The sequence below is a fragment of the Prionailurus viverrinus genome, chromosome D1 (assembly GCF_022837055.1).
Source record: "Prionailurus viverrinus isolate Anna chromosome D1, UM_Priviv_1.0, whole genome shotgun sequence".
Lineage (NCBI taxonomy): Eukaryota > Metazoa > Chordata > Mammalia > Carnivora > Felidae > Prionailurus > Prionailurus viverrinus.
This window is the reverse complement of record NC_062570.1, coordinates 56,063,128-56,135,003: the sequence shown is the minus strand read 5'-3', so window position 1 is coordinate 56,135,003 and position 71,876 is coordinate 56,063,128. Positions and strand designations below refer to the sequence as shown.

The 71,876-nt window shown below is 43.6% G+C and overlaps 2 protein-coding genes across 11 annotated transcripts; one reads left to right on the top strand and one right to left on the bottom strand.

Annotated features, from left to right (window-relative positions):
- Positions 1 to 29,741: 29,741 nt before the first annotated feature.
- THAP12 (THAP domain containing 12) lies at positions 29,742 to 57,571 on the bottom strand. 6 transcript variants are annotated; one of them, XM_047879213.1, is made up of 5 exons: positions 57,176 to 57,560; positions 42,360 to 42,480; positions 38,685 to 38,792; positions 34,128 to 34,164; positions 29,742 to 32,637 (listed from the first exon to the last, which is right to left on the bottom strand). In XM_047879213.1, exons 1-5 carry the CDS (start codon positions 57,262 to 57,264, stop codon positions 30,704 to 30,706), a joined length of 2,289 nt encoding a protein of 762 aa, XP_047735169.1. In that variant the 5' UTR covers positions 57,265 to 57,560; the 3' UTR covers positions 29,742 to 30,703. The 6 variants fall into 6 exon arrangements, with proteins under 6 accessions (XP_047735169.1, XP_047735170.1, XP_047735171.1 ...); XM_047879214.1 differs by lacking the exon at positions 38,685 to 38,792 and having other exon boundaries at positions 57,176 to 57,561; XM_047879215.1 differs by lacking the exons at positions 34,128 to 34,164; positions 57,176 to 57,560 and adding an exon at positions 41,359 to 41,453.
- A 126-nt stretch (positions 57,572 to 57,697) lies between these two features.
- On the top strand, positions 57,698 to 66,640 carry GVQW3 (GVQW motif containing 3). Of its 5 annotated transcripts, none has more exons than XM_047823334.1 (2): positions 57,698 to 59,327; positions 65,741 to 66,640. In XM_047823334.1, exon 1 carries the CDS (start codon positions 58,276 to 58,278, stop codon positions 58,906 to 58,908), a length of 633 nt encoding a protein of 210 aa, XP_047679290.1. In that variant the 5' UTR covers positions 57,698 to 58,275; the 3' UTR covers positions 58,909 to 59,327; positions 65,741 to 66,640. The 5 variants fall into 5 exon arrangements, with proteins under 5 accessions (XP_047679290.1, XP_047679285.1, XP_047679289.1 ...); XM_047823329.1 differs by having other exon boundaries at positions 57,698 to 60,984; XM_047823333.1 differs by lacking the exon at positions 65,741 to 66,640 and adding an exon at positions 60,174 to 62,258.
- Positions 66,641 to 71,876: the final 5,236 nt, after the last annotated feature.

Here is a 71,876-nt window from a genome sequence, read left to right as displayed (position 1 = left end):
AGTAGAAATTTATTTGGAGGGAGTAGCCTCAGAGCTTCCTGCCTGTTTGCGTAGGTGTCGGCAGTGAGTGAGAGGGGGAAGGGAGGCTGGCAAGATGCTGAGATCCCAGGGGTGAGGCGGGTCTGGTTCCTAGGCTAGCATTTTGTCCACAAGTGGTCCCTCCAGCTCTGCAGGTACCTTCAGGACTACTGGGCAAGTTATCTACCCAAAATGGATAAAGAAATGGGGCCCTGAGGTGCCTGGGTGGCTTGGTCGGTTAAGCGTCCGACTTCGGCTCAGGTCATGATCTCACGGTCCATGAGTTCGACCCCCGCGTCGGGCTCTGTGCTGACAGCTCAGAGCCTGGAGCCTGTTTCAGATTCTGTGTCTCCCTCTCTCTCTGCTCCTCCCCTGTTCATGCTCTGTCTCTCTCTGTCTCAAAAATAAATAAACGTTAAAAAAAATTTTTTTTTTTAATTAAAAAAAAAAAAAAAAAGAAAGAAATGGGGCCCAGAGAAAATTCCCCACTTGCCCAAATCACACCTTCAGGCAGCACTGGGGATTAAAATAAACCGGTTTGGAGTTTAAAACTTGATTTCAGACTCCTACCTAAGCCACTGGGCACTGAGCACTCAGGGCCAGTGCAGTCTCTCCCTCTGCGGGTCCCACTTTCCTTGGTGACCAAATGAAGGCCGGCCCCCTGGGATGTGGGGAGACCGGGTGGGGAGTGGCGTAGGCTTGGTAACCTGTAGAGCGTTGCCTACACTGTCTGACCCTGGGGCTGGATGGCGGGGCCTGCCCCCAGCAAGCCCTGGCTGATGTCAATGGGTTTGCTGGCCAAGCAGGCTTGCTCGGGGCAGAGAAATCAGAGCTGAGATGAAGCATTTCTGAGATGAGGCGATACGAAGCAGCGTGGGGCTAAAGCAACTTGATGGGTCCTCCCTCCACCCTCCCTCAGTGGGGCTTAGGGCTAAGCAGACAGGGAGAGCAGGACAGCTTCATGTGGGCATCTGCGGGCGCACTCAACCCTGCCCTCACTCCTGGTCTCTCAGGGACAGCTGGAAGGTCCCATTAGTCCAAAGGACAGATGTGATGTTTGACATCGAAGTGGAGCAGGGCTTTACCCAGTATCGACCAGCCAGCTGATGGCAGAACTGAGGCCCGAAGCTTGCCAACTGGGAATATTCGTGCTGCCTATGCCTTGGTGCATTCATTTGTTCGTTCACTCACTCCTTCACTGGTTCAACAACCCTCCTTCCTGGCCTTTTCGTGGGAAGACAAGCCCTGCCCTCAGGGAACTCCTGGTCTGATGGGGAAACAACCACATAACTAGTCAATGACAACATGGAGCTTGCGTGACAACAATTCACAAGGCTGGGGGAGCCCAGGGAGAGGCCCACTCCAGGATCTGGTGTAAGGAGGCTTCCTGGAGCAGGTCGAGTCTGTACGAGAAGAGGGCCTCCTAGGAGTGCATTCCCAGATGAGCAGGGAGCACAGAGGTAGGACAGCCATGCAGGAGGACAAGATACAAGAGCCCATGGAGGGGACACTCCCCTATTAATTCAGCTTCCACCAAATCCTGGTCTTCTTCCCCTCGTTAGACTTGCTTTGCCTACCCTTCAATGGTGGGGGACAAGGAACAGGAAATGATACCCCAGCTAGTTGTGAGGGAGAAGGGTGACTCTGCCTTCAGGTCCCCAAACGGGCACCTCTTCTCTGGGCCTGAATGCCAATAAGGGCAGGTCCTCACCCAGCACCCCCAGCCACTGAGAACTAGTTCATTGACTCACTGCTTCCCTCAACAAATATTTATCGAGCCCCTATTAGATGTTAGCTGATACATATGGTTATTCCCACCACCAGTTACACAGTCACTTTAAGAAAAAACAATAATGATCTTGTCCCATACAGAAACAGGGACATTCACGTTGTGGTTCCCCCACTTAGTAGCTTGGCAGTTTGGGGTCTCAGCTGGTCCTCAGGGATGGTGACCCTCACACCACATAGAGTGGCTGTATGGACTGCTAGACAAGGCACTTACACCAGGTACCAGCGGGAGCTCAGTCAGTGTCCCCTGTCCTCCTGCCAAGGAGGGTGAGCACCCTCAGTGTGCCCTTCTCTGGGAAGGGACAGGAGGTTTCAGGGATGAGGCAGAGCCTGAGGAAGAGCCAGGAGGCCAGGAACAGAAGCTCTGGAGCGTGTTAAGACTTGCCTGGTTTTGGGGCGCCTGGGTGGTTCAGTCGGTTAAGTGGCCGACTTCAGCTCAGGTCACGATCTCGCGGTCCAGGTCCGTGAGTTCGAGCCCCGCGTCGGGCTCTGGGCTGATGGCTCGGAGCCTGGAGCCTGCTTCCGATTCTGTGTCTCCCTCTCTCTCTGCCCCTCCCCTGTTCATGCTCTGTCTCCCTCTGTCTCAAAAATAAATAAACATTAAAAAAAATTAAAAAAAAAAAAAAAAAGACTTGCCTGGTTTCGGGGCGCCTGGGTGGCTCAGTCGGTTAAGCGGCCGACTTCGGCTCAGGTCATGATCTCGCGGTCCGTGAGTTCGAGCCCCGCGTCGGGCTCTGTGCTGACCGCTCAGAGCCTGGAGCCTGTTTCAGATTCTGTGTCTCCCTCTCTCTCTGACCCTCCCCTGTTTGTTCATGCTGTCTCTCCCTGTCTCAAAAATAAATAAAACGTTAAAAAAAATTTAAAAAAAAGACTTGCCTGATTTAATTGGGGTGGGATGATGCTTTGCCCCTCATGACCCCTGGGGCAAGCTGGTGGCAGCTGGGGAGCAGAGATCGGAGGCCCCATGATCCGGAACTGCGTGTCTGGGAGAGGTGACCCAACATGACATTGACGATCCAGGAAAAGAGTTACCTGCAAGAAATGGCTGGACCCCTTGGCTGAGTCAGGGAGAAGACCTGACTAGCACCGCACGAGAGCCCTGGGAGCAAGCCTCCCAGAGAGAGGATGACCTCATCAGCCAGTGTGATGCCCACACGCGGGCAGGCGTCGGGCTGAGCTGGGTGCTGCCACCGAGCAGACACCCCTTGGTTAGGAGACACCCCTCTCCTGACCAGCAACTCCTCACACCGCCCTGCCCCAAACACATCCCCAAGCAGGTTGGCTGCAGCTAGAGGGAGCAAGGGTAGACCCAAAGAAGTTCTCCGGCACTCTCCGCATGAATTTAAACCAGGAAGGCGTTTCGAACGCTCCCTCCCAGGGGGTGAGGGTTTAGGGAGGGCTGTCCAGCTGCAGGGGCAGTAGCAAACGACCTCCAACGGTTCCCCCAAAGAATCTGAGCACAAGTCTCGGAACAATAGGAGGGAATGTGCTTCGAGTCGCCACCAAATCAGACTGGGAATCAGGAGACCCGGGTTCTGGGCCTGGCTGGTTGTGGGACAGGGCAGGCACGGTCCCTCTTTGGGCCTCAGTTTCTCCTTCAGATAATGAAGGGCTCAGGTGTCAGCCGCGGGGCCCTGCTATTTCTGGCTTCTGTGCAACTTCAAGACTGGGCACCCAGACCCAGGGGCTCCTTGGGGGACTCCAGGCTAGAAATTTCCTTATTGGTGTTTAGACCACACCAGTGTTGTACAGCAAGCTGAAGACAATCCCATTATTGACACTGTGACCCAGAAACCTGAGAAACTCCACAGTCCCCTCCTTTTGCCCAGCCCCAGCCCCTGGGTCCCTCTGCAGCAAATATTTGCAGCTTGTTACCACGTCCTGCCTTCTGTGGACAGCCTTACCTCTGGCTTCCCAGCTTCCAGCCTGCTGACCACAGAGCTCCTTGGAAAGCCTTGTTAGTTCAGCCCAGCTCGATGCCAGACCATGAGCCACCCGCCAAGCGGGGCCTTGCCTCTCCCTGGATCACCAGGTCAACCTCTTCCCTGGCTACCAGGCACTGGTCTCTCCCCCATAGCTGCCACAGGAACACTTCCGGTACTCAGGCCCCAGGTCCCTGCCTGGCTCAGAACAGCTGGGGGCTCTGAACGCTCTAAGACAGGGTGGGAGCCTCATTTCTTGAGGGACCTCTGCCCCAGGCATCCCAAGTGGCCTCCTGATAGCCCCACACTAGCCTTACTCATCCTCGGGCACGTGTGGCTCCCACCACCCTGCAACCCCCTTCAGCTGCGGCCTGAGGCCTTACGGTGCCCACAGGCTGCTGAGCTCGGCTCCACTCGCTCACTCATTGGCCACGTGACCTTCTGCACATGCATCTCCTCTCCTGTAAAACAGGGATGATAAAACTGCAGTCTCTGACCTGTCTGTGCTGTGGTGGTTGAGAGGCGATGTGGCCTGGCCCACAGCAGTGTCCTATGATCCGGTAATGCTCCTCCCAAGCGCACCTATCCTGTTATTCACCCCAAAAGACGGAGCGCCAACGGGAGGCCAAACCCTGCGCCAAGGTCCCCACCCAGAGGCTCTTAGGGTCACCCAGCAGAGGAGACGAGCACAGGGGCGTCCACATACTGCAGTCACAGGCATGGGAGCTGGGGAGGAGCCCCTGGGCCCCCACATCTGGGAGGCTCTGCTGAGTGGTGGAGGATGAGTAGGAGTTTGACAGTATGACAGGGAAGTGAGGATCAGCATGGGCAAAGGTGTGAGGAGCTCAGAGCAGACTTGCGTGGCTGAGGCCTGGGAGAGGGAGAGGGCCTCAGGCTAATGACCAAGGCCAGGACCGCTGGACTAAGGCACCTCCAGGGCAGCGGGGCAGGGAAGGGCTTCAGCAGGGGAGGGTGATGGTAGGATCTATGTGTGAGAAAATCCCTGGACAGGGGTGGGGAGAGGCACAAGCAGCCATAGAAGAAATCCACAGGACGGGGGCCTGCGAGGAGGCTGGGATGATGGTCCTGGCCAGGCAGATGGTTGAGGACTGAGCGGGAATGAGTGGCCAAAGCAAGTGGGATAGCAAGGAGGAGGAAACTGGTGAGGGGCTTAGGAGGAAGGAAGGACGGGACGACCTGCCACATCCAGCACACTGGCACCACTCTTGGGCAGTTAACCCACTCAGGCGAGCCCCCCTCTCCCTCTGGGCCTCAGTGAAATGGGCCAGGAGAGCCCCGGAGGCTCTCCCTGCTCACACATCCTGTGGCTCTGGAAAGCAAAGCAACTGGCTTTCCCAGCTTCTGGAGGAGGGAGAGAAAAGCCCAGCCAGGCCTTTCTCAGAGCCTCACTAGCAGAAGATAGGGTCCAGAAGCACCAGGGCCGCGCTGGATAAGGCGTTTCACCCGCCTAGGTGAAGGCGGTAGCCCCGCCCCTGAGGCTGGATAAACAGAGCTTCGGCGCCATCTACTGTCCACCTGGGAAGGGGCACCAGTCCCAGGGGCCTGGCTGTGACCTCAATGAGTCCCAGTGGATTAAAGCACTCTTATCCCACAGGGCTCAGGGCCTTCTGGGAGCTAGGGAACTCCACCAGAAACCGAATGACCAAGGGTAGCAGTGGGGATCTCTGGGGCCATCCACCCCATTCCCTGCTGTCCAAGGTAGACAAAGGGGCCCTGACTTGCTTCAAGTCGCATAGGAAGTCCTCAGCAGGAACTCATGCCTCCCAATCCCTGGCCTTAAAATCTTTCTATTACCCCACTGTTATCTCTATCCAAAAGCCCCAGACAAGAAGTTTCAGGAGACACTGTAGAAGCCCTTGTTTGGTCTCCAGGCTGACCAACTCTAGTGGGGGAAAAAAAAGAAAACGCTCACTTACTGGGCACATATCATATGCCAGTCATATGGAATCCTTCAAGATTATCCGCCCCATTGTACAGACGAAAGTGAGGCTTAGAGTGACTGACTTTCGCAGGTCGAAGAGCAAATTCTGCAGGAGAGCTAAGATTCTAACGTGATCTTAACCACTTAACCACTTCCAGCTCCCTTGAGGGCTGATGCACACAAATTAATTCTAGAACTAATCAACACAGCAAACAACCAAGTACAAGCTTTGATGTTCTGAAATCCATAAGGGAGCGGAGAAGGCTTCCTGGAGGTGGTGAGGTGGGACGTTGAGTGAGGCTCTGACTAAAGTTAGATGGATAGGGAAAGAGGAGGATTTTCCAGGAGGGACTCATTGTAGGAGGAGGCATCATCCTCCCTCTTGTTTCCTACTTAGGAAAAGCTAGACCATCCACCCATCACTCACTTCCTGATCCCTATGTCCAGTCTATCATATCACAGAGTCCTACCCCATTCCACTCAGAAATTCTCCAGCCCATCCCCGTTTTCTCCATTTCCACTGCAGTTACTCTGGCCCAGCTCCCACAGCCTCTGTCTACAGACTCTTCACCCATGTTCCTGCAACCCCTAAATGCCACCTCCCACGCCAAGCCAGAGGGGTCTTTCTTAAAAGCGAATAATCTGGCCAGGCCACGGTCCTGCCTAGCCTAATTTAAAAGACTCTGCTTCGTTGGCCCTTGGTACCCTCTCCAGCCTCTGACACGTCACCTTGAACTCAATACAGTGATGGTAATTTCCCCCAAATGCCACCCTCTTGGCCTTTTCATAGTCTGTGCCCTCTGCCCCCTCGTATTCTTTCAGCTTTCAGAGCTTAGCTTACATATCTTCAGGAAGCCTTCCCTGCCTCCTGGGTCGAGTGGGGAGCCTCCTGCAGAGTCCCGCGGTGGGTCTGGTGGCTTCCGCTGCCCACGCCCCCCCACCCCGCACCCAGAGCTCCAGAATCCCAGCTCAGGCGCCAGGCACCCGCGCGCGCATGCGCCCCTCGGCGCCGTGGCCAGGCGCTGAGTCCCGTCCAGGCTTCTGCACCGGCTCCGTGAAGGGGAAGGTGAGCCCGCGCCAGAAGGCGCGCTGGAAAGGCCGTTTCCGCCTCCTCCGGGCCCAGGGAATATTTATGGGCTGCCGGAGGGCAGCGGGGAGGGAGGCGGGGCCGCGGGGGCCGCGACTGCCCCGCGGGCTGGATGCGCCGCTCGCTCGGGTTCCCTGCGGTCCCCGGCGGGGCTTGGGCGCGTGCGGAAAGCGGCCCAGAGTCCCCAACCTCGGGACCCGTCCGCTGCCCATTCGGAGGCGACCGCAGCCTGGAAGCGGAGAGTCCCCAGCTGTTTTCCTTCCACTCCAGGCGGGGCGGGGCGGGCGGATGGAGGTGGGAAGGAAGGAGCCTGGGGAGGGAGGCAGGTGTGCAGCTCGCTATGCTCGTGGGGTAAGCAGATTGAGGCGCTGTGGCACTGCCTCTCGTGACTCGGCCCACTTCACAGGCGGGAAACTGAGGCGGTCCTGAGACAGAGCCAAGAAGGGCACTGCCGGGTCCTGGTCCGCGCTCTGCCCGCTGCGCCACGTGGCATCGCCGTAGGCCGAGGGCAGCTCACTCTTGGGTGGGCACGAGAATCACCGGGACAAGTTTTTAAGATGAGGATTTTAGGTCCTCGTCTCCCAGAAATTAGGTGGGCCTGGAGTGGGGCCCAAAACAAGCAGGCCATACACCCACACGTTGTGAAATATTGGTGAAGAGATATTTTAGACTAGGAAGGCTCCCCTCAACTGATGGCCAGGATAAAGCAAGCATGGACAGGCTGGGGGACGCAGAGAGCCTGAACTTGGAAGAGACGGATTTGAATTCTGATTTTCCCCTGGGGAACCAGGAGCTGGTGATTAACCTCTCCGTGCCTCGATTTTCTCCGTGCCTAAAGGCGGAGATAACAGCCCGCAGGGTTCTCTAATGTCAAAGAGATTTACAGGAAAGTGCTTTGCAAAGGAACCACCACCAACGGATATTATTAGCTGTCCCTGCCAGTCCTCCAATCCTCTAGGCAAGGGGAGAGGTCAGCCTGGTATGGTGATGAGCTCAGGGACCCCCTCCTCTGTAAAGCCCATCCTGATTCAGTCACTCGGGTTGAAGCCCTCCTTCCTCTGAACTGCCCGCCACTCAGCTTCTTTACTCCTATTTGGTACTCCTTTCCTGCGCTTGGGGCTGAGGTACATGTGCCCTTTTCTTTCCCCACTAGAATGTGAGCTCCTCCTTCGAGACTCCTCAGAATTAACAATGATGTCAATTTCAGCGGTGGAGACAGACCTGAGTTCAAATCTCAATCCTGTCACTCACTGGTGGGGGGATCTTGGTCTGTGGATCCCCCGGAGTCTCTATAGGTGTAAAGCGTAAAGGATAATGTCTGTAAGCTTCTCTATAATGTCTATCACTCAGTAGACCCAACTTGGGTAAAACCAGGTACAAGCTTGGGAGACTGAGGAAGGCATCACAAAGGACGGCTTTTGGTCTGGGCTTTTAGACCCAGAAAAGGTCTTATCAGGTAAAGAACGAGTGGGGAAGTCCTCTTCCATATGCTGGTTACCCTCAGTTTACTTCTATAAATTGGCAGCAGAGAATTCCTGCTCTAAAACGTGTTGTGGCTGTTCATTTAAAAATTGAAATACGATAAGGATAGCAAGTTGAACACACACTGTGGTCTTTCCTGAAACCAACTAAAACAACAGTAAAGGGACTTTTCAAAATATTAGAAACCAGACACAGCCAACAAAGAATAGTAAGCGATTGAATTCTAAATAGGCAATAAAGAAAGCTGAAAAGCGGCCCAAATTACACTGTGAAATCCCCAAATGGTTCGGGAGTTGGCTGTAGCAGGTACTTCTGGAAATTGGGTGGGTGATGGGGAGGCTTAAAATAGGAAGATTGTTTGAAAATCTATTTAAGAGGCAATTAGACTCCCAGATACCCTCCTCACCTTTAGTGTTTAGTCGAATGCTAAAGGTCCATTCTCAAAAGCGAGTAGCAGAGGATCTCTATTCTGGGGGCACTCTGACAACAGAATCAAGTAATTACTTGTGGACCCAATATTGATGTCTCTAGTCCTTTTTCTCCATTCCACTACCCAAACTCTGGCTGCTGAGATAGTAACCCCTACCCACCCCCCCACACCCCCCGCCCCAGGCAGGAGATTGAAGGAGCTTTTTTCTTGACCAGCTCAACGGAAAAAAACATGGAAAGACCCAACCAGCTCCACGCACCCAGCCCCAATCGTGTCCATAAGGTATCTAGTCTGTGTTTTAGTGCCCCGTGTTTAAATATGAACAGACTACTATGAGCAGATGAGTAAGCGTCTGAGGGAAAGCTTCTAATAAGAAAGAGGTTAGAACAAACAAGGGGAGAAACTTGGAAGATAGCAACTATGCAAAAAGCAGAAGGCTTGAAAGAGAAAACCATCATTAATGTATCTTTAATTGCATCCATGAGTGACAAGAAAAAGAACTCTTGGGGGGGCACCCGGGTGGCTCAGTAGGTTGAGCGTTCAACTTCAGCTCAGGTCATGATCTCACGGTTCGTGAGTTCAAGCCCCACATCAGGCTCCGTGCTGACAGCTCAGAGCCCGGAGCCTGCTTTGGATTCTGTATCTCACTCTCTCTGCCCCTTCCCCACTCACACTCCATCTGTCTCTCAAAAATAAATAAATATTTAAAAAAAAATTTTTAATGACTCTTGGAAATTAAAAATAATGATAGCAGAAAATGAAAAACTCAAAAGAATTGTTAGATATAAATTTGAGAAAACAGAGCAAAAAGGCTAAGAAATGGAAAGCAGAAAAGACAAGATGTTCAGAGGGCGAGTTAAGGGAACTCAACATCTGAATGACAGGGATTCTAGGAAGAGGGATTAAGAAAAAAATATCCTAGGACTGAACTACATGAATGTCAGCTTGAAATGACCCCTTGAGGACTCAGCACAATGGATGAACGTAGACTGATACCATGACGTCAAAATCTCAGAACTCTGGGAACAAAGAGAAGATCACAAAAACTTCTGGATAGAAGAAAAAAAAGAAGCAGGATTCACACAAAAGATTAAGAAATATACTGACATTGGGTTTCTTAATAGCAAGATGGGACCTAGGAGCCAATGGCAAAGTGCCTTCAAAATTCCAAGGGGAATTATTTCCATCCCAGAATTCTGGGCCCAGCCAAATGATTATAAAGAGTGAAGAGAGAATAAAGACCTATTTAGTCATGTAAGATCTCTTTGCACACTTTCTCAGGAAGCTGCTGGAGGATGTGCTTTAGCAGAAATGAACAAGTGAGCAAACCAAGAAAGGGGAGGACATGGTATCTAAGGAAGAGAAAATGCCACAAAGGAGGGGCAGAGGAGTCCCCAGGCCAACAGTTGTGCAGTAGAAAGCAACCAATCCTCTCTGGAACAGGATGGGAGACTCTGGAAGAGATTTCTCCAAGGAAATGAAACTGGCAGACTATCCAACACATTTAAACATATTGAGAGATTACATAACTGTAATTGTTAGGCAGGAAAGGAAAAGTAATCACGGAGTATTACACGGCTCACTTGTCAACAGCATTTATATGGCCTAATAATGCAAACGGTGAGTACTCTTCCAACCAAATTTGTGATGTAGCTATACTGGACAGATGGTGGGGGACACAAAATGGACATGTGGGTATAGAGAAGGCAAGGAGAAAAAAACCTAAAACTAAAAAATCAAGAAGTAGCAAGAGAGGCAAATAATTTAGAGTGGAAAGCAACCACTTCTGTAGAGCAAGCAAATGCATGGGTGTGCGCGCATGTGTGTTTTGAGCAGGGAGTTGGCTGCCTTCCATTACAAGCCTTGCCGGCTTTCTAAACTACATGCATGTACAACTAATTTTTTTTAATTGAGTGACAAAAAACCCCTGAGCTGAGGCTACTAGTGGCAGGAGGGCGGTCATTTTTAGCAGAAGGCTTAGCCTAATACTGACCGATACTGAAATGCTAGCAGGAGAAGAACGTTCTGGGGGGAGTCTGGGGAGCTAAGCTAAGTAGCAGGTGGAATGTAGTTCATCTGCCGAGGGGCGAATTCAAATGCCATGCCTTCCAGAAGCCTTCCATGGTTCCCGCAGCCTCATAGGACCCTTCCTTTCCCCCATCCCTTATCCCCCTCTGATTGCTATGATCACTGTCTAGCTTCATCTGTGGGTATTCTTTCTTTCCACCAGGCTGTGAACTCCCCAAGGACAGTAACTACAGCCAAGTGACACAGAGAAGCTGCTCAATAAATATTTGCTGAATGCGTGAATGGTCAGTATGTCGTGAGGGCTGGGCACGTGCTATTGAACAGAATAACACTTAATACTTATTGAACAGAAAGCCTCTTTTTCCTTACAGTCACCCTTACCTATGTTTTTGGCACAAAGCAAGTCCTTGATAAATGTGCCTTGCCTTGGTGGAGCGGATGTGGCCTCCTGGACTCCCAGCCTGCCGTGTGATTTTGAACAAATTCCTTAATCTTTCAGGAAGGTGCCAGGATTTCTCCGTAAATCAATAAAGACAAACAAGAGGTAGAGAATGACCTCCCGAGTCTGGGGAGCATCACCTGGGAATTGAGTTGGGGGAGAGAGGCAATGTTGGTGCACAAAAGAGCCCCTAGGGATTCTTAGGTGTGTAGGAATGTGAGTGGGTGAAAGGGAAGAGGAATGGCTAATGAAAAGCGGCTGGAGAGAGTTCTGGGTGGAAGAAATGATTCATCCCCCGGCATCTCTTGCCCAAAGCCACTCCTCTTCACTGTCCCTTGGCCCTGGCTTTCAGCAGCCAGCAGTGCTGAGGTCCACATCTGGAGGGATATCTGGCCAGATTCACCCTGTCCTCGGGCATTGGTTGGGCAGAGTCTCAGGCCAGGCCTACTTCCCTCTGGTTGGTGCAGCATCGAAGATGCCAGCTCCGAGGGCTCAGGCAGAGCCACAGAGCGCTCACACTGCCCGGGACATTAGATCAGCTGGCCCAGAAGGCCCCCAAATGTTAGCTTTTACAGATGGGCACATTCTAAATAGTGGGGAGAATAACGTAAAGTTGCCAACTTCTTATTTTGCTTGGGAAAGAACATTAGAGAAAAAAATAAAATAAATGATATGATAGTGAAAAAAATCCCAGGGAGAAACAGTCAAAGCGATTTCAGAATATCACTCACACGTTGGTTTTGTCAACCTAGGGATTCAGACAGGAAGTAGAGTTCTATATCCAGCTTGTTCCTAAGCTTTATTGCAGTTGTTGAGGAAAAACCGTTTCACTTGGTTATCTACAAGGAAATGGAAACCACACCCAGTGGAGTCCCACTGAATCTAGAATGTTCTGAGAGCTGAGAACTGAGACAGCAAGCACCAGGCCCTGTTCCCCCTCCTACCTGAAGGGGCAGGAGGCCAGGTGGTGGGATTCAGAGCCAGCAGGCACCCTGACCACCCAGCGCAGAGCAATCAGACCTCGACCTGAAAGGGATGCGGCAGACCAAAGAGGCCTATGTCGGAGACCCAGGCCGCTCAGTCCATGCAGGCTTCTGGGAACCACCCCTCTGTCAGACTCCCTTACGTGAAAACTGAGGCCTGGAGGGAGGAAGTGATTTACCCAAAATCACACAGCAAGTTGGCGAAGGGTTGGGGCTGGAACCCGGGCCTCTGGCCTGTCAGCCCCAACTCTTCCTGGTAGCTCCTTCTCCTGACCCTGAAAACTGCTCCGAGGTCCTGCCCGGTTGCCATAAACTCCTCGGGGCTCTGGCTCTGGTAGCCAGAGATGGGCTGGTGCTGTGCTGCCGGGAATCAAGTTACCTGCCTGGAGAGGGTCCCCCTCGGGAGCCAGCCACTCTCCAGCTTGGCAGGAAGACAGCTTGGCGAGGCTGGGCTTGTGGAAGATGCCAGAGCTTCTACAGTGGAGGGCTTCAGCCATCCAACACCTCCTTTGAGGCTGCTGTCACCAGACCCAAGCTGGCACCCTGGCTCTGGGCAGAGGATAGCGGGGGTGGGTGGAGGAGAGGGAGGTTATTCAGAAGGCTCTGCCAGGCAGGAGACAGAAGGTGGAGGGGCTTGGCCTCTGCAAAACAGCTTCTTTCCCACCTCGAGGGCTTTGCTCAGGCCATGCCTCCTCCCTGCTTCTCTCTCCTCACAGACGTGCCCGGTCTCAAATGACTCTGCAAAGTCTCTTCGATTAATGATGCCATGAAGAGATTGCCATGGGCCCCACGGCCTGATCTACCCTTTGGGCCTTTCATCATCTAATCTGTGGTGTGGTTGGCTGTCCGTATGTGAATATCTCTAAGGTACCTGTCAGCACAGATGGTGAGTCTCTCAGGCCAACTCTATGGTGGGTAGGCTCCCAGATGAGGATGTGGCCCAGGTGGCCGATTTTAGTCTCGAGCAGAGGGTTGGGGACACTTAATTTCTCTATCATATGTCAGAGTGCCTCAAAGTAGGAAGAAAATCCGGTCGGCCATATGTTCCAGGCACCTGGAAGGTCTCAATAAATAGTTTGTTGAATGGATGAAAGAATATCGAGGTTCAATTTAAGATTCTTTTAAAGGTACCACCGCTGAAAAAGGAAAATCAAAGACCTATTCCAGCTGCTCTCATCTGACAGAAGAGGAAATAGGCCCAATTAAGGCCCTTTCTTGCTGCGGGTATCATAGGGAACACACGAGGCCAGGTAGGTGTCCTGAGACCAGCTGTTGGAGCACTGCTATTCCGGTGAGTGAGAACCCCATTGAGAGGCAGGGCGGAATACTCCGTGAGCAGCACTGCCACCCAGCTCGCAGGGATGCCTCCGGTCCTCAGGTGGCACCCTGGGCATCTTGAAAACTCCTGTCATTACTTGGGCTGGCTCGCTCCGCCCCACTCACTTCTAAATTTCCCCCGACTTCCCCCATCCTCTGCTGCAAAGCTAGGTGACCTTGAGCGGTTGCTTGGCCTGAGCTTGCATCACTAAATCGAGAGGAAGGTTACTGGCCTCAAGAATTGCCATGAGTTCACAAGCTCCAGCAGAGAGAGTACAGGATAGAGTCAGCTTTCATGGGAACCTCACTCTGTGCCAGACATGTGTAAGGCACAGGGTCATATCCTGCACTAAGCACTCTAGGGTTGAAGTAGAGATTAGATTCACAGGCAGGGCTGACTTGAGCCAGAATTCTAGCCCTACTATTGACTCACTATCGTCGCTGGGCAAGTCACTTAGCCTTTCTTGGATTTTCTTTTTTCATCTGCAAAATGGAAAGAATACCTACCATGCTAGCTTGCTGGGAGGATTGAATGTGAAGCCTACAAATGCCTAGTGCTTGGCAAACAGTAGGTGCTCAGTGAGGGGCAGCTTCCACGTGTTTCTTGCTCTATGAAGGGCCCACTGGCCCATCCTGTGCACCCCTCCCCCTCAGGTCCTCAGGTGACCACTGGCCCCCCAGCACTGAGTGAGTCCTCAGTTCAAGGCTGTGGAATTTTACCAGGGCCTAACAAGCAGCACCAAAATAAAGAGGAACGAGGAGGCCCCGGGATGGGGATCCTGGAGTGGGGGCGCTGTGCTGGGCTGGCAGCCAGCAGGCCTGGCCTTGGGCCGCGGGCAACCACCTTTCTCCGAATCAGATCCTTCCCTCGGAGCAAGCAAGCAGGCAAGCGGGCTCTGGCGGAGGCCCTGGCCAAGCACAGCAGAACCTTTGTGAGCTCTTGGCTCTCCCCACGGCTCCCCCCTCTTCCTTGTCATTGCCTGCAAGGAGCCCAGGGAGTGGGGCTCCAGACAGGAAAGCAGCTCCCAGACTTCCTGGCCCTCGTCACCCCATCAGCCTCTCGCTGCCTTAGCCTGGCATTCAAGGCCTGAGGCTCTCAGCCCCTCTCTCTCATCACTGCTCCCTCCTGCCCGTCTTCCCTCCCCGGTTGCCACCCTCTCTTGCACATGTGGTTTTCTGTCCCTCTTAGTCTTCTTGAGAGGTGTGCACAAGGCCAGGGCCGTGGATGAGCAGGGAGAGGCCTTCACTCCAGCAGAGGTCAGCATCTTCCTCCCATCCTCTGCTGCTCCTAGAGCAACACTTCAGCACTGCCCCAACCAGTCCTAACCACTCAGACTTCAGTTTAGTCTCTACTGGCCATGGCTTAGCCCTGGGAGTCGCTTTCCTTCTCTGTACAGAGACAAGACTCCTGCCTTGGGCAGACCCTGATAGGGCAACTTTCTGTCAAGGAGGCTTCCTGGACTCTCGTCCTTGCCCCCAGCAGCCAGACATGGCTGTGCCAAGTGCCTCACCACCACCCAGGATGCCTTGGGCACCAGGAACATGAACTCTGAAACCTCCATCTCTCTGAGGTCTAGCCTTGTATGGATCATCGCTCAGAACGCTCCTCCTGCAGCCTGGATCCCTGGGTAGTTCCTCCACAGGGGGAGGTTTCCCTGTGACATTCTTGCTGAACACGGTCCTACTCTCCCATCATCACCATCATGGCAGAGGCTCTGCCTGTCTTGTTCACCACTGGATTCCCAGGACCTAGAACAAGACAGGGGCTCCAAAATCAAGAACCACCTGCTTGGGTCAGGTCCTCCCACCCCCTATGCCGTCAGTACCTGAACTCACCTTCACTTCACAGAGTACATCTCTGCATGGAAAAAAAAAGAAAAAAGCCCATAAACAAAGTCAGACAAACGAAAAATGGAGGAAACATTTATACACAAGACAGACAAAATGCTAATTCCTTTAATATTTTTATCAGGCAGTAAGAAAAATACCTTTGTTCATATTCTTTATTCAATTGGAAAGAAATGAAATTTACAAAAAAGAAAAATAAACATTTTTATATCTGTGAAAAGATGCTTAACCTCACTTCAAATAAAAGAAAAATCAATTAAACAGGGAGCTGTGTCCCTCAGACTGGTTTAGACCAAATAGGATATATTTAGGAGAGATCTACTTGCAAGTGTTTGCAAGAATGGGTAAGGAGATTCATTCCGGTATTGTTTGGAGCTATAAAGGACCAGACAGTTAACGATTTTAGGCTTGAGACCCATAGGGGTTCACCGCTAAAAAAAAAAAAAAAAAAAAAAAAGAAGAAGAAAGAAAGAAAGAAAGAAAGAAAGAAAGAAAGAAAGAGGGCCAGATTTAGCCAGCAGGCCACAGCAACCAACCCGTGGTTCAGATGAACAAAAGACTAGGAAAGACTAGGAAAGATCTTTTTTTTTTTAATGTTTATTTATTTTTGAGAGAGTGTGAGTGGGGGAGGCACCGGGGGGGGGGGGCGGGGGTACAGAGGATCCCAAGTGGGTTCTGTGCTGATAACAGTGAGCCCGATGCAGGGCTCCAACTCATAAACCACGAGATCATGACCTGAGCTGAAGTCGGATGCTCAACCGACTAAGCCACCCAGGAGCCCTAAGACTAGGAAATCTCTTGATGCCAATACTAGAGGAATGCCTAATCACATATCACATATCCCTAGGATGGAATACACGTGCAGAAGAGACGTGCTTATCAGTTGCCTTCATGTGCATTTTGAAAAGAAAATACACATTTACATCCTGTGTTCCCTAGAATTCTCTGGGACGATACAGAAGAGCTACCCCGTGAAGAAAACTAGGTCTAAGGGAGCCAAGGCTGGAAAGACAATATTCACAGGATACCCCGCTGCTCTGTCTGAAATGCATTCATAAGTACATTTTAAATTAAAAAAAAAAAAAATTAACCCTCTAGTCCTCCAAATAAAAATGTTCCCTGAAACAAAGGGATTCGTGGTAAAGGAAGTTCGGTCCATGCAGGGTTAAGCAAAGTTAACGTGTCTTTGCTGCAGGATTTTGGGTATGTGGGGGTGTAGCCTTTAATATACCACTGTGCCTCGTGAATCCTGAGGAGGACACTGTATGTGGTACTTCCCACGCTTATTGCAGGACCACAGAGAACCTCTGGGGGCCAGTATTCCGTGGAATAGATGCTGAGAATCACCACCTCCAGCAGCAAGCACAGATGCCTTTACACTCACTATTCTCTGCCCCACGCCCCCACTCTGTGCCTCAGTCTTTCTTGAAGTACGTTCCTCAGGTCACTTATCTTGTGAGATGCTCCGTGGTCAAATATTCTTGGGAAACAGTGTTCTGCCTAAGTGGATGACAAGTTATTGCTCACACTTCTTACAGATTTTACTACTTCTCTGTCTTCACTCACACACCATCCCTTCCGTCTGGACTGCTCTTTATTTTAACCCATTTCTACCTGCCAAAGTTTAAGTCATCCGTCAAGGCTTGGGTCTTGTGTTTTCTGCACTATGATGAAGGCTTCTTGGATCCTGGCAAAATTCTACAGATGCCTGACAAGTGTCCCCAGACACTTACTGAAAGAAAGTAATTGCTGAGTGCAATAGAGGAATGACTGAGGGAAGGAAGAGGGAGGGATAGAGTGGAAAATTAAACTAAGAGGGGTGATTGTGCTCAGGTCAATAATGGGTGATGCAGTAGCTTGTTATACATGTGTCCACAATCCTATTCGTTATGGGTGGTGCAGGCAGAACTTCCACTCTGGAGGTCTGACTGCAGGTCCCAAAGCAGCCTGCTGGCCCGATCTTGGGCAGTCCCAGGGACAGGTGGAGAAGTCCCTCTCTCCTAAGCTCTCCCTCACGCTGGGCTGAGGGAGACACAGAATCCAAAGCAGGCTCCAGGCTCTGCTCGAACTCACGAGCCGGGAAACCATGACCTGGGCCGAAGTCAGACGCTTAACCAACTGAGCCACCCAGGCGCCCCTCCCCTGAATTGTTTTGACCAAAGAACCTTGTGGGGGTCTGCAGAAACTGAGCCACCCACACTCCCCACCCAGCCTCTACAGCTCACTGGACACCCCAACGCTGGCCTCTCTCAGAGAGGTGGTGTGAGGGTGGACCCGCACGGGGATCCAGAACAGAAAGAGGCCAACTGACTTGTTTATCCTGATAAGCAATTTCCTCTGGAACCTTCAGCAAATTGCCTACCCTCTTTGAACTTCATTTTCCCTAACTCTACAATGAGTGTGTCTACCTCACTGGTTTCTTAAGAGTATTAAGTTCAAGTAGATGAAAGTACCTGGCGTAGTAGGCACTTAGCAGTAGTTTCTTTCTCCCTTCTTCCCCAGTGCAGGTTCCGGGCTGCTAGAGAGACTATTGTTTAGTTTTCAATTGTGTGGTGCCAGGACACTGAATGGAGGAGGATAAATTGGGATGGATGGGAAGGCAGCTGTGGCCCAGTCTACACCAAATATAGGTATGCAAATTTCAAAGCATCCTCACCCCCAGGGAAGGCTTCTCCGAGCCTTTCCCTTTCAAGGCTTGCTTGTATCATTCTGCTTATAACTAGCTGGTATTCTCATCAGTCTCCCTCTCACCCCACTGACGCCGCACAGATGTGGGTCCCCCTCAGAGCAGATGCTCAAGATGACTCAGCTGTGTGCCCAACCCCCCAGGCTTGGCACAGAGTGGGTTCACCAGATGGAATAGTGGGAAAGGCTAGTCTCTGCTGCTGCCCCTGAAGGTCCCTTAGAGAACAGTTTTACGTACTGCCCAGAGGTGCCAAGCTCTTGGCCAGAGTGAGCAGGCACTGGGAGCCCAGGCAAGGAGAGGGGACGAGGTGACAAGAGGCAGGGATGGACAGAACTGGAGAAGGAACAGGCCACTTTGTGATCTGCCCTTGGGCATTCATTTACTAAACTCGATGAACAGATATTAAGTGCCTAGTGCTTCCCAGGCTCTTTGCACATCTGGCTTGGGGTACTGCGGTGTGTTGGTCAACAGTAGTGTGGACCTGGCTCTATATGCATTCTTGGGCAAGTTGCTCAATGTCTCTGAGCTTCGATGATACCATCAGTGATATGCACGTTATACTCTGTTTCACAATGTTGTTCTATGAATTACGTGAGTTTATTTATGTAAATTGCTTGACACAATTCTGCTACATTAACTGTTTGCTGATATAATTGTTAAGATAATCCTCACTCAATCCTGTATGGTCAGAGCTAGAGTTCAGGCAGATCTTGTAGCCAGGCCAGCAATCCAGTTCCTTCATCTCAGTGCTAAGAAAATGGGCCAGAGAAGACACAGGCAGAGCAGGAACAGATCCCTGGCCAAGGGACTTTGCAGGACTTTCTTTCCATCTAAGCTGTTGTTTTTCCCTGAGTTTAGAGCCTGCAGAACAGGCGTGTATGCTGATTCGCCAAGTACTCCTCCGGGGAAAGTGGTATGTGGAGCCGGGGCGCAGTTTGCACATAACTATGCAATAAAGGCAACTTCCTGGAGTCACAGCTGAGGATGTACTTAAGGTGCCGTCCATTGCTGGGCCTGCAACGTGCTGCTCCGAGCACCTCCTCTCTCTTGTTGTTCCTTCTGAGTTACAGCCCGACCCAGGAGAGTTCACTGCGTCACCCCAGGACATCATTCTCTTACTGGCTTTTGAGGCAGTAATAATGACACAAATGTCTTTGTAAAATTTTCCACTGTTTCCAGTGTGCTATCATCTTCTTGATTTCATTTGATCTCCATCACATTAAAATTTTTTTTTAATTAAGCTTATTTTGAGACAGAGAGAGAGAGAGAGAGAGAGAGAGACAGAGTGCGAGTGGGGGGAGGGGCAGAGAGAGCGGGAGACCCAGAATCCAAAGCAGGCTCCAGGCTCTGAGTTGTCAAAGCAGAGACGGATGCAGTGCTCGAACCCACAAGCTGTGAGATCATGATCTGAGCCAAAGTCAGATGCTTAACCAACTGAGCCACCCAGGCGCCCCTCCATCACATTTTTTTTTAACAGATGGAGAAACTGGGGCACAAAGAGTTAACTCACTTATTTGAGGTCCTAGTTCTGGTCACCAAATATATTCACAAAGTCTAGTGCTTATTCAACTCCTTAACATCTGACACTTACTGGGTGCTTCCTGAAAGCCAGTTTCCACTCGAAATTCTCTACCTAAATTAAGTCCTAGTAAACCTCACAACCACCCCATGTGGCAGAAACCATTACTATTCTCCCCCAGAGGACGCAGGTCAGGTAACTGACCCAAGGATACACAGCTGGCAGGTGGCAGAGCCAGGGTTCAAATCCAGATAGCTGGGCTCCACAGTCAATATTCCTAATCTCTGTGTCAGGATTTCATACTCTCATGCCATGGACATGCCCAGAAAGTCCTTTGTTCTGGGGGGGCGGGGGGTTGTCCTACGCATTGATGGATGTTCATCTGCACACTAGATGCCAGTAGCTCCCTCTCCACACCAGCTGTGACAACCAAAAATGCCTAACATTGCCCAACGTCACTTGATGGTTAAAATCTCCCCTGGCTGAGAACCACTGCTCTGTTATACTATCCTAAAATGACAATATATAGGTTTGTGGGGTTTTCTTAACTATGGCAACCCCTAATTTTAGACAAAATATGTTCTACAGATCTCTTTCCAAAATGAATCAACATTCGGATTCAAATAACCTTAACTGCTCATCTCCTATGCCCAGGCAATTTATAGACCATTTAAAAAATGAATTGATGCTTAGGGAAATCAAGCGACTTGCCCGGAATGATAAAGTTAGTATGTGGCAGAACAGGAACACGAATATTGGTCTCAAGGTCCACATGATGAACTTTTTTTGGTAGTATTTATTCTGAAGTGACATATTTAGTATTTTCTCAATTCTAAGATACACTTTTTCTCCACAACTTAATGGTTTTGAAACCGAGATGCAACTTAAAACCAATGTGTGTTTACAGTGGAGACACTTTTTTATTCCCCTAAAAGCTGCTATTTAATTGAAAGTGTGTCTCATAACTAATAGCCTCTCAGAACTGAGAGCTGAAGGCTGGAGCTGTGAGCGTGGGAGGCGCTGATGGAGTCAGATGGGAAGGGAAGAGACAGAGCAGTGGTCCTCCCTGTCTGGAAGGACTCCTGGGCTGCTGCCCCAGCTGTCTGCCTGAACTCTGCATCTTTCCCTGCTGACCCCTGTTCCGCCCTTGGGACCTACCCATACCACACTGCTCCAAGAAGTCTCTGCAGGTCCTTTGGCGTGAAGCTCATCCTTTCTTAATTTCATCTGGAAGCATTTTTGCATCAGAGCATTTCAGTAACATGATCGCATATGTAACTGACTAAATACTTCGTCCTTAATCATGGAGATATTCGCATCCCGCTTCACAGATGAGAAGACTGAGGCCCAGGGAGGGGCAGCAACCTGCCTAACCTCTTTCTTAAGGGCACAGAAGAGAAGTGGGTCTGCAGGGCCTTCACGTTATCAATACCTCCTGCTTGTTCTGGGGCAGTTAACCATAACCAGCACTCAGGTGAGCCAAGTCTTCCCTTGGACAAAGTAGCATTCCAAGCTGTGGTAAGGGTTGCCCACGACTGCGCAATAAAAAGAGTGACATCTGAAGTCAGTGAGGTAAAGTGGTTACCGCCCCCAAGCAGCAGCACTGGCTGGCTGTCCTCACACCAAACCTCTGCTCTGTACTGCTGGTCTGGCCAGCTCTGCCCCTGCTCTCATTCGGGTGCTTCCAGGTCCCAGCCAGGCCCGCCTTCACTCTCACCAGCAGGAAAGGGATAGCAGTCTCGTCCAGGCCTCCCCAGAGGAATGGGTACCCACATCCCTGCTCTCACTGATGTCACAGAGGTTGTGGTCTGGCCCCTCTGGCATAGCCCACCAATGCTCTAACTTTTCTAGAGCTGGACTCAGATCCCTCATCTAACACAGGGATGTGCACAGAACCTTCCCCAAACACCAGACTCCGAATCACAGGGCCACAGAGCTAGAGGAGACATGAGTTGAGTCCCAGTGGTGCTGTATTTTGGCCAGTCGGCTAGGGATGACACCACCAATCTCACAGGTTGTGGGAAGACTGAAAGGACAGATCTGCAAAGACCCTGGGGGCACTCTCACGTACTGTGGGCGGGGGAGGCAGTTTGAGGCTAGCTGCATAGTGTTTTGCAAAGACACAGGCTCTGGCTTTAGACAGACACGGACCATGTGACTGCAGGCAAACAGTTTCCTTGATTCAGTTCTCTCATGGGGATAATTTATCAGCCTCATCAAAATGTGAGTCTTAAATGAGATTATGTACATAATGTATCTCACACAGTGCCTGGCATACAGGAGGCACCCAATAAATATTAAGTTCCTTCTTAAGTATAAGTGTCATTATATGAAGCATAGCAGAAACCATTACTTTAATTTTATTATTTAAGCATACTGATAATCTCCTACTACAGGTAGAGACTTTAACCTCAAATGAGCACTGAGATTGCTAATGATTTTAAAGCACCAGCAGCCCCCTTTGTGTTTAGTCATCTATTACCCAGGGAGACTGCAAAGCTGGAAAAGGAATCGCAGCCCAGAGGAAAATGCCACTACAAAACAGAGGCAATTTAAAAGTGCACATCTCTCCCTCCCTACCGTTCTAGGTCTGCTCCCCTTCTCTATAAGACGGCTGGAGCCAAGACACAAACAGGTACTAAAGAGGGCAATGAAAATTATATGGGTTGTGGTTTGAGAAGGGAAGGAAGAGAAGAAAAAACAAGGCAGAAATTACTTGACTTGGAAAGGAAGGGGTAAGACGGGTGATAAATAAGAGGGTATTATATGGCAGAGGAGGGTGGTGAGTCACATGCCAAGGTCATTATTGTGGCAGGGCCTGGGGGGAACCAAAGGGATCACGTCTCAAGACTTGGAACACTTTGGAAGAAAGACTATACAAATCACAGATGTTATTAATTATGATTAACAGTGACCAATGTGGGGTTTGCTTTTTAGTTCAACTGTGCTCTCGCATTTTCTAAACATGCCCAGAAACTGCAGGCCGAACTCTGCCATATTCATCTGTGCACCTATGAAGGACTCTACTCCTGTGGCAATTCACACAGGAAAGAGGCCCAGGCTCTTAGCATCTCTTGGAGTATGCCCTGACCAGGGGATGACGGCTAATCCTAAACAGGAATTTCAAAGGTTTTCAGAGACTGGACAGCTCCATATGCCTTTCCATCCTCAGCTCCAGCTGCTTTCCTCCGCTCAGCCCTCCAGCCACTCTTAATTTCCCACTGATACTAGAACACATCATCTGGCCATTCACTCAACAAATACAAAGCACCTATTGCATGCCACGCACCGTTTAGGGCACTGGGACACAACTGCGGTGAACACGACAAGGTCTCAGCCCTCAGAGAGTCTTACACACTAGAATGCAAGACTGATCATTTCTAGTAAAGGGAGACTAGTTTTGAAAGGGGAGGCAGAGAAAACTTCTCTGTAGAGATAATATTTAAGCAAAGATCAAAATGATACAAAAGCGAACTAGAAGCTAACTGGGTTAAACAGCCTTCACAGCATAGCAAGTATAAAGGTCTTGAACGAGCTTCTCTGAATGGGCTTGGTGAGTGGGAGAAACCAAAACGAAACTATACTAGTCGGCAGCGTGAACAAGAACCAGAGTAGGAGATGCCAGAGGTTGGCAGAGGACCAGATCACGTACATCCAGTCCCAGTTGGAGCTTGGATTCTGGTCTAAGACCACTGGAAGGCCCTGAGAAGAGGAGGTCCAGGATCACTCTGGCTAGTAGCTGTAACACAAACTTGGAGGGAGAGAGAGAGAGAGAGAGAGAGAGAGAGAGAGAGAGAGAGAGCGAGCGAGAGAGCTGATGGTGGTTTGAACTACAGTGGCAACAGCAGAGGTGGTTAAGAAGTAACTGGGGGCAAAAGGTGAGGGTGCACTATAGTGGCGCTTGAGCTGGACCTTAAGAATCAGCAGCCTAACAACTTGCCCCCAGTGTCAGTATCTTATCTTTGTAGCAAAAATGCCTGGCACAATGCCTGGCATGATGTGTGTTAAAAGCAACTGGAAAAGTAGTAACAAACCCTCTGCAAGAAAAATGTTTTCACGTAAGTGCTTTTGAAATTCAAATGTTCTTTTCCAGAATGCTACTTAATCTTTTCTGAGATAGGAAAAACATACACATTATAGAAAATTTGGACAACAGTAGATGCCAAAGAAAAATTCGTAATTCCTCATACGCCCACCACCAAGAGTTAATCGTTAGTATTTTGACGTACTTTTCTCCAAGTCTTTTCACATATTTTCACACATTTTTTAAAAGGTGGATACTTCTACTCTGAGGAGCAACCCAGTCTACCAGAATCAGCTGGTGTTTAATCCCACTCCACCACTGAATGGCCTTGGACAAGTCACTTTGGCACCCATGAAATGAGGACAGCAACACCTACTGCATCAGATTATGGTGAGGCTAAATGTATGATGCATACAAAGTACCTAAGATGATATTTGGTACAGAGTAAGTGCTCAATACATAGTAGCTGCTCTCATTAAAACGAAGCCCAAATCCCACAAAATGCAATCATAAGGAAAGCTTTCAACTTTTTTTTTTTTTTTTTTTTTTAGGAAAAAGGCTTTGTAAACCCATACTCCAACCACATGTACTCTTCTAAAGAAAAATAATCACACCAAGAATAGGAATTTGCCAAATAAGATGTAAGCAATACCAAATATTTTTTAAATCAAAATTTTATAGTAACACAAACTAACCCCAGATCCTGGCCTGCTTAATAAATCTCCTATAAAGCTGACATACTTATGGGATTACTGTTTACATTAGTAACAGCTTAAAGGGTGGACACTGCTCACCTGCCAAGAAATGATTCTCTCAGGCTCTCCATCTTATGTCTGTGTGGCATGGCAGAGCACAACACTGTAGGAACACTTCTGTTCTCCCTTGGCTTCTGCCACCACTGAGGGCATCATCCAGAGCAAGATGCCCTGTCCAGTCCTGTGTAAAATAAGAGTTTGTCTGTATAGTTTCCCAAACTCCTTCCGGCTCTAAAACTCTACTGCCATGTAGATTTTAACAGTTTAACATGTGTGATACTGGTTTGAGGAAGAAGTACTGTCTTCATCAGATATCTTGAAAGCCTGAAATAGGATACTGAATATCACAATGATTATCTACTGTTTTTTGAGGGGAAATGAAGAACCTAACAGTTGACCTCTGAACAGCACAGGTTTGAACACAGGTCCACTTACAAGTGGATTATCTTCAATAAGTATATTGGGAAATTTTTTTGGAGGTTTGAGGCAATTTGAAAAAATTCATTGATGAACTGCATAGCCTAGAAATACCAAAAAGATAAGATAAAGTTAGGTATTATTGTAAGAATAAAGTACATAACAACATATAACATACAAAATATGTGTTAATCAACTATGTTATCAGTAAGGCTTCCGGTCGATAGGAGGCTACTGGTTAAGTTTTTGAAGAGCCTAAAGTTATACACAATTTTCAGCTGTGCAGGGGAGCCAGTGCCCCTAATCCCTGAGTTGTTCAAGGGTCAACTGTATAGATATATTTCTAATACTAAGATAACAAGTCACATTTCCCTGAGAAGCGAGGGACTAATCTAAAAACATTTAGAGTCATGTAGTCCCATGTACACACAATTTTCAAAGGTGGGTCTACTCTTAACAAATGTCAATTTCTCAGCGGCTCCAAACCTATTCCAACTGGATTTACTGGCAATTGTTGGTGAAGCTGGCTTAGTTTTATATACCATTATCAATCCAAGGAGGCAATATGTGGGAAAACAAACATTGCTGTGTTTATAGGTTGCTGCAAAGGCTGTTCCCTACTGTCTTCTCTTAGCCTCAAACAGGGAGACATGTAGAAATCACACAGGTTCTCACAGGGCTTACATTTAATAGAAGAGCCAGGCAAGCCTGGGAGCACATGTAAGGGTCACTTGACTCAGATTTCAGGGACCAGAAGCCTCCAGAAAAGTGTCATCTAAGCTGAGGTCTGAAGAGCGAACAGCAAGGGTGTGAGGGTGATGACCAGAGACGAGAACAGGTCTCACACCTTGCACTCCAAGTGTACCTGGGGCATCACCTCCTCCAGTCGGCTCCACTCACACCGTGGATTTTCCTCTAGCTAGAGTGACCGTAAGTCCTGGTTTGCTCTGGAGAGTCCCGGTTTATCTGGCACAACTATTAAAAGTGCCTCCTTATACTCTCAAAAGTGCTCTGGATGGGATGATCAATTATACCAATACCCTACCTTTAGCCTAGTTCCTGGCAGATCCTGACTTGCAGGTCTGGCTTCCCCAGGTGACTCAGCTGACCGAAGTATGGGATCAATCTTATTTACCTTTGCATCCAAGGCATGGGCTCCACTTCATTCATCTTTGTATCCATGACACCTAGCCTCATGCCTGGGGCTAAAAAGATTGACCACTACAGGCATTCAAGACAGAATTTGAAAATTAACATGAAAAGCAAACTATAAGAGACAACAAATTAGATTTGTAAATCTTTACATCACGCTGAAATCCTCGTTCAAATGTTCACTAGCCACGTAACCTTCTAATCCTTAGGTTTTCACCTGAAAAAAAGGGGGGATAATATTACCTTTTTCACAGGTTGGGTAAGTTTAAAGTGCTTCAGCACAGCACTGGCATAGGACGAACAGTTAGCAGCAGCTGCCACAGACAAGGACTACTGATCCTCCTGTGGCCACAACCGTTTTGCCATAAGAAAATCAAACCAACACCTAATGACCAACCAGTAGGGGCTCAGGAAGTGTGCACTAAATGAATGCTTGGTCTCATGCTAGGTGCTGGCTGCAGACCAGATTCTTGGATTACAAAATGCATTAATCAAAATTACAATTTATAAGTCACAGGATTTGAGTCCCCTCAGTCCAGTTTAAATAACAATTATAAAAAGCCCACCTCACATCCGGAAGAAAAATAGAACACAGCAGCACTATCTGGCCATATCTTAGATAATAACAGCACTTAAAACCTCATCCTTGTTACAACTGCCCTCTCTTAAAAATTATTCTTCTATAAGCATGCCAACTTAGATATCTGGGTCCATCTCTACCTTTTTGAACTGTCAGCCTCCCAAGTTTTATGTGATTAATGTATATGCAGAAAACTAGAAAGGCTTCAAATTGAGTCAATAGTCGTTTTCTTGATCCCCCCACCCCCATTACAATATCCTCTTTGCAATAGATCCTTGTTGAACATTTGGAATGAATTAAGACTTTAAATTTCCAGATGTTTAAACTACTACTGTAAATTCAAACTCATTAAAAAGGGCAGATTTACTACCTCTACTTAGTTTTGAAGTCTGTTGTTCACCCTGTCCAAATAATTTACGAAACCAAATACAGTGGCAGGTAGTGTATTCTATTTATATAGTATTCATGGTGAGAAATAAAGGGCATTTAAAAAAGTCTGGAAACTAACTGCCATTTTAACCAACCTATAGATCACACTTATTGTTGTTTCTAAGCCAGTAATTGTTTCCTGAAACCGATCTAGTAGAGATTTTTATGCTAATCTGTACTAAAAATTACTTTGCTTTTTCTGGCCACAAAAAGCTGGCTACAGAGGAGCATTTGATTACAGCAAGAAGACAGCTGCACCCACTCTTGTGAAATAAATGGACCTGGATCTACAGTCCTTTGTGGTAGTGTCTTGGCAGCCAAACAAAGGTGGCAGCATTTCTACACCCAGTTTGTGAAGTCTCAGAAGTTTCAGGCTTTTTTTTTTTTTTTTTTTTTTTTTTTTTTTTTTTGCAAAGAACCCATGTTGACTATAATGAGCACATTCTAGAGATGCTGTGCTGAAAGCTGGCAATGGATAAAGCAGGAACATAAAAGAAGCCTATTCCTAAGGCAAATATTTCTTTTATAAACCATAAGAATGAAGTGGCTTTCATAATCAATTTTAAGATTGAAGGATTGAAATATCTGGCTATGGCAACTTATTAGCTATATAATTTGGGGCAATTCATTTACCTCTGTGAGCTTGACTGCTCAACCGAAAAATGGGGATAATAAGTTGCTTTTTTCGGAGAACTTGAATGATATAGTCACAGTGCTCTGTAAGCTCTAAGGTATCATATAAATATTAATAAACACTGCAAGTACAACTTTCCTGCTTTATGAATCACTCACTTTCAATAGCACTTAAAAAGTAGCTGTCCCTAAAATTATACAAAACTAGATCCAATTAAGTCACTGCAGAGGGACTGGCCTCAAGAAGGGTCTCTTTCAACACAATTACTATTTATCTCAGGGTTTTTGTTAAGAATTAAATAAAAATGACACAAAATTACTAATAAAGTGTTTGCTCTCATTTTTCAGGTAACACATCCTAGTTAGGCTTCAACTATGTTAACTTTTTTTCTTTCCCAAAAATGTGAGTGGACATGTCAAAAGCAAAAATTCTTCCAGTTAGATTAGCTGAATCTTAAATCTAAATCTATTTTCTGGCATATTTTGCCAACTGTTTGAATACAGCATTTTTTAAAAAACTGCACATGCTTTTATAGATGGCCTGTCTTCTTTACTTTTAATTTTAATAAATTCGATTCACTTAACTCTCTAAAGTGTGTTTATGTATAGTTACAAATAAGTACAACTGTACTTCTCTGTAACTTGTACTTGCAACTCAAGACTGCAAGTGCCAGTGAGTGAGAAAGCGCAGCCCTTAAGCCTGGCACACAGTCGGCATTCATCTGATTATTTGTGGAATATTCATATTAATTCATAAGTGGTCACAACACCCACAACTTTCTATCTAATCTTGCGAAAACGACAATCCCAGTTTTATGTGACCCAATGACTCCATCTATCTTCAAAGACCCAGAGTTTGTAAAAATGCATTTAATAAATTAGGGTTTGGGGGCTTTCACTACACTCCCAAATTAATTTAGAGAATATACAGATTATAAAAACAAATGATGGGCACCTTAAAAGCTTGACCAATGCTTGTTGCATGGCTGTTTTGCATACATGATTATGGCAGACTGCAAACAGGGCTGCATTTTGCAGCTTGTCTTTTCAGGATGAGGAGCCGATTTCCTCACGCCTTGAATCTGGGCCAGCCTCATGACCTCCTGTGACCAAAAGAATGTGGTGAAAGTGATGTTCTGTGAGTTCTTGAGCTCAGGCTTTGAAGCTCCTGCCTTTGCCTCCTTGGTACTGAGACCACTATGCCCTAAGCCCAAGGTAAAAGACCATATGGAGAGGCCCAGCTGTTCCACCCAGCCCCCAGCCAATCTGCCAGCAGAATGCACAGTACCCACATGACACTAGCAAAAGAACCACTCAACCAAGCCACAAAACTGAGAAACGAGATGAACTGGTTTTTTTAAGCTGCTAAGTTTTGGGATGTTGCCAAGCAGCCACAGGTAACTGATGATAAATTATCTACCCTTCATGGCATAACTATAAATAAGTGTGGTTTTTATTTTTATTATTTTTTTAAGTTTTTATTTAAGTAAATCTCTATACCCAATACCCAAAGTGGGGCTTGAACTCACAACCCCAAGATCAAGAGTTGCGTGCTCTTTCGACTGAGCCAGCCAAGCACCCCGCGAATGTGGTTTTTATAGTTGAGGAAACATACCCAGGTTAAAAAATCTACCAAGGTCACACCACTCTGAAATATCCTAAGTACTAGAATCAGGTATTAGAAGGCCGGCTCTGTTTCCTTCATTGTCATCCTGCCATCATGAACCTGATCAATTCTTTCTACCAAAGACAGAGGCACCTCTTAGAGCTCTGACTATAAGATAAACTCTGTTATCTTTTTTATAACCTGCACGAGTAATGTGTCCTGCTTTGACACATCCACCAGCCTTGTGCACGACAGGCAAATGCACTTCCAGCTATCATTAAGACCTGCACTCTGCAAACGCACCCCGTTCCATTTTCTGAAACTCAAATATAACACTAAGGATCCCAACATAATCCAATGACATCTCTGCAATTATATTCACGTGTTTACATTTTAGCCATCAACAATTACACAAACCCTGAAAATTTGTAACAGGGTCATACAGCATATAATATTAAAAAACATCAGTTAGATGAAGCTTATTATTTAGTTATTAAAGAACCTTTTATATACCCCACGTAGTAAGCCATATACCACCCCCCCCCAAAAAAAACAAACCAAAAACCTACATTCTTCAATTGTGAAGGAGATATTTTTGAAAAAACAATTTACCACAAGAATCTGTTTTGTCCCCACCAAAAATAATGTGCCTGAACTTTAAACAAAATTCACATTTTATTTAGGTTGAAATAAACTATACAAAATTGATTTTCTTCACCAAAAATAACAGTAATATTTTCTGTATTATTCCTAGGTAAACCACAAAACACTTATTTTTGTAGGTTTTCCAGGTTTTGTTTAGAAATCAAGACAAGGCAGTAGATACAGTCATGGAAAAAGACAGAGGAAAACAGACAAATCAGTTGTCAGTATCCACGGCCTCTGATCCTGTCTTGACCATGAAACAGAGGTGTTCAACAAATACCTGCTAAAAAGCTTATGAAGATGTAGGCTCAACAAAGGAATGTAAACAGCAACAACCCAATGTGGACCGACAATGGCAGGCTAGCCCATTCAAACTCTAACTGTAACTTGTTCTTTTAAGTTCGTTTGATAAAGACAAAATCTACACTGAAATCCTTGCAAGCTCACATGTTTTCCATTCTCTCTCTCTCTCTAGCTGTCTGATAACTCCCTTAAATCTCCATTACAGATTTTTAACATACTTAACACTCCAGGTCACTCATGAGCTTCACTGTAACATTCTATAAAATATATTCCTTTCTCCCACACCTCTTCCAAATCTATTTCTTCTAAGAACTGATAACTCAATACCCGACAACTGGATCCAGTGATAATAAATGTTATGTCTAAAATGACTTAACTAAAACAATTCCAAAGTGCCATTAGCAGAGATCCCACAGAAATGTAATGTGGCACTTTCAACGCTATCTTCTGGAAGAACAGTTATGTCTCCAAAGCATAAGAGTTCAAACGGGGGCCATTTAAATAGGCAGATTATCAATGGCTAATGTACTCAATGGGAGGTCAACAGGTCAAGATATTCAGTGATTAAGTGGCCTACGTATACCTGACAGCTTTTCCGTAAGATGTTTTCAAATTTCTTACAGATTTTTCCAAATATCAAACATAAGAGAAAGCCTACTTTAAAAGTCTCCTAGGTATTTTCAATGGTTTCTGAGTTATCTGTAGGAAGCTCTGACTTAGTTGTATAGAGTTTGATATAGGTGTCCACCATTAAATCCAGATCATGTTTTATATCAAAATTTATGTTAAGCAAAGCCAAGTTACTTGACCTTTGGTCTGTCAAAGTGTTCCTCAGGTATGCTTTGAGACGCTTTCGCCCATTTTCATAGCGTTCATTCTCAACCTTCATCACAGGAAGAATGCATAGGACTTTCAGCAATGCATAAACATTAGGAAAAAACTTGATGTCTGGCAGATGCAGGGCTTCATAAATGGTGGATGGAAGCTCTATATCTTTCCCTCTGTGTTTCCACTTGATTCTCCAACAATGCAGCTCAGCTGAGAGTGTGTCCGGGTTGGGTAAGTCACTCCTGTACATGTCAGCATGGTGTTCCTCCGATGTATTAAATTTGAGCTGTCCCATGACAGAGGGCACCAGAGATAAGCATTTAAGAGCTTTGAGGTGCTGTTCTGAGAATATATCTTTCAGTTCCTGAATAATGTGTTCCACTGTTGGAACACTTAGAGTTTCTTTATAGTAACTCTCGGAGGTTAGCTGAGATTCCAGGTTACCTTGCTGGGCTCTGCGGAACTTCCCAGGGAGCTTCATCTGAATATCAAGTTTAGTAGCCAAATTTGTGGCTTCTTCAAACCAAAATTCATGATAAACTTCGATATTTTCCATCACTTCATTCAGTGAATGCAGTACTGCAGTCAAGCTACTGGCTGCAAAGAAGACATCGGAGGTTTGCCCCTGGAGATTTTTCCCAAAGGCTCTTGTAAAAGATAGAACATTTTTAAGAACAACAATGGTAACGACGAAATCAAAATCTGTTACTGCACTACAGAGTACAAACGCTCGGCCAGCTATATAGTTATTCCATCTAATGTTTGTGTCACTATTTATACCATCTAAACATAAAACAAGTGCTTGTAGGAGGTCCACTAAAATTTCGAAAGCATCGTGCCTACCTGTCCACTGAGAATGGCAAATTTCCTTGAGTTCTTTACCCTTTTCCTCATTGTTCTGAAAGAGGACAGAAATGACATTGTCAAGCTCTAAAAGCAGTTGTGGAGATCGATGGAAGAAAGAACAGACTTCCTCAATGGTTCCTAATGCAACAGATACTCCCACAACAGGCACGGATTTTGCCAACCACATATTTAAGGCACAGGAAGAGCAAAGTGTGTAGACAGCTTGGGGATATTTCTCTAAAAGCCTAGAAGCAACAACTTTCATTTTGGAAGAAAATCCACTGGACACAATGTAAGCCTGGCCACGACAATACTCCATGTTCAATCCCCACTTCTCAGTTATCGTGGTGTGAAATTTCACAGCCAAAATTTCTGCATCAGCTTCATAAGGCAAGAAGCCCACAAATTCCTCTCTCAGGTTATGAGACTCATCAACAAACCTCACCAGCACAGGCAAGTGCTCTTCTCCTGCTATGTCCACTACATCGTCAGTGATGATGGAAAAGAAGTGGGAGTCTCTCACTTCCCTGAGGGTTTCCTCCCGAATGCAGCTCTCACAGATCTCTAGCATCTGCTTCTGCTGTGTTTTCGAGCAGAACAATGTGTTAACTGCTGTTGTCTCAAAGCGCTTTCTCAGAACCTCTTCACCAGAATTTATCCGGCACTCCAGGAGTGCTTGAAAGTTATCCGGGGTAAAGAGACCCTCTGGGAGTCCATCAGTTTCATGCCCATCCAGAGGGATGTTTTGTTTTCCCATTAGAATTAAAATTTCAAATAAAGATTTTAAGTATTCTTTGTTTTCTTTCTCTTCAAGGGTTAGAGGTAAAATGTCTTCATCCTGTTCTTCACCCCCTTCTTCTGCACTGGGGTTCTGAGCATTGCTGTTGTTTATTTCTTTATGTTTTTGTTCCTGTTCAGAAGTTTCATCAACTGGAAAACAAAGAATCAATTTTATAAACAGGCTCATGAGGAATGATACAAACAAAAAAAATCATGTTTTTGATTGGTTAAATATTTAAATTCAGGAGCTCATCCATTCAACATTCACAACGTACCTACTGGACCACAGACTAGGATACAGAGGTTAAAATAAGACACACTCTAGTGGAGACAAAAACTGTATACAGAGATTTTAATCCTACATGTAAATGTTACATATAAGAGAGGAACGATTTCTTACAAACTTAACAAGGCACGTCACATAAAACACGTCCAGACCAGTAACGGTCTGTGCCCTCAGGAAAAAGAGGAAGAGAACTAATATTTATTGAAGCACTGTGTTGGCATTTTATATGTATCACATTACTCCCTCTATAGGCAGGTGCTATCAATCCCGCTTGACAAATGAGGAAAGTAAATAATTGCCCAAGGTCACAGATGTAGTTAAAAGGATGAAGGTGAAATTCAAATCCAAACCTGTCTGGTTCCAAGGTCCATGCTAATGCAATTTCTATGAAATCATTAAGCTACACTTTAATATGGGAGATGAGAATTATATAAGCCAACATAACATAAGGTATATTGACACAATTTTTAGGGCAAATAATAGACTACTAGAAGTATTAGCCAAATCTCTTTGTACGTGGATTGAAAAACTGAGCCTCTGAGGTTAGTGTCCTGCCCATAGTCATATACACAACCTTGCAAGTCCTAGACCCTGTGGTCCCCTCTAGGTTCATTTTCTAATCATCATAGGATATTAGAAGCTCTAACAACAAAATGAGTATAATTCTCCAAATCAGGCACCCTGTTTCAAGCTACTCTACTTCTGCGCAGAATACATCTCCCTCCTTTGCCTGACTCCCTCAGGACTACTGTCAGGATTAAATGAACTAAGTAAAGCACCTAAAGACTTAACATCAACAGTTATGTTAATAAAAATAATAATAGCACAGTAGGAGGAGGAGACCGAGAAGGAAGAATAATAGTAGTAATAGACAAAAACAAAAACAACGACTAGCCCTCATCCTTTGGTGACACAGGTCAGGCATCAGCACCTGCAGAAAGGCTACTGTGACTCCTACTCTCTATTAGGCTAAGTGTCCTCAAAGCACTTTTCCTTAAACATTTATCAAGAACTTATGATGCACCACACATCGGGTGGACAAAGATTCTGCTCTTGTCCTTTACTGCTGCCTTTCCTTCCCTCCACAGGGACACTGTGTGCCTGCCACCCCACCACACACCAAGAGCACAGCTAGTAGGGAAGCGGCCAAGTACATGGCACAGTAGCACTCAATCAAGAAACTAAACTAAGACTTCTGTCTCACAGACAATTCCAGACCACAGGAAAATGCCTACCACACTCTTACATCACTCTCACGGTAGGTTTTGGACATAAAACATATTTATTTGTCCTTACCAGGTCAAGGCCTTTTTAAAAGGCATTCAGAAGTTCAGTCATTAACACTATCACTTACTTTTTTTCTGTTTCAGTGTCCTGATTTCATCTTCACTCTAAGTGACAAGAAAAAAGAAGAAGAAAAAAAAAAAAACACCTTTAAGAAAACTGAACTCTAGCACATCACTGTAGATTCATAAGTAAAAAGCATACTGTGACTCAAATTTAATTCCTTCGAAAGCATAAATTCCTTACAATGAATACATTCTTCAAACATAGAAATGACAGAAAAACCAGAAAAATAATTTACTAATGATTCCAAGCTCATAATAAAATACTAGAGGAGACAGGGTGCCTGGGTGCTTCACTCCATTAAGCATCCTACTCTTGATTTTGGCTCAAGTCATGCTCTCCGGGTTCGTGCGCCAGCTCCATGCTGAGAGCACGGATTCTCTCTCTGCCCTCCCCGCTTTCTCACTTTCTCAAAACAAATAAACAAACTTTATTTATTTAAGTTTTTTAAAAAACACTGAGGAGAAAGAATACATCGCTTAACTTACTTTATACTTAAATCAACTTAACTTTGGGTTACAAGTGTTTGAAAGCTAATAAAAGGCATGAAAGTACAGGATGATGCTTGGCGTCAAATCCAAGGGGTCACAAATCATGTCCCCTCCAATTTGTTCCTGGGGGATGCCACATAAGAGAGAGCTGCTGGATCCCAGAACCTAACACAAAAGCTGTGAGAATTCCCTGGGAAGCAGAAAGTAACACAGTACCAGTATGGAAGAGAAATGGATGCATACAGCATAGAGGGCCAAGTACATACAGGATTAAACTGAGGAAGAACTTTCCAGTTATGTCCTTTCTCTTCCTCTAACCCACTGCAATGCTTAAACCACAAACCACCCCATTACTATTCAGGAGCAGGCAAGGAGCACTACCAGTGACAGCTTGAGTTAGAAGGGTACCTGCTAGGCAGCATAGGAACATGATACTGATAACAAGAAACATCAGCAGGCTAGCCCATCTAGAACATTCCCTCCTTATCCCATGAGCTACAGTTACAAGGATGGCAAACCTATAAGAGTATGTCTGCATTAAGGTATTTGAGGTTCCCAAGGGGCAGAATATAGGGAAATGGTAGCTGGAGGATGGGAAGTGGCTGAGCTCCTCACTCCTGGTACGTAGGGCTAAGAAGAGAGCTGATGTGGAAAAATACAGGGGTGTGTCACCATTCATCTAGGAGACATCCCAGAAAAACAAATAAATAAATAGAGGGAAAGAAATGTATGAAGAAATAAAAACTGAGGATTTCTCAGAACTTAAAGGTGTCAGTCTGGATAACTAAAAAACCATCTAGACACAGGTTAGCAAAATTAAAAATGTCAAATATAAAGAAAAAATACTAAAGACTTTGAGGGAGAAAAGCAAATCATCTAAAAAGTAACAAGAATTAGGCTAGCATCAGACTTCAATAGAAATAACAAATGCAAAAACTAGAAAGAATCAATATCACACAGACTACATATATACTCCATGAATTATTAATAACTTAATATTACAAAATAAAAGCTACAAAATGGTTTTAAAAAATAAACCCATGCCTGGAAACTAAAAACAAAAATAACCCTATGTTAAAGGAACAGGGGAATTTACAAAACACTCCTGACTAATCAACAAAAACACTACATGTCTATAATTATGGGATACAGCTAAAACACACTTAGACATTTACAACTGTGAATACATAAAAATATGAGCTAAACATTCAAGAAGTCAGAAAAAGAGCCAAAAAATAAATCTCTCAAATCAAGATGAAACCAAATAAATCACAATGCAACAATCATTGATAATACTAACTGATTTCCTTGCAAACAATATTAAAATAATTTTAGGATCAGGGATGCCTGGGTGGTTCAGTCAGTTAGGCGTCCGACTTTGATTCAGGTCATGATCTTACAGTTCATGGGTTCGAGCCCATGTCTGGCTCTGTGCTGACAGTTCAGAACCTGGAGCCTGCTTCGGATTCCGTGTCTCCCCCTGCCCCTCCCCTGCTAGTTCTCCCTCCCTCCGTCACTCTCTCTAAAAAACAAACATTAAAAAAAATTTTTTTAAATAATCTTAGGGTCAGAAAAACACAAGCGCTCCAAAATCCTATATGCAGTTCTTAAAAACAAATGAAATACAAGAGAAAACCAATAAATGAATCAAAATTGCAAACAAAATATTCCCTCACCCACCCCAAGCACTCTGATGGTTTTATGTTTAACTTTCATGAGCAGAGAGTATATACCTTATACAAGTTTTTCCAGAAAATCTGAGAGAAAAGGAAAACTATCCAACTAATTTTATAAGGCTAATAGAACCCTGACATCATTAAGTGGATAAGAGGAGTACAATGAAAGAAAATTACAGGACAACACTTATAAATGCAAAATCCTAAATAAAATATCAACCAACTAAATCAAACAAATGAAGAGAGATAATGCAATCAGTTAGGGTTCATCACAGGAATGCAAAGATGGTTCAACACCAGAAATCCATGAGCTATTCGCTACATTAAAAAAACCTGAATTTTTCTACTCAATAGATGCAGTTAAAGCTTTTGGTAAGTTCAACAAGTTATGATAAAAATTCGGAATATGAGGACTAAAAGGGAATGAAAGGAATTTCCTTAACTTGATAAAAACAGTATCAGGGGAACCTGGGTGGCTCAGTCAGTTGAGTGTCAGACTCTTGATTTTGGCTGAGGTCATTATCCCAGTGTCATGGGATTGAGCCCTGTATTGGGTTCCATCTTGAGCAAAGAGACTGCTTAAGACTCTCTCTGCCCTTCTCCTCACTAACACACACTGTCTCAAATAAAAGAAACCCAAAAAACCCTCTTTAACAGTATCAGCAACAAACATCACACTTAATGCAACAAGGCAAGCATATCATCTGTGACATTACTGGGACTGTTCAACACAGCACTTCTCAGGATCCTGACTAAACAGTAACACAAGCAAAAGAAAAAATTAAAATTATGAGGATTAGAGGAGGCAAATTTGTCCTTATTTGGAGATGATAAAATCAACTTCATAGAAAACTCCAAAGACTAGTAGGAATTAACCAAAATTAGTTCTTCAAAATTGCTGGAAACAATCTCAACCAGAATACATAACCTATACCAACAAAAGCCATAATGTATTTAGGAAGTAATTTAAGGAATGTACACATTGTTCTCTTTTACAAAACTGCAGCAAAAACCCTAAAGTTTTTTCAAATTTTTGACTTTCTGCACTCCTTAAAGTATGTTAATAGTGTATTCAAAGAACTAGTATTTAGTCTGGTCAATGGCTGCTGTTACCTGAAAGCTATTTTTTTCTGTTTATGGGTGGGACCAATTAATATTTTAAGATGTTAATCCAAAGCATTTGTGTTGAAAATCCCAATGCAATTTCTAGAAGAACTGGACGAAATCTCAAATTCATATGACGGAATAAAGATCCACAAGTAGCTAAGACAATTTTGAAAAAGAAGAGTTAAGAAACCACTGTATTTGCAAGTAAGATAAATTATAAAGCCATGGTAATAAAAGCAGTACATATGTGGTACTGTTGTGAACGGTGGTACATATGTGAACAAACACATTTTCCAATAAACAGAACAGAGCTCCCAGAAACACTGTGCATATATGGAAACTTGGTATATGACAGGGGTGGCACCTTAAAACCAGTGAAGGAAAGGACAGATTAACAGACGATATGGAGAAAACTGATTCTCTATAAGGAGAAAAATAAAATTAGATCTCTACTGAACACCATACATACAAAGCCCAAATGGATCAAAGATCTAAATATGAAAGGTAAACAAAGAAAAAATGAGGAAAATGAGATAAATGTTGTCTTAAAAAAGCACACAGTAGGTAGACTAAAATGACAAATATTAAATACATTAACATGGATACCAAAAGGAGGGGGAGAAAATGGGAATGGTAATAGTGGAAGGAAGAGAAAAAATAATAAACAAAATAAGGGTCTTGCTGGTGGCAATGATGGCAGAAAGTCATGGACTGAAGAGCCTTGATTAATTTAATTTTGTTCACCTAATATCAACAAAAAGTGGTAGGTTTCAATTATTAGAACTAAAGGGTATCAACGGAACATGAAAACATGCATAAACGATGCCATAAACAGAGATTTAAAAGCTTTTTCTGACACTGTCAGTACTTAATAGTGACGGAACCATTATCTCTAGGTAAAAGTATCCATGTCTTAACTTTCATACTTTCCCTTTCTTTATCCCTTTGTCCTGAATTCTGGAAATATCCCTCAGTTCCACTTTCCTCACTACAAAAGAAAAGGTAGTGTTTTGTTTTGTTCCCAGGAAGGGAATGTGCTAGTGGCCTATAATTAACAGCACACTTTGGCCCAAGTCAATGAGTATCAACTGGCTAAATTTGAGAACGATTTTCCAATTTAAACACTAATCATCTTACATCCATCCTTCTTCAATAATAACCACAGCATTTATTTCCCATGTTACCTTCGGAAATAGAGAGTAACTTGGGTTCAATTTTAAGATGAATGCATCTATATTTGATTTCACAGTATTACGGGGGGTGGGAAAGCCAAAAGCACATTTGACATACCAATTCTTTTATTCGTTTTCTGTGTCTACTATGTGGATTGTTCAAATGACTGGTAAGATCAAATATTGTTGGTATTGCATTATCTCGAAGAACTGTCCTATAAGGACTCTGAAAAAGAAAAATGTGTTAATTCAGAGACAGTCCTTAAGAATGTATTACACATAAAGAAAATGCTATGTTAATGACTTCCCCAGTACTCCTTCAACTCCAGCTCTAAAGTGTAGAGACTTGCAGAATGATGATGTCCGTCCAGATCAGGTATTATTTCTAACTCTTTTTGTTTTTGCCCTTCTGGCAATCTTACTATTTTAAATTAAGGAACGAAGTTCATGGTAAGCATAAAAAATAAGATATATTTGCATTTTGCATATATATTTCTAATTCATCCTCCCAGCTACTTCACTGTTTAGCTCTTCCATGAGCCCACCAAATCTACAGCAGGCACAAGAGTTTCTCAATCTATCCCTTTCTATGTTCTTAATTCTTCCCTACTTTCCCCGTGGTTCTATCCACTTTTCACTACTATTACTGAGAAGTATCAAGGTACGATGGACTGGTGGGACCCAGGAGACCTAGGAACTAGTCCAAATTCTACCAGTTACTCACTGTGAGATCCTAGCCAAATACTTTCCCTTTCTGGGCCTCAGTTGCCTCTTCTGAATAAATTTCTAGTGTTGAACTAGACCATATTTCCCAAATTGAAATTATTCACATACTAATGATAATACTTGCATACCACCATCTGCACTCTCACATTATCCACTGACTTTTTAAGTCAGCATTGTCTTAAGCAATAAAAACTATAAAATAATGATTTTCATGAGCTGTATTTTTAACACATATTGTGAAATTCCTAAAATAAAAACTGATTCATGTGCCACTTGAATTCATTTATACCATGATATATATAATCATATTTCTGCAAACACTAAACTAGGTATTTCTAAATTTCTAATTCTAATGTTCTTATCACTGAAGGATGACCATTCTCTATCCTAATTCCCGTTAACCTAATCCAACCTGGCTAGACGCTAGATGCATACTTAGATGTTGACAGTCTTCAGCAGCCAACCCAGAGGTCGGGTAGGGACAAGAATTTTATTAACAGGAAGAGTAACAGATAAATAACTGCATATGTTCACCCCAGCTAGTCAAAGAAACAATGTCTTTTAATTTCTTCACAGATCTGCACTGATAAAGACAAAATACTCTTCTTTTTAAAAAGCTTTCTTGGGCGCACCCGAGGGGCTCAGTCAGTTAAGCGTCCGACTCTTGATTTCGACTCAGGTCATGATCTCACAGTTCATGAGTTTGAGCCCTGGGTCAAGCTCTGTGCGGACAGTGCAGAGCCTGCTTGGGATTCTCTTTCTCCCTGCCTTTCCCCCCAAGCCCCTCACCTCTCTCTCTCAAAATACATAAACTTTAAGAAAAATAAAAGAAATAAAGAGCTTTCTTGGGAGCAGCAATTATTTCAAAGCTGATTATTAAAGCATGTTCAAAGTATATGCCAAACAAAAATAACAACTCCTATCTATATTTTTTCATCCAGAGAAGGAAGATTAGGATGATATGAAGAAAAAATATATAACTAAAGGGAACACACTATCTCAAGTTTTATCTAAAGAGTTGTTAAACACATTTGGGAAGTACTTCTATTCAGATTCATTTTCTAGATCACCCCCATACCTCATAAAAAACAAAAAGAAAATCTATTTCTCAATGCCACTCAGCTTCTAGTGCTGGGCCAATTATCCTGAGTCTATTAGGAAGTCTGAATCAGAGATTGATCAGTGACACAATCACTGAAGGGAGCAAAAACTATACTATACCCTAAACATCTCATCTTTCCCACTTAGCAAACATGTCACAACAGACATAAACATATACAGTCCACTCTTGATATCTTACCAATTATTAAATAAGGAGGGATAAAACATTCTTAATGAATTTCTTAAATTCACATCAATTTGCTGCAAACCAAATTACAGACCGAAAAACAGAACATGAATTAAAAACATGTTACTATTTAGAAATATTTATTTATAAGTATGCATTCCAAAAAGAGCTATTTTCAATTTATGTGCAGGATAGTTTTAACTCAGTATCAAGATTTAATCTTCAACTGCTGAATTAAGGTTTGAGCATAAAGCAGTGACCTTACTCTAGCATCAAGGATAGTATCTGGCTTCAGTGGAACTAGCCATGAATGTTTACTGATGAGACCTTCAATGCCAACTAATGAAGTCAAAACTCTCAAACATTTAGATACAGATATCATGTGTAGAGAGAACATTTTCTCGCATTTGCATTAATTTATTCAAGATTTAAGAATCTTGTGGAAATTTAAAAAGCAAAAATAGCTCATCTTTCTGTCCTATGCTCTGACTAAACAAGAATATGAGTGAACTACAATTTTACATGTCTCACAACAATCTGATTGGAATTATGTAATTAAGAGACCATATTTATTATTAAATAAAAATGCATTATGGCTTGTGTATTTAAAATAATAATTTGGGATATTTTTACTTAATGTCAAGAACATAAAAGTAGTTTGCCTTTTACACATACAAAATCCCCTATTTTGGTTGATCATTATTACCCTCTTAACAAAACAAGGCAAAAATATCCCTCAAATATTTGTGATTAAACTGTTGAACCGGAATTGGCTCACCTCCCAATGACTTCACAAGTATCTGCTTCAATTAATTTTGAGAAATAAAATAACCCAATCATTCTTTAGTTTTCTGATGCCTCTGCAAAATGTATCTGAAAAAAATATCAAAATAAATTGCTGCATAACAATATATAGTGTATCTTCAAATCAAGTTTATGTCTATCCCAATATCTGAGATGATACATTAGTTACACCTAAATAAGAAGATATTATTTAACAAAACTGTCTCCCTAGTTTAAGTGTCTCAAATCTGCTTCATTTCAATCAAATCTGCCCTGTTTGTCTAAGTCATAGCAATAACAGAATCACAGAGGGTTAAAAATCTTAGATTTCAGAAATTATCTGGTTTAATCTTCTTATTAGAATTCGGGACCCAGAAGGGAAAGTGACCTGGCCAAATTCACATAGTTAACAGAAGTAAGCTTGAGAGATCCAGGTTTGATACGAAATTGCAAATTATTGAAAGAAATTATTTTTCACATTAAGTATACAATTTTCTTCTTGTTGTAACTTGCACATAAAAATTAAGGGTTGGTTCTACCAGTACATACAAAAACATGAAAACAAAGAGCTCCATTTCTTGATAAAGATTTCACTCATAAAAAAAGCTCTGGAGAATCTGCTCCAAATAAAAACACAAACTTTACCTTAAACAAACACTTTTATAATCATCTAAAATTTTCTTTAAAAAATTAAAAATAAAAAAATGAAATTTTCTGAAGGCTGCATAAGAAATGTAAAAAGGGCAACCTCTGTTGAGTAGTAATGGGGCATCAGAAACAGAGGGGTTAAAAAAAAATACCAGGCTTTTAAGAACAAATTAGATACTATTCAGCTCCAAATTGGTCTTCATCTTTAAAAAAAAAAAAAAAAAAAAAAGTGGCAGGATATAAGAATACACTCCAACATTAACAGATACAGATTTACACTGCCAACCAGATACTGAGTGAATGAGAGACAGAGAAAACAAAAAAACCCCAAGCCCTTCTATTACTTACAGTTCTGCAGATCATAGAGGTCTCAAAGTGTTTGGCACATAATCGATAATGTTTATTTAGCTGATCAGGTGTTTTATCTTCTAAGTCTGCTCTCCTGCAATTCTCCACCCACTTCTGGCACCTATAAATAAAACCAAAATAAAACCAATTATGAAATATGAGCTCACCGTTTAAATTTCAGTATTCAGGGGCACCTGGGTGGCTCAGTCGGTTGAGCGTCCGACTTCAGCTCAGGTCATGATCTCGTGATTCGTGGGTTCGAGCCCCAAGTCAGGCTCTGTGCTGACAGCTCAGAGCCTGGAGCCTGCTGAGGATTCTGTGTCTCCCTCTCTCTCTTCCCCTCCCCTGCTCATGCTCTGTCTCTCTGTCTCTCTCAAAAATAAACATGAAAAAAAAAATCTTTTTTAAATAAATAAATTTTAGTATTCAGTTATAAGACAAATAAATATTATAGACAATGGACTCCTGCTCCCTTCTACCTGCAGAACATGATGTAATTTGGAGAAGATGACTGAAAACAAAATGAGAGCTGGAAGAAACCTTAGAAATCATTTAATACATTCAATTATAGACAAGATTAAGAAATAACTTGCTCAGAGTCATGTACAAAATCAGCAGCAAAACTAGAACTTAAACCTGAGTCTTTCAATTCTCAGCACATCCTAGCACCAGAGAGGAATCAATTATCAGTAGTTCAAGCAAAAGTTGCACAACCATGAAGTCAACAGCCTAACACACTCCCTCGGAACTTCAACTTAAATAAGGTTATGAGGGGCGCCTGGGTGGCGCAGTCGGTTAAGCGTCCGACTTCAGCCAGGTCACGATCTCGCGGTCCGTGAGTCGAGCCCCGCGTCAGCCTCTGGGCTGATGGCTCGGAGCCTGGAGCCTGTTTCCGATTCTGTGTCTCCCTCTCTCTCTGCCCCTCCCCCGTTCATGCTCTGTCTCTCTCTGTCCCAAAAATAAATAAAAAACGTTGAAAAAAAAAAAATAAGGTTATGAAACAACAATGTCATTGCAAAAAATTAGTAAATAGATGTTTTATAAATAATTACAGTTTCTTACAGGAGCATGATGCCTGTGTTAATTTGCCTTATTATGAACATAATTTATTATCTACAATATGTACAGACTGTAAGATACGTAGATTGTAAGCTCCAGGACTACAGGGATTGTTCCTACACAATCTAGCACACAGAAGGTGTTGAAGATAATGAACAGACCAAGTCCATGCCCTCTTGGTACCTACATATCTGCAGAAAAACAAAAACAACAATGATGCATATTAAGCACTTGCTATGAGCCAGACACTGTTCTATGTCCTTTCCAAAAGGGGTACATTATCCCCCTTATGCAGATGAAGAAATGAAGGCACAGAAATATGAAGTAATTTGCTAAAGGTTACAACTAGATCTTTCTTTCCTTTATTTCTCAAGTTTCTAGGAATAAAAATTCTGTCACAAAGAGTCACAAATCTGAAAACACATTCATTTTATAATCACATCATAGTATATTATGTCTTAACATTACAGTTCACACCTACACACACACACACACACACACACTGACACTTAATTCCTTCCACTCTGAATATGTAAAACCATGGTGAAATGTTGATTATCTAACTGAAACTAAAACCACACCTAAATAGTATAGCTTCTCATTCAACCAAGTATTATTGCACAGCAATGATGCCTAAGATGTCGATATTTTAATATTTTGCACAGTTGTGCAATATGATTTCATAAACTTTCATCTTTCAACATCCAAATACTTAGTATAAAAACTGTCTTACTATAAAATAATTTGCCATACTGTTACAGCTGTTTAATTCTTACATCTCTGAAGACCTTCCATACAGAATACTACTGTCTGTATGATCTCTGAACTAAGTTGAGACAGCTTTCCTATACCACAAGCACTCAGATTCAATCAAGAATAGATTGGGCAGAAAGCCCGATTAACTACATCTTGTCTTCCACATCAAATACCAAGAAGTAAATCTAGTATATGTGCTGCCGAAGTGAGCACACCAAGAAGTAAATCTAGTGAAAGATGTGCAAGACCTGTAACAAAAAAAAAATTTTTTTAAGTTTATTTATTTATTTTGAGAGAGAGAGAGTGGGCACGAGTGGGAGGGGAGAGGCAGGAGAGAGAGAGAGAGAAAGGAGGGGAGGGGAGGGGAGGGGAGGGGAGGGGAGGGAAGAGGGAATCCCAAGCAGGCTCTGAGCTGTCAGAGCAGAGCCCAATGCAGAGCTTGAACTCACGAACCATGAGATCATGACCTGAGCCAAAACCAAAAGTGGGACGCTTAACCGACTGAGCCACCTAGATGCCCCTAACTGAAAAGATTTTTTAAATAACTTAAATAAATGATAAATTCATGGATTAGTACACTGAATTCTAAATATATCAATCTTCCTTAAATTGATTTACTGATTCAATACAATCAAAATCCCAACAAGTTCTTTTGTGCATGTCTCTTTGAATGTCTGTCTGTGTGTGTGTGTGTATGTGTGTGTGTGTGTGTGTGTGTGAGTGAGAGAGAGAGAGAGAGAGAGAGAGAGAGAGAGAGAGAAATGGCAATTCTAAAACTTTTTATTTTTTTTTAATTTTTTTTTTAACGTTTATTTATTTTTGAGACAGAGAGAGAGACAGAGCATGAATGGGGGAGGGGCAGAGAGAGAGGGAGACACAGAATCGGAAGCAGGCTCCAGGCTCTGAGCCATCAGCCCAGAGCCTGACGCGGGGCTCGAACTCACGGACCGCGAGATCGTGACCTGAGCTGAAGTCGGACGCCCAGCCGACTGAGCCACCCAGGTGCCCCTAAAACTTTTTATACAGAAATTCAAAGGACTAAGAATAGTTAAGATAACTGTGAGAAAAAAAGTTGAAAGACTTACACTATCAGATATTAAGATTTATTATAAAGCTTAGTAAGACAGTGTGGTATTGGGACAAGGATAAAACAATGAAACAAAATGGAGAGCTACGGACACTTAAGACTAAGGTAGCACTACACAGCAGCAAAGACAAAATTTTTTTGTTTTGTTTTGTTTTGTTTTTACAACAAATAGCATTGAGTCAGGGCACCTGAGTGTCTCAGTTGGTTAAGTGTCCAACTCTTGATTTCAGCTGAGATCATGATCTCACAGTTTGTGAGATCCAGCCCCACATCAAGCTTCATGCTGACAATGTGGAGCCTGCTTGGGATTCTCTCTCCCTCTCTTTCTCAAAATAAACTTTAAAAAAATATTTAATAGTGCTGAGTAAATTCAATAGCCCTATGAAAAAAATTAATCTGACCCCTACTTCTGTATCATATACACAAAAATAAATACCAAGTAGACTGTAGATCTAACTATGGAAGTAAAACAATAAGCTGCTAAAAGATAACACAGGAGACTATCTCCATTACCTTGGCCAAGACAAAGATAATTTAAAGAAGGCAACAGAAAGCACAAACTCTAAACCAAAAGATGAATTAATTTGGCTACTTTATTATTTTTTTTAATATTTATTTATTTATTTTTGAGAGAGAGCGAGCGAGCATAAGCAAGGGAGGGGCAAAGAGAGGGAGACACAGAATCTGAGGCAGGCTCCAAGCTGTCAACACAGAGCCCAATGCGGGGCCCAAACTCATGAACAGTGAGATCATGACCTGAGCCAGAGTCAGACACTTAACCGACTGAGCCACCTAGGCCTCCCTAATTTGTCTACTTTAAAGTTAATAACTTTTCTTCATTAAAAGAAGCCATTTAAGAGCAAAATGGCAACCTACAAAATGGAAGAAGGTATCTGTGATACGTATATCCAACAACAGACTCATATCCAAACTATATCTTTACAACTCCTACAAATAAATTTGACAACCCAATATAAAAATGGGCAAGAAACTTGGAAAAGTAACTTACAATAAAAAGGTTATCCAGATCGGGGTTCCTGGGTGGCTCAACTGCTTAAGTGACTGACTCTGGATTTCAGCTCAGATTGTGATCTCACAGTTCATGGGTTCAAGCCCTGTATCAGGCTCTGAGCTGACAGCACGATGCCTGCTTCGGATTCTGTCTCCCTCTCTCTCTGCCCCTCCCTCGCCCCCCCAAATAAACAAACATTAAAAAAAGCTGGTTACCCAGATGGCCAATACACACGAAAAAAATGTTCATGGAAAAAAAAGGGCTCAATCTCATCAGGGAAATACTAATAAAAACCACTAACGAAATATTGCTACATACCTGCAAAAATGACTACAATGCAAAAGAGATAATACCAAAGATTGATAAGAAAGTGAAAAAACTGCCTGTCAACAGTAAAGAGCATAAACTGTAGTATACTATTGTATACAGAATACTATTCAGCAATGAAAATGAATGAACTAGCTAGATCGCACAAACATAATGCTGAGCAAAATAAGCCAGGAGTACATGCCATGATTTCTTTTATATAAAGTTCAAGAATAGACAAAACTTGAGGTGCCTGGCTGGCTCAGTTGGAAGAGCATGTGACTTGTGAGTTCAAGCCCCATGTTGGGTATAGAGACTACATACATACATACATACATACATAAGAAAGAAATCAGATGCCATTTAAAAAAAAAAAAAAAAAGAACAGGCAAAACTCACCTATGGTGATTATGCAGGAAAAAACTTAATATAGCAGGCCCAAGACTGCTATCTTCATAAAGGCCTGCTTGTAAGGATGGCCTTTTGGCTTGTGCCTGGAAATCTGGCTAACAAGCAGTTCCCTACACTGACATAAAACTTTCCCTAACTGATAAGGTGGCTCATTGTGCTTAGACTGTGCAAACAATATGATTCATACTGAACATCTGCCTTCCTTCTGGGAGTCTAGAATTTTAGTATACGCTAGGCAGAGTGTGTCTATGTGACCAGATCCCAATAAAAACTCTAGGCACTGGATCTCCAATGGGTTTCTCTGGGTAGAAACATGTTCTATATCTCAAACATTACCTGGGTATTCATTTTATAAAAATTCATCAAATTCTGGGGCACCTGGGTGGCTCAGTCGGTTAAACTACCGACTTGATTTCGACTCAGGTCATGATCTCATGGTTCGTCAGTTTGAGCCCCGCATCAGGGCTGCACTGTTAGTGCAGAACCTGCTTGGGATCCTCGGTCTCCCTCTCTATCTCAAAAATAAATAAACATTTAAAAAAATTCATCACGTTCCAGTCTACTAATTTTCCACTTTCTATATATGTCATATATCAATAAAAGATTCCTTCACTCTGTCCCTTATTCTTAGTAACCAACTAACCTAATTGTGTCAAGTCAGACAGTGACTCTGACTAGGGAGAGTGGGATAATGACTTAGCCTCAGAGGAGAAAGAATTTGGGATATTAGTTTTATATATACATATATATATATATACATATATATAGTTACATATAGATATATAGTTATATATATAGTTATATATAGATAGATATATATAAATATATATAAATCTGGGTGAAAGTTTCATGGACACGTCACTCTGAAAATCCAACAAGCCACACACTTATGATTTGGTGATCATCTGCATACATGTGTTTTACACCAATTAAGTTATTAAAGTTTTTGTGACAATTTTTTTTACATATATACATGTATGTACATGCATATGTTTGTGTATACACACAAACGTACACACACACACACTCTAATATGCTTTTAGGCACATATATAATTATCTCTCAAATTTACCACTGTCTCCCCTTCCCTAAATCTCCCTGTCACTGTTCATGCACTCCAGACTCCATAGCCTTTTCCCTTAGCAGGTGAAGTGACTCTCCAAATCCATCTAACTTCCAAACTGGTCTTTTACCTTTCTCTACCTAACACCTTCTCCATGCTGAGAGTAAATGTTTTAAAGTTTTGGGGTTTGATTTTTTTTTTTTTAAGTTTATTTTGAGAGACAGCATGAGTGGGGGAGAGGCAGAGAGAGAGAATCCCAAGCAGGCTCCACACTGTCGGCAAAAAGCCAGATGTGGGGTATGAATTCACAAATGGTGAGATCATGACCTGAGCTGAAATCAAGAGTCAGACATTTGGGGGCGCCTGGGTGGCTCAATCAGTTAAGCGTCTGACTTCGGCTCAGGGCATGATTTCATGGTTCGTGGGTTCAAGCCCTGCATTGGGCTCTGGCTAGACAGCTCAGAGCCTAGAGCCTGCTTCGGATTCTGTCTCCCACCCCCCCCCCCCCCGCCCCTCCCCTGCTTGCACTCTGTCTCTCTCTCTCAAAAACAAATAATAAACATTTTTAAAAATTAAAAAAAAAAAAAAAAAAAAAAAAGAAAGAGAGAGACACTTAACCAACTAAGCCCCGGGCAACCCTGCTGAGTAAACGTTTTAAAGAGCCAATTTCAGAATGTCTTTCCTGCTTAAGATCCTTTAGTGGCTTCTCATGACTCTTAGGATAAAGAAACAATTCCTTACCTGTCATAAGACCCTGAACAATTTGGACCTTGTCTACCTTTCAATCTTATCGAACCACTCTTCTACTCTCTGCCTCTTTACATGCACTGTGATTACTTCTATCCTAGGGTTGTTCCCCATGCTGTTTATTCACCCTAGTATCTTCTTGTCTTTTTTCACTTCCCTGGCTAAGGAAAGCCTATGCAAAGATCAGCCTTCAGATCTTATCTTAAAGATCATTTCTTGAAGGAAACTTTTCTGATTCAGGCATGTATACATATGTGTATGAGTATGTACACACACACAAACAGGGAAGACTCCTCTTCCTCTCTGTATATGGTCTCTCAACATCCTGTATTTAACCTACTATATTACCATGAGCATAAACACGCCTTAGTATATCTCCTCTAAATAATTCTTAACTTGGATCCTCTACATAGCAAAACTAGAGCCCATTTTCACTGTATCTCACATTCTTTCCTCAATCAATTCCAAGGAGGCTTCTGCTTTATCCCTTTTCCATTGAAACTGCTCAAGATTATGAATGACTTCCACCCTGCCAAATCCAATGGTCACTTTCTATCTTCATCTTAATCACCTTTTCAGTACTATTCAGCCTTTTTGTTTTTTTTTATTTTCCCTTTGATAGTTCTCTACTAATGCAGCATTTCCAAAAACATATTTCAAGGAACACTAGTCAACTGTTTCATTAAAAAATTTTGTGGTACCTGGGTGCCTTAGTCGGTTGAGTGACCAACACTTGGTTTCAGCTCAGGTCATGATCTTGTGGTTCTTAAGTTTAAGCCACGCACTGGGCTCTACTCCACAGTGCCTGCTTGGAATTCTCTCTCTCCCCCTCCCCAACTCATGCTATCTCTTAAAATAAACTAAAAAAGAAAGAAAGAAGAAAAAAAGAAAGAGAACTGCATTTTCCAAAACAAAAAACGTTTAGCCAAAAGAATGGCATTGTTTTCCATCTCTGCAAATCTTCTTAATGTCTATCTTAATCTGTTGTCACATGTGGTTTTGGCTGAAGTATATGAAGAAACTCTGGCCCCACACTGCTCTGCAGTTAAAAAAGGTAATTAAAATGTTCCTCCCTTACCCATATTACTGTGAATGTTCTTTGATACTACACCAAAACTCCCCAAGTGGTGGTTTCTTAAAGATGAGTTGCAATGTGGAATCTGAAACCAGACCAATGAGCTTTCTCACTCTATTACACTGAAATCCATCTTGGTGTATCTTACACTTTGACTAGAGCTTTTATCTGTGCATGTCTTTGTAAAATCACAAATTGGTCAATTTGGAAAAGACCAGTTCAGTGAGTTATGCAAACGACTACTATACAATTTATTTTAAAAGTCACATTTATCAATGTCACCACTCATCTCATTAGAAAAGCTTTAGAGTTGTCAAGCTCAAAGTGGTGCCTATAAATTCTCCAAAATTCTCATTTCTGCTTGAATTTCAATTGTTTCCCTTGAAGTGGCAGGCTTATCTCACTCATTTCCAAGAAAGGGCCTAAAAACATTGGCATTTATATAATCATACTTAGAAAACACAATATACAACTTACTGAGCAATGACGTTACTATGTTATGTAGCCCCTCAGAAACCCCACTGCACACTCCTGAAAGAATGAGCAAGAAAAAGGCAAATAACATCAGTGTCATTATGAAATAGTTGTTTACTTTGTGGCACTCCTTCATGAGTGCCCAAAAAAACCACTCTTCTACATTTTACAAGGCAGAGTATATCAACTCTCAATTAACTTTGATTAAATTGCCATAAAAACCTTGGAAGACCTCGCCACCTCAGGGGTGAGTTAGAGCTAATTGCCTGAGAAGCAAAAAGAGGGCTTCAATTGCTCAGCTCACTGTAACAGAAGCATTTCATTAGCTCTCCTTGTACCTTCACCTAGTCTGGGGATGAGCCCCACTATGAGCTGCCCCCAGGCTCCTGCCAAGCCTTGGCATTAGTCAAGCCATCGTGGGGCAATCCAGATTTAGGCAGTTTAAAAAATTTTTAACTTTAGGGGAGCCTGGGTGGCTCAGTTGATTAAGCGTCCGATTTCAGGTCAGGTCATGATCTCGTGATTCATGGGTTCCAGCCCCGTGTCGGGGTCTGTGCTGATGCCAGAGCCTGGAGCCTGCTTTGGACTCTGTGTCTCTCTCTCTCTGTCCCCCCTCTGCTCACGCTCTGTCTCTCTCTCAAAATAAATAAACATTAAAAAAAAAAAGTTTTTGATATGGCACAAAAACAGACACTCAGATCAATGGAACAGAATAGAGAACCCAGAAATGGACCCACAAACGTATGGCCAACTAATCTTTAACAAAGCAGGAAAGAATATCCAGTGGAATAAAGACAGTCTCTTCAGCAAGTGGTGCTGGGAAAACTGGACAGCGACATGAAGAGGAATGAGCCTGGACCACTTTCTTACACCATACACAAAAATAAACTCAAAATGGATGAAAGACCTAAATATAAGACAGGAAGCCATCAAAATCCTTGAGGAGAAAGCAGGCAAAAACCTCTTTGCTCTTGGCCACAGCAACTTCTTACTCAACACGTCTCTGGAGGCAAGGGAAACAAAAGCAAAAATGAACTACTGGGACCTCATCAAAATAAAAATCTTCTGCACAGTGAAGGAAACAATCAGCAAAACTAAAAGGCAACTGACAGAATGGGAGAAGATATTTGCAAACGACATATCAGATAAAGGGTTAGTATCCAAAGTTTATAAAGAACTTATCAAACTCAACACCCAAAAAAACAAATAGTCCAGTGAAGAAATGGGCACAAGACATGAATAGACACTTCTCCAAAGAAGACATCCAGATGGCCAACCGACACATGAAAAAATGCTCCACATCATTCATCATCGGGGAAATATAAATCGAAACCACAATGAGATACCACCTCACACCTGTCAGAATGGCTAACATTACCAACTCAGGCAACAACAGATGTTGGCGAGGATGCAGAGAAAGAGGATCTCTTTTGCTGCTGGTGGGAATGCAAACTAATGCAGCCATTCTGGAAAACAGTATGAAGGTTCCTCAAAAAATTAAAAATAGAACTACCTTACGACCCAGCAATTGCACTACCAGGTATTTATCCAAGGGATACAGGTTTGCTCTTTCGAAGGGGCACATGCACCCCCATGTTTATAGCAGCACTATCAACAATAGCCAAAGTATGGAAAGAGTCCAAATGTCCAACGACGGATGAATGGATAAAGAAGACATGATACACACACACACACACACACACACACACACACACACACACAATGGAGTATTACTCGGCAATCAAAAAGAATGAAATCTTACCATTTGCAACTACATGGATGGAACCAGGGGGTATTATGTTAAATGAAATTAGAGAAAGGCAAGTATCATATGACTTCACTCATGTGAGGACTTTAAGACACAACAGATGAACATAAGGGAATGGAAGCAAAACTAATATAAAAACAGGGAGGGGGACAAAACATGAGAGACTCTTAAATATGGAGAACAAACAGAGGGTTACTGAAGAGGTGTGGGAGGGGGGATGGGCTAAATGGGTAAGGGGCATTAAGGAATCTACTCCTGAAATCACTGTTGCACTATATGCTAACTAATACGGATGTAAATTTAAAAAAATAAAATAACTTTTTGATAAATAAAATTTTAACTTTAATTTTAAATAATTTAGGGGCGCCTGGGTGGCGCAGTCGGTCAAGCGTCCGACTTCAGCCAGGTCACGATCTTGCCGCCCGTGAGTTCGAGCCCCGCGTCAGGGTCTGGGCTGATGGCTCAGAGCCTGGAGCCTGTTTCCGATTCTGTGTCTCCCTCTCTCTCTGCCCTTCCCCCGTTCATGTTCTGTCTCTCTCTGTCCCAAAAATAAATAAACGTTGGAAAAAAACAAACAAAAAAAAATTTAATTTTAAATAATTTATGCTCTCCGTACCACCTGCCTAAGGTGAGTTGATTCAATTATTTTATAGTTAAAAAAAAATGCATAAGTAATGTGGATAAAAGGTATAGTATAGGAAATATAGTCAATGGTATTAGAACAGCACTGCAGGGTGACAGACGGTAGCTACAGCTGTGGGACCACAGTGTAATGTACAGACTTGTTGAATCACTAGGTTGTACACCTGAAACTAATGTTCAACACTGTGTCAACTATTAAAAAAAAACTAAAATAAAAAAATAAAAAGCACATTAATGCCACTTTTTCTAAACCAATAAAAGGTACTATATTTTGAAATTCCACATTGTGCCCTTTATTAACTACACTTTTGAATTTTAAATTACTTCAAATAGCTGTTTATAAGAGTGTCCATGGAATTTATAAATATAACAAATGGGAAACGGGCACCTGGCTGGCTCAGTCAGTGGAGCATGTGACTCTTGATCTCAGGGTTTTGAGTTTGAACCCCATGTTGGGTGTAGAGACTACTTAAAATAAAATCTTTTAAAAATAATAATAAAATAAAAAATAACAAATTAACAAAAATAACAAATGGGAAATGTACTATTTAATAGCATTAAATATATTTATCTTTATTGTTAGTTAACAATATTAACTTTTCAAGAATAGGTTAGCAATGTCACCTTTTATCAACCTTCTCTGACTCATTTACAGGAAAAAAACTAATTATAAATAACCCTAAAAATACTGTTAGTAATTTAATACACACCTCTGAAAACTACTTTATTATAATTAACTCTGGGCACAGTAAAAAAGAAACTGTCAAATACAGAAGAATTTGAAATCCTTAGTATGGGAAGACTTGGTTTAGATAAAAAGTTAGGATCTTGATGACATTATGTCCACTAAAATAAGCCAGATATAGAGAACAATTATATGATTCCATTTCCATGAAGTACACAGAACACACAAAGACTGAAAATGGGATGAATGAGGGGGTGGGGAAGGGAGAGGAAAGGAGTTATTGCTTAACAGTTACAGTTTTTGCTTGGAGTAATGGAGAAAGCTTTGGAAATAGATAGTAATTGCACAACACTGAATGTAATTAATGTCACTGAATTATACACTTAAAATGGCAAATTTTATGTTATGTATTTTACCAAATGTTTAAAAATTAATAACATAATATATACTGAATAATATATAATATGCATTAAAATATAATGTATATTAAGAGTGCATTTAATATACATTTTAAATGGGTGGTATATGCATTATTATTATCTCAATAAAGATGTTAAAAGAGTTAAGAAAAGTTCATAATTTGGTCTTGAAATATTTAAAGGGCTCTGACACGGAAAAGGGCACAGAGTTGCTCAGTGTGACCCTGGGAATAAAACCAGGATCTCCAAAGCATAAATTATAGGGAGGCATGTTTCCACTCAATACAAGGAAGAAACAAGAGCCAAAGCTTTACAAAATCTATTTTTAAAAAATTTTTTTAACATTTTATTTATATTTGAGAGAGAGAGAGAGTGGGAGGGAGACAGAGCACAAGTTGGGGGGGGAGGGGGGGGAGAGAGAGAGAGAGAGAGAGAGAGAGAGAGAGAGACAGACAGACAGAAACCGAAGCAGGCTCCAGGCTCTGAGCTGTCAGCACAGAGCCCAACGCAGGGCTCAAACTCAAAAACTGTGAGATCTTGACCTGAGCCGAAGTCAGACGCTTAACCGACTGAGTCACCCAGGGGCCCCTTACAACATCTTAAATGTCCCTTCACAAAGCAGGAGGTGTTTCAACAAAGACCCCCCTGTCAGGCACGCACAGGGCCCCTAAAGGGTCCATAAATACCTTGGTAGTGGAATGCAAAATTGTGTCTATGTCTTTTCTCCAGTAGTCTTTACCTTAGATTCTCAAAGGGGACCAATGGCACTAGATCTAAAAACTTCTAAATTTGAGACTGTACACCCCTATACTCCCAAGGAGTGTAATGAAAAGAGCACTCTCTATAGTATATGGATACAAAAGATCTATGGTTCAGAATCAACTAGTGGCGCCCTCATTATGCAAATGAAATAAACTCTCAGGAATGCCCTTGGGCTACAATTTGGGTAAAAGGAAGATAATGCTTAATGGGGTAAGGCGCAGTCAGATTCGGATGCTCCTCTACTCTGCTCACCTAAAACCCAACAGCTATTCCTCACTCCTTTGAGCTAGTTTTCCTCACCGGCTTGAACTTTAAATACCAGGAATGCCCCAAGGCTCAATCCTCAGACCTACTCCTTTACTAACCCCATAGCATGGCTTTAAATACCCTCTATAGGGGTGCCTGGGTGGCGCAGTCGGTTAAGCAACCGACTTCAGCCAGGTCACGATCTCGCGGTCCGTGAGTTCGAGCCTCGCGTCAGGCTCTGGGCTGATGGCTCAGAGCCTGGAGCCTGTTTCCGATTCTGTGTCTCCCTCTCTCTCTGTCCCTCCCCTGTTCATGCTCTGTCTCTCTCTGTCCCAAAAATAAATAAACATTGAAAAAAAAAAAATTAAAAATAAATAAATAAATAAATACCCTCTATAAACTCAGAACAACCCATATTTACAATCTCTAGTCTGAAAGTCTCTAAATTCCAGACTATCTTTTTATGGTTTTAGCTCTAAAATATTTAGGTTACTGATCTAAATATGGGCCATTCTGAGTTCGTTTCTGGATACGGTATGAAGAAAAATATCTATTCCTGCACATCAATCAAGCTTCTCAAACTTCACACGTCCCAAACCAACTTTTAATATGCCTCCTCCAAAGCTGCTCCTCCCAGTCTTCCACAGCTCAGTAAATGCTCAGGTTAAAAAAAGGAGCCATTCTTCCCCTTTTCTCTTACAACCTCCATCTAAACCATTTAACAAATCCTGTTGGCTTCACCTTCAAAATGTATCTCAAATACAACAGCTTACCACCTTCTCCTCTACTAACCTGGATTACTGCAATTGCCTTTAGCTGGTCTTCCTGCTCTCGCCTTTGCTTCCCTACAACCTATTTAACAAGTAGTCAGCCATCCTGTTTCAAGTAGTCTCTCTGCTCTAAACCCTTGGATGACTTCCTGTCTCAGAATAAATGCCATAGTGCTTTACATGGCCTACAATGGCCTACACAATTTGCTCCCACTATACAAATGCATACAGTTTTCTGGTCTCATTTTTTCCCTTCTCCCTTCCTTAAACCAGCTCTACTGTCCATGTACTTCTGGCTGTACCTGTAACATGCACGCCCTGACTTCGCATTTACCGTTTCCACAAACTAGAAAGCTCTTCTCCTAGGTAACTGCATGGTTGGCCTGCTCACCTACTTCTAGTCTTTGCTCAAATTCTCCTTCTTAGTGAGACCTTCTTTGACCACCCTATTTAAAATAGCAATTGTGTCTCCCCTGCTACTCGTTTCTCACCCCCCCATTTGCCTTTTCTCCATAGTATTTATCACCATATAACATACTGTATTTACATATTTATTTGTCTATTTTCCTGCTAGAATGTAAACTTTATGAGAGCAGGGGCTTTGATTTGTTCACCTGTATACTCCCAATGCTCAGAGCAACGCCTAGCACACAGGAGGCCTTCAATAAATATTTGTGGAATAAATAGGGTGCTATATTATAATCGCCTTCCTCCGTATGTCTCCTTAACAGACTGTGAGCTTCCTGCAGGCAGCAACACTGTCTCATTTACATCTGAATTTCCAGCACCTAACACTAGTGCTCGGCACATAGTAAGTACTGGTTTGAAATGAACGAATGAACAAGAAGAGGCCAGAGAAAATTCTTCCGACTATCACAGTCCCTACTCTATCACTCTTTAAACGGACGCCAGAGCTTGTGGGTTAACTCAAGGAAGAGGTTTCAATACCAATTCCCACGCCTGTGGGCGTATCCCCCCACTCTACCCTCCGTTATCCCCATTATTAACCAAGTGAGACAATGAGTAACGGTCAGAGCCAGAATTTGAACCGTGAACAAGCCCGATGGAGGAAGTAACTGTGACTTGACGAGATCAAAGAAGGTGACCGGACACTAAAAAGAAACACCGTCCCAGGGGTGGTGGCAAGAAGAAGGAAGGGCCCTGGGGTGACCACAACCGCAGAATCCAAGTCCCTCTTTTGACAGCTGAGGAAACTAAAGCCTAGAGAGGAAAACGACCTGCCCGAGGTCACCCAGCAAGCTAACCAGGGCGAGAACCCGGCTCATCCCGCCCGCGCGCCGCCCCAGTTGCCTCTGGGTTCGGGTGGTGCCCTCGGCGCCGAGCCCCCGCTGGCGCACGTGCTCCGAGGTCCCCGGGCGCTCGCCGGCCGGCTGCTCCAGGCCCGTTCCCCACCTGGGACCGAGGCTGGGGTCGACGACCCGTGGCCCACTCCCCACGCAGCCCCGGAGCGGGCGGTTGGCAGTGCGCACCGCAGAGGTGGGCCCGGGCTGCCGGCTCGGCGCCCGCCGCTTACCTGGCCGGATCCCGCGGGAACCTGAAGAAGGCCAGGTCCGACTGCGTGCTCTTCCTCGTACAGTTGGGGGCAGCGCAGAAGTTCGGCATCGTCGCCCACCCGCCGGCCGGCCCAGCCCTCCCCTCCCCGCCTCCTCAGGGCAGCCCGCCCGCCCGTCGGGGCCGGGGAGGGGAGCCAGGCCGGCCGGCCGGCTCGGCAAGGCCGGCGCGCCGGGGGGAGGGGCGGCGGGCGAGAAGCCGCGAGGGGCAGGAGGGGCGCCGCGGTCCGAGGCCGGGCTGGGGACGCGGCTCCACAGTGCTGTGAGCGGCCGGGAGGATTTACCGCCGCCGCCGCCGCTGCCGCTGGTGCACCTCCCGCCCGCCCGGGACGCTGCCGCCTCCTTCCCACAATGCACCCTGGCGCCCGGGGGTGCCCTCTCTTCTCTCAGCCTTCCTCCCCCGCCCCCTCCTTTCCGCCGACTTCTCCGCAGGCGGGCACGCGCAAAGAAGCGCGCCGGCCGGGGTGTGGCGGGGCGGAGGCGAGGCCTGGCGCGGGCTGCCGCAGTGCGCCTGCGCACAACCTACCCCGCGAGGAGAGAGTAATGCGCATGCGGGCGTGTCTCCCGGGACTCTAGAGCAGGCGAGCCCCCGGCACTTTCGGTAGGTTTGGCTTGCGCGGGTTTTTGCAGATCTGGGGCGAGCTTGCACGTCGTATCGCCGGTGCATCTCTCCTTGCTTGCTTACGTTGCCACCACGTAGGCCTCTATTGCGGAAATCGCCATACACTCTTAAGGGCCGCAGAATCGGGAAGACCTTGCTGACTGATTGGCACACTCTTGGCAGATCTACGTGCACAAGTTGGACGGAGACGTGTAGATTTCATTTTCCCCAGCTTTACAGCTTCTCTTTGGCCCTCGGGCCAGGTTAGCTTCTCAGGACAGGCCTCCCCAGCCTCGACCCGGAAGCTGAGGGGCAAAAACTCAGAAAAGCAATTACTCCTCCCTGGTGAGGCTTCTGGAGGAGCATTAATAGCGACATGATTCCACTTGCAACCCTATAGAGATTGGTTTCTCTGTCTTCCCTTACAGTCGTGGTCTTAACGTTCCTGTGTTAAGTGCCAGAATGAGTGACCGCTATCTAGAACAAAGGATTAGTATCAAATTTTGCGTCAAATTGAACAAGTCTGCAAGTGAGACCCACCACCTTTTAAAAGAAGCTTATGGGGATGAAGTCATGTCCAGGGCCAGAGTTTTCGACTGGCACAAAAGGTTTAAAGAAGGGCGGGAAGACGTTCGAGATGACGCCCGAAGTGGCCGTCCAGTCACCCACCGGACGGATGAAAATATTCAGAAGGTCAAGGACTTGGTTTGTTCAAACAGGCGGTTGACAGTGAGGATGATGGCGGAAGAGTTAAATTTAGATAAAGAAACTGTTAGACTCATTCTGAAAGAAAACTTGAATATGAGAAAAGTTTCTGCAAAAGTCCTATCAGGTATTTTGAAGGATGAACCTCAGCCTGGGAAACTTGACTTTCGGTCTGATCTTTCAAAGGAAACTAGGAAAAATAGCTCGTGTGTAAGGAAAAAGATAACAAGTTCTGAAACATGGACTCATCTCCAGTGTGAAGCTGGCGGGGAGATACCTCTGCCTGTATCTCATCCCCAGAACCACTTCCCTGCCAGCCAGCTTCTGCATGCTTCATCATCAACAAGCCTTCCCACCAGAGCAGCTCAGGACTGGTTCACACCATGGTGAAAGGAATGTGAGGTGGCCAAGCCTGAGGTAGAAAGCTGCCTCACAGTTGGGCACCTTCCTTTGCTGCCCCTCCATTTTCAGTCTTTACCATTCCTTCCCCCATGTCACAGCCCTCCCAGTTACTCTTGCTGGACTGCTGGGCCATCCTCCAGTTTTGAAGAACTTCTGGCTGTTGACTGCTGGTACTTGTTTGTTCTTGAATTCTTTTGCTTAACAAGTTTGGATCTCCTTGCTGCCCAGACCTTAGCTTGTGGCTATCCTGTTCCCGTGTTCTCAACATCCTGACTCAGGGGTTCATACCATTGAAAGGTGGGAACATGACCCCCTGGAGTCTTTCTGTGCGCAGGAAGGCATATTCTTCTGGGAGGACCCCAAAAGAAGGCCTACAGTTCCAGCCTGCTTCCCAGGCAGGACCTGAGGTACGGTACAGAAGGCTGTGGCACGCCGACCTAGTGAGCAATGCTAAGGGCATATCCAGCCCAAATGACTCAGTAGGAACCCCTCGGTATTGAGGGGTTGGCCACCCATACTAATCTCACAGACCTGTCTCTCACAGAAGAGCTGGATTTGTTTCATTAGTCCCATGCTTCGCACCCCCACTCGCTTGGGTAACTCCTCTGCTGGAAAAGGAGGATTTGGTCCTAGAAAATATAAGTGAGGAGACTCAGGCCCAGGCTGTGATGTGTGAGGAGGAAGACAAGAGGATACTCTAGACCTTGAATTAAGGGCGTCTGCTGCTCATGTGCTGATTCCCACACAGCTATAACTAATACCAACGCTGTCGGGTGTTTTTTGAGCACGTGCAGTTTTTAAAACACTGCTGGGCATTGAAAGTGTGAAGTTATAAAACACGGTCACCACAAGGTGGGTGGACTTCCAGATGAGATGATTCCTGAACTGGATCCATAAGGAAGGGTGAGACAGGAGGCTAGGAAATTAGGGGAAGCTTCCCAAGCAGGTGAAACAGCATGAGGCTTCAAACCTGCATCAGTATGAAAATGATGGCGCTCTTGGCTGAAATAGCAAAGTCTGGAGGAAGATGATAGTGTTGCAGAAGATGAACAATTTGGGATAATTTGCTTCCCTTCCTCTGCCCCAACTATGCCATTATTTTATAAATTGCTTCCCCTGAGTCTGTGGCTAGGTTTATAATAATTCATTTATTTGATTATCTAATTTTTCCATCAGACCCCCCTCCCCCCGCCAAAAAAAAACCCATTCTCTGCAAGTTCGAACTCCTTTATCTCTTTCTGCCTCTCTGCCAGGATTTATGCAGTGGAACTTTTCCCAAGTGGATTCCAAGTAATACCACATAGACTGGAGACATCTCAGAAATGCCTGATGGAGATGCAGTGGAAGATGGTTAGAAACAGCATTTCACAGGAATAGCCAATGTCTGTTTTACCCAAGGGTTTTCACATGCAAAGCTCCTATTATTGAACTAGTAGATTAGTAAACCATATTGGTTGAGAGAAGCCCGGCACTTAATTATTCAACACAGTTATTTTTAGTTCTGTTCTTTCACTATCTCTGTCCCCTTCAAAAAATGGCATGTTCCCAACTAACACCTGTCAGTTTTGAGGCACCCTTAAACCTACACCTTATGCAACAAATAAAAGATCTTGTGCAAGAAAAATCTTAAACCAAACGACAGCTCATAGACTTCTACCTACTTAGCGATTTGTAGACTTTCTGTTTCAGGACGTCATCTGACGTCTTCCACATCAGAAGAGGTTATGGGTTCCCCACAAGCACTTGCCACCAGGAACACTGCACTTCTGGAACAAAGGCCCCGTACCTGGCTGTTGCAACTTTGGGGCTGAACCTCATTAATCCTTGCTAGGTTCAGTGGTAATTATTGGAGAATTGGATGCTCCTCGGCCAGGGCCAGGATCCTACAACAGTATCTCTAGGCAACATCTCCAACCTGAGAGAACTTATTTTGGACTCATTCCTGTCCTGTAAACAGGGCTGGCATGAGCCTTCCAAAGATGCTGGACCAAGACCATGCTGGAGCATAGGGTACCACAAGCAATGGTGGCCCAGACAGGGTTTGGACACAGCTACTGGAAGCAGGTAATCAAGAGTGTGAATTCAAATTGTTACAAGTAGCTATAAGGAAAAGGACTTAATGTTTTACTTTAGCTCTTGTGCTGAGTACTAGTCAGGTCGATCTACGGTACTACTGGGGCCCATTGCCCATTTGCGAGGCTTCCCGGAAAATATTCAATGAAATGATAATAGACCCTAAGACAGCTCAGATTTGGGGAAGTAAAATTTCTGCCCTAACACTCATCCACAGCAAACCATCTCTACATGGCTGCTCAGAGTTGCTAAACCTGAGGCCAGACCATGATCTAGAGTATCCCCAGACGGGAGAGTTCTCATAAAACAGTATCCCTTATGTGCCCACCCACCAAATCGGTTTTATTGCCGACACAAATTTTAACCCTGAACTGCACCTTCCCACCCAGGCTTCTTGAGCTAATCCTGTAGTCTCAAGAATCTACCCAACATCGTGCCCCAAGCTCTTGTCCTTGGCTTTTCTTATACACCTCTGTCTATTCTCTACCAGTTTGCTCTCTCTCCTCTGCTACACTGGTGCTTTGTTTTCTGGTTCAGGATCACACCTCTCTCCCTTCTGGTCAAGATTTTCCATTACAACTCTTAATTTTTAGATCCCTCTTCCAGCTCTTCACTTCAGCTCTAAAGTCTTGAGTGGAGAAAGTGGCCCCAGGTTGCTTTCCTATCCTCAAGAAGCAGGGTGGGACAACATGGAGGTATGTGTTCTTATTTTTGTGTTATCTAAGAGACATACAGGGAGGAAGAGAAAGCTCCCTCCCACCCTTAGCCACCAGTGGTTCTGCTCCCCAGAGCCAACCAGTGTTAACAGGCTTCTTAAAGAGGAAATTTGGTTACCTCTGGTGCTCAGGAGTCACGAAAGTTTTTCAGAAATAGAAGATCCAAATCCCATCCTCTCTGGGTAAGCTCCATGGAAACATAGAAGATGAAGCCTGGCTCTCTGTAGGACATCAGGAGGAGAGCTGGACATCTGCAAACCTTGACTGTAATTCTCGAGCTCAACACAGTCATTTAATGAATCTCTTTGGCTTTCAGGCTGATCTCCGTCCCCATCCGCATTCTGGTTCAAAATCCACATGGAATGTTACATTCCACAACTAGAAGTCCACGAGAATAGACACCTTCCAGGGCAGATCATCCCATCAGTGATTTTATCTAATTCTTCCTCTGCCCCTCACACCACACTATTTTACTTCCACCTGTCCCACTGGTAATGAAAAAAAAAAAAAAAACGGTAAAAATTAAATATTCACCAATCTTTTATTTTATTTTATTTATTTATTTTTTTAATTTTTTTTTCAACGTTTATTTATTTTTGGGACAGAGAGAGACAGAGCATGAACGGGGGAGGGGCAGAGAGAGAGGGAGACACAGAATCGGAAACAGGTTCCAGGCTCTGAGCCATCAGCCCAGAGCCTGACGTGGGGCTCGAACTCCTGGACCGCGAGATCGTGACCTGGCTGAAGTCGGACGCTCAACCGACTGCGCCACCCAGGCGCCCCGACCAATCTTTGATTTAAAAAAAAATTTTTTTTTTTTAACGTTTATTTATTTTTGGGACAGAGAGAGACAGAGCATGAATGGGGGAGGGGCAGAGAGAGAGGGAGACACAGAATTGGAAACAGGCTCCAGGCTCTGAGCCATCAGCCCAGACCCTGACGCGGGGCTCGAACTCACGGACCGCGAGATCGTGACCTGGCTGAAGCCGGACGCTTAACCGACTGCGCCACCCAGGCGCCCCTCTTTGATTTTAAAAAACATGTGGATAGTTCTGCAATCTTCTGAATTCTGCCCCTGGTTCTGAATCCTCAATGAAATGTTATTATTTAGGAAGAATGTGTACCTGGCGCCTGCTTTCCAGAGACTTCCTTTCAAATCCATTTCTTAGAATTCAGATTTGCCAGTGAACATGCCTTGATAAATGTGGGTGCCAAATGACTTGAGGCCATCTAGTAAAGGACGGCGATACCCTTGGGGAACTGTCTCTACATCACATGCACTGCTCAGCCAGCCTGCTATTTGCAGACCACTTCACCTCTAGGTCCTTGGGATTGGGTCTCACCAGGGTCTCACGTGGCTCAATTAGCAAGAGGTTCCTTTGCTGCTGGAACTGTATATGTAACCCTGTGTTCTCCAACTGCTTCTTGGTTAGATCAGACCTCTCAGATTTTACCAGGCTTTACACACTATCCAAGGCAACCCTCGTGTATTTCTCTTCTCTAGTCTGCCGTATCAGATCCTTGCAAACACTTACCGGTTGCATCACCCTTCTCCAGTATTAATATCTAGAAATAAAAAAGCTATAGTGGGGAACTCGATACTTCCAATAACCCTTGGATCTCGTAAAGGGGTCAACAAAAACTTTTTCTGTAAAGGAAATGTCTTAGGATTTGTGGGCCATCCAGTCTGTGTTGTAACTGCTCAGCATTTTATTGCAAAAGCAGATATAGCTAATACGGAAGTAGGTGAACATAGCCGTGTCCTAATAAAACTTTATGGATACTGTAATTTGAATTTCACATGTTACAAAATACTATTTTGATTTTGTTCAACCATTTAAAAATGTAAAAAACCATTTTTAGACTTCTTAGCTTATACACCATAGAAAAGCAGATGATGGGCCAGGCTTGGCCCATGGACCGTAGTTTGCCTGCCCCTGGTCCAATGTATGTAAACTGTGTATATAAAATGACAGATGACTGATCCTCTTCCATCGATAATGTTAATGCCATATTGATCCACCAGTGTCTGACAACTTACTGTACAGAGACTGTAGAATATTGAAGGGAATCTTTATGATGCCAGGAGAGTGAACTACAACTGAATGATGGACTGTTTATCGTAACCACATTCTGTTTCACAAAATAAGTTCTATGCTGTTTTTGACTAAAAGTGATATTACACAAACTACTACCTATATTATGCCCTTATCATATCTCAGAAACAATTTTGGCGATGCTGCAAATGGTTCCAAGTTGCAACCAGTGATAACAAGGAGCTGAAGGTGGTTCCAAAATTGCCTTGACCATGGGCAGCATTTGAATGAGTTTATGTTCTTACCTATGAAAGTGACTACTGTGGAAGCGACAACGCTCACGATTCAGCGCACGCTGGGGCCAAGGGTGTACCCTTGTTTTACTTGCTTTTCCCCTAAAGAGAGCCGTATTGTGTCACCTTTATTTAAACTGGTTTCCCAAAATTGAGATAGAATCTCGGGATTGAACAGATGTTTACAAAGGTATTTAATCCAGCAAGTCAAGTTTTTCTCGAATCCTGGAGTGACGAAATACTACAGCTGCTGAATAGTTGCATCTGAGAGAAGATTCTGGGTTAATTCCAAAAATTTTTGTCAAGCGACTATATGTCCCAGGCACTGTCCTGTGTGCTGAGGTGCAGCAATGGAGAAAACAGACACACGCCTTAGATCTGACAGTCTAAAATCTAATTATATTACTCTTCACCTGGGTAGAACTTCTCTTCCATGTGCCCACACTAACTTATTGTTAATTGCATACCTGAAAATAAGTATGACCTTTGCTGTAAGTCTCTGTGCTGCGGTCGTGAAGCCTCTCCAACTGCGTGAATAATTTGAGGACTGTATGTTCCACTTAGATTTTATTATCCTTTAGACAGATCTGTATTGGTAGGAAAACACGCTGGCAGTGTTGGAAGTGTAAATTGGCAACAGCTTTCTGAAAAGCAATTTGGCAGTATCTATCAGGAGCTTTAAAAATGTTTATATCTCCTGATCCTCTAATTCCACTTCTGGGACTCTGTCCTAAAGAAATAGTCTAAAATGTGGGCAGAATTTATGCTTAACAACCCAGAAGTCCAACAGTAGAAAATTGGTTAAATAAATTACAGTATGACCATACAATAGACTATTATGCAGTCATTATAATTAACGTTTATGAACAGTTAAAACACCATGGCGAAATGCTTATATTAAGTGAAAAGGGTGTTATACAAAATAGTATATATAAATCCAAAATTGTCTCTTTTTTTTAAAAGTTTACTTATTTTGAGAGAGAGAGAGAGAGAGAGAAAGCACAAGTCGGGGAGTGGCAGAGAAAGAGGGAGAGCGAGAGAGAATCCCCAGCAGACTGCACTGTCAGCACGGAGCCCCAGTTCAGAGCTCGAACCCACAAACAGTGAGATCATGACCTGAGTTGAAGCCAGTCACTTAACTGGCTGAGCCACCCAGGCTCAGTCTTTTAAATGACTAGAACGGGTATGCCAACTCTGTGTGGTTGGGTTATAAGTATTTTTTTTTTTTTAATTTTCCATTTCTTCTCTTTTAAACAACATTTGTCCGAATGTTATTACTTTTATCAGAATAAGACAGTAGCACCAAAAGGTGGCGATGGAAGACAGTGAAGGCCAAACCGCTAGTTTGGTCCATGAATAATGAACTGTCTGGGTGGATACGGAGGCTGTATGCCATTGCGTTGCGGGTAGCAAGAGTGGGACAGAAAGGAAAAGGGCCTGCCCGAGAGGAAAGGCAGGTGACCAGGATCCCTACAAAAAAGGCAAAATGGTATGAGAAGGTACCATGTTATGTAATCCTAGGTAAGTAAAAGCACGAATGGATCAGGTATGTTCTGACAATGGGAAAGGATATGGAATACTCTCCTGAGCAAAATTAACCTCATTCTCGCATTCTCTGATACAAAGTGAATATTCTCAAGATGGATTTTATTACCGTTGATTCTCTGAAGAATCCTTGAGCCTCCCATATCATTTTTTTTAGAATAGAAATGCCTATTGATGTGCCAAGCCTGCCTCCTCCCATACTGGGATGCTCAAGCAACCTGGATGCACATGGAAATATTTGGTATTCCAAACTGGGAATCCCACAGCATATCATGAGTCATCGTAATGTTGTAACTTACAAAACTAAAGTTTGCAAATGTTGTTTGGGTGGAATCTGGAATTGCTGTGCTTTTTATCTATGTCTTCAGAGTAATCGTGTTACAGGATTTTAAAGTGAGAAATGATGTAGATAATGCCTATCCATAAATGCGACTGTTATGTTGGGAAAATGTATCCTCCATTGTTGCTGTAGCAAAACGTTTATCATTAAAATGCCAAACATCTTCTCAGTAAAATTTCAAACTTTCAGTTCAGTACGTACATCTTCTATAGGCATATAAATTATGGATTTGCCAAGCTGAGAGAGTTCTTTAATATTGAAGTGTAAGTGTTGGTCTATAGAAAGAACAGAAGAGTGAAACATGGGTGTTAGTTCTGGCTCCTTAATACACCATGTGACTTTGGGCAATTCATTTGCACCCTTGGAGCACTCTAGTTTACTCATCTGTAAAAGGAGAATAATAACACTTATCTCATGGACTTGTTTGTTTTGTTCATTCAACAAATATTTATTGACTGCTTATGTGTATTTGACACTGTCCTAGACTCTAAAGATACAGCAATAAATGAGACAAAAGAATGTTCCTCCTTCTGAGCATACATTTAAGAGCAAGAATATAGCATGTTAGATAGTGATTATTAGATGTGAAGCTTACATTAAATAACGTAGGTGATGCCCAACACAAGACTTGGCATGTAGTACTAAGTAGATAGTGATTTCCTTTTTTTGTTTGTTTTGTTTTTTGTTTGCTTTTGTTTTTAGAAAGAAAGAGAGTGCAAGCAAGGGAGAGGGGTAGAGGGAGAGAGAGAAGAATCTTAAGCAGGCTCAGCACCAGAGCGGGGGTGGTGGGCTCGACTTGGCTTGACCCCATGACCCTGAGATCATGACCTGAGCCAAAATCAAGAGTCAGACACTCAACCAACTGAGCCACCCAGGCACCTCTTCCTTTGCTTCTTTAGTCTTCCTAATGGCTCTTGAATTACTCTACAACATGGTAGTAATCGGCAAAAATCCTGACTCTGCCTTCTAGCTCTTGCCAGTTAATAAGGCCTAAACCTGTTTTTGCTTAAGAAGACAAAGAATTCCTACAGTTTTGTTTTGTACTTCCTGTATGGCAGATTAATCAAGGTGGTACCTAAACACTGTTGATAAATGGCCTTTTCTGAAGCCAGTTGGCAGGGGTCTTTGCCTCGGGCTAGATGGCAGGTGTTAGGTCCACCAAGACAAATGCGGGGGTGTCATTGGTGTTTAAGTAAAACAGATGCACAGACCACAATGGCTGTTTCTGTTAAAGCTGTGTGCCCTATGCCCTGTTCCCAGTACTGGTGAGCCAGGCAAAGTTTGCGTTATTTATGGGATACCAGGGCATTGACAAAAAGCCAGGAAAAGGCGGGTTTAATGCTTGTGGTATGTTTATATTTCTGCCCCATTGTGGAAATTTTGGAAGGTTCAAGGAATGTTGGAAAATAGCAGCCAAAAGTTCACCCCTAGGGGTTCAGGTACTTCACCAGACCCATTTCCCTGGCTCATCTTCCTCCTCCAGAAACATCCATTCATTTACTGAATTTCTTCTTCAGGTCTGGGCCTGTGGTAGGCACAGAGGGTACAGCCCTTGCCCTGAGGCTGTGCCCAGCCTCGTGGCATGGAGACGGGGCCAGAGGTGGAGAGACCGCTGAGAATGGGCTCCCACCTTCAACTGTCAGTCTTTTCCAGAGGACGACTGTAAGGAACAAGCTTTTACACAGAATTTGGGGCAAAAAGTTAGGATGATCATACACAGGGTGATTGTAGGAATGAGAAAGTGGGGTACAGAGAGACAAAATACACAGAACAGTGGTAAGTGGCCTGCTGGCTGTACCATCCCCAGGATTCAGTGTGAGGTATTGTCTCTCAGAAGAAACTAGATGTTAGGCTGGAGGCCAGTACCCCTATACCTTGCTCTAGGAACCTACTAAGAGAAAATTCAGAATCACAACTCAGATTCGATGAGGAATTCGATGAGGAATGCATTGAACCACAAATCAGATTCGATGAGGAAATTGGCCCAGGGAGGTTGAGTGATTTTCTTGAATCACACATCCAGCTGGTGGCGGAGCCAGGATAATAATGAAGGACCTTGAATTTCACTCAGTGCAGTGAGTTTTTTTCCATTACTCCATTGGTAATAGTTGCCTTTACTGATGTGTGCATTGGGAAGGTATCTTTAAAACAGCAGTCAACCTTATGTTTGATAAATATATGATTTACCAACCGTTGATTTATATGCAATTTTTAAGGAACATATTTATAGCACAGAAGTAGGACAAAGGTTTTTCCAAGTTTCCTTGGGGTGTCCAGGCCTTCTGGTCCTTCTACCAAAGGTGTGTATTCACAAGTAAATGCTGGCATTCTGTCATTCATTTTTTCCAGATGTCCTTTTCAAGTAGTGTGTTGGGTTTTATGTTTTTAATATTTCTCATACACGTTTTTTAAATCTGGACACGTAAACCCTAATAAAGTTCTCAGCTATCTCCTTTCTGCCCTCTCGAATTTCCGGGGGTGTTTATATTTATGACACAGTGTCTGAAGGCGTGAATGCTCTCACATCATTAGGGTTTATATTCCTAAACCATAGGCTTGGTGCGTTTCGAGATGTTCTGAAAATTCTTTACACTTCACTTGTAAATGCCACTATACTGTGCCACGACATTTCCATAGTAACGCATATTTCGAACAGGAAAACAGAGGAAGCCTAAGGAAAAGGGAAGTAGGTTTAAAATGCAAAAAAAAAAAAAAAAATCATTAAAAAAGTAGAATATATACGATGGGGGAGAGGGGTGTGAATCTGGTTTGATGTGCTCTGAGAACAGAAAGTCTTGCAGACCAACTTTAGGGACCTGCGGGATTCACCACCCACCAAGTGGCCCGATCTTGGAGTCCTACTTTCTTGGACCCTCACATTCAGTGAGGTCCATGTCATTCCCCTAACATTTCTTGGCATCACCTACTGCAACCAGATGAAGGTGGTTACCAACCTGTCACCTCACTATCCTGAAGTCCATCCTCCACACTGCCCGCACACGTGCTGTATGGTTTAAAGTGTACTGAAAACCGGAGGCTTTTGGACCCCAGCTTTTTGAGCTTCCACAGATCCTGCCCTCTGCCTGGAATCCGACCCCCCCCCCCCATCCACCCAGCAAACTCCTACTCAGCAACTCAAGCCTTAACCTTATCCTTGCTGTTCTCTGCAATGGGAAAGCAGCCACCACCCTGTGTATATACACATCCTTAGGTCAAGGAAACTTTAACACTTAATTAAGAACTGAATTGTTTGCAGAATGTTTTTCCTCCGTTACCTTACCGGCTTTGGCTCCCCAAGAGCCAAACCACATTTAATTAGTCTCCGTATTCCCCGCATCCAGATTAAAGCTTGCCTGGCATTGTTCAACAACGGTTTGATAGGTGAATAAAAGAATAGACTTCAATGGTAGTTGCTTTTTTTATTGGGATGAAGTTCACATAACAAAATTCACCATTTTGACCTTTTAAAATGTACGTTTCAGTGACATTTAGAATATTTATGGTGTTGTGCAATCACTACCACTATCTAGTTCCAGAAGGCTTTCATCACTCCAAAAAGAAACCTTGTATCCATTAAGCAGACACTCCCCATTCCTCCCCCCCCCCCCACCCGGAGTCCCTGGTAACCACTAATCAACTTTCTGTCTCAATGGATTTGCTTATTCTGAAATTTTCATATAAAAGTAGTCATGCAATATGTGGCCTTTTGTGCCAGGCTTCTTTCACTTAGCATAATGTTTTCAAGATTCATCCATATTGTAGCATGTATCAGTACTTCATTCCTTTTTATGGCTGAATAATATTCTATTGTATTGATATGCCATATTTTGTTTATCCATTCATCCATTGATATACTTTTGTGTTGCTATCTTTTGACTATTATGAATAGTAATAGTGGTACTATGAATGTGTGTGTACAAGTTTTTTTTAACACCTATTTTTAAAAAATTTTTTGGAATGTGTATTTATTTTGAGAGAGAGAGTGTGAGCAGGGGAGGGGCAGAGAGGGACAGAAAAATCCCAAGCAGGCTCCATACTGTCAGCGCAGAGCCAGATGTGGGGCTCGATCTCACAAACTGTGAGATCATGTCCTGAGCCAAGATCAAAAGTCAGACGCTTACCCAACTGAGCCACCCAGGCGCCCCTGAACACCCATTTTTAATTCTCCTGGGTATATACTTAGGAATGGAATTGCTTGGTCATATGGCATTTCTATGCTTAACTTATTGAGGAACCGCCAGACTGTTTCCACTGCGATTGCCCGTTTTACATTCTCACCAGCAGTGTATGAAGTGAGCATTCCAATTTCTCCACATTTTTGCCCACACCTATTATTTTCCCTTTATATGTATAGTGGATATATAGTGCATTCCCTTTATATATATAGTGGGAGATATATATAGTGGGAGATATATATATATGTATATATATGTGATGGATATTCACTAGGATGGATATGATATATGTATATCCATCCTAGTGAATGTGAAGTGGAATCTCATTGTTTTTCCCCTAAAAACTAAAAACTAATGATGTCAAGCATCTTTTGGTGTGCTTTCTGGCCATATGTGTATCTTTGGAGAAATGTCTCTTACACAAGCCTTTTTGCCCACTTTTTATTTGGGTTGTCTTTTTATTGTTGACTTGGAAGAGTTCTTTACATATTCTGGATACTAGACCTTCATTTGATATATGATTTGCAAATATTTTCTGCCATTCTATGGATTGTCTTTTAACTTTCTTGATAGTGTCCTTTGATACAGAAAAGTTTTCATTTTGAGGAAGTCCAATTTATTTATTGACTTATATTTTGGTTGCTTTGTGCTAAGAAACCGTTGCCAAATCAAAAGTCATGAAGATTTATCCCTATGTTTTTTCCCAAGAGCTTTATAGTTTAGCTATTATATTTAGGTTTTTGATCCATTTTGAGTTTGTGTTTGTATATGGTGTGAGGTAAGTGTCCCACTTCATTCTTGCACATGTGGACTGAAGTTATTCCTGTGCTTATTGAAAAGGCTTCTTTTATTGAAAAGACTTTTCTTTTCCCATTGTCACATACGTTATTGAAAGATATTTTCAAATTATAAGTTGACATTTTTTTTCTGTACCTTGAATATTTTGCTCTACTGTCTTTAGGCTTGCATTATTTCTGAGGAAGAGTCTGCTGTAATTCTTATCTTTGTTCCTGCATATGTACTGTTTCCTCTTTTGCTGTTCTTAACATCTTTTCTTTATTACTGACTTTAGCGATTTGATTTTATATGCCCCGGTATAGTTGGGTTTTGTTTTGAGGGGTTTTATTCATGTTCCTTGTGCTTAGGGTTCATTGAGCTTCTTGGATTTGTGGGCCTAAACTTTTCATCAAATTTGGAAAATTTATGGACATTATTTCTTCAAATATTTTTCTGCCCCTCCCTCCTTTAGGAACTCCAATCACATGAATAGTAGGCTACTTGAAGTTGTCCCACAGCTCACTGATTCTGTTCAATTTTTTCCTTTTTTTCTCCTCCTTCTAGTATTTATTGCTGTGTCCCCAAATTCACTAATGCTTTCTTCGGAAACATCCACTCTATTTTAATCTCATTTTGTGTCTTCATCTCAAATATGGCAGTTTCCATTTCAAGAAATTTGACTTGGTTTTTTAAATATTTTTTTTATTTTGGAATAATTTTAGATTTATATAAAATTTGCAGAGATGGCACAGAGTATTCCCAAATGCCCCTCATCCAGTTTTAGTTTCTCCCAATGTTGTTATCTGACATCACTGGGGTGCACTTATCCCCAAACTAAGATACCAATGTTGTTGCAGGACTATTAACAAAACCCCACATTTTATTCAGATTTCAACAGCTTTTCCATTAATGTCTTTTATTCTGTTCCAGGAACAATCTCATTTAGTTGTTATGTCTCATTAGTCTCTTCTGACCCATAATGGTTTCTCAATCTTATCTTG

Coding starts and splice junctions, on each gene's coding strand:
- THAP12 (XM_047879213.1), bottom strand. CDS start 57,264: ATGCCGAACTTCTGCGCTGCCCCCAACTGTACGAGGAAGAGCACGCAG. Junction 42,481..57,175: donor TTCCCGCGGGATCCGGCCAG/GTAAGCGGCGGG, acceptor TTTTATTTATAG/GTGCCAGAAGTGGGTGGAGA. Junction 38,793..42,359: donor CCTCTATGATCTGCAGAACT/GTAAGTAATAGA, acceptor TTTCTTTTTCAG/AGTCCTTATAGGACAGTTCT.
- GVQW3 (XM_047823334.1), top strand. CDS start 58,276: ATGAGTGACCGCTATCTAGAACAAAGGATTAGTATCAAATTTTGCGTC.